Below are 72,089 nucleotides of genomic sequence, written 5' to 3' on the forward strand. Positions count from 1 at the left end.
TATAATTGCTACTTTACTTTTGAGTCTTCTGTCCTGAAGGCTTTCTAAATTTAGTGATTTTACTAAAGGTGTTACTCTAGTCAAATGTGAATATTCATTTGTTATGAATCTCACTGCTCTATTTTGTGTCTGTTACAGTTTCTTAATGTTTTCTTGAGTTGAGTTGATTAATAGTAGCCTATAGAGCAGAGACGTCCAATTGTATACATTCAGGGGACGGTTGTAGGAGGTATCATGGGCTTAGCCAGGATTTTTTTTCGGGGAGGGTTTTGTGAATCCCCCCCCCCCGCGGAAAAAAATTATATATATATATATATGTGTGTGTGTGTGTGTGTGTGTACATAATATTAATCTTTATTACATTCTGACCCTTTCGGAAGACGTTTATTGTTTATTGTAGACTCCCCGCCCTTGCTAGCAAGGGGGTCTGGGGGAGTTCCCAGCGCGGGGCGAAGCCCCTCCGCCGGGCACTATTTCTGGTATTGAAAGCCAACAAAATGCATATTCTGAGGTATCTACAGTGCATTATCTTGCTATTAAAAAGTTTTATTTCAAAAACCTAATGTGCTATTCTTACTGACTTAGACCCTCTCGAGCCGTTCGGCGCATTTTCCGGCAAGCTGTTTCCGCAACTCTTATTTTGCGTAATTCATTTTGTGTGAGAACATGTCCCGCAAAGCCTCATGCGACGCTCTGTCACAACCTTACTAAGGATTAGACTCCCAGTTCGGCATATGATTTCTTTTATTTAGATCCGATCTCTATGACTGACTCCTAAAATCTGTCTTAGCCATCTTTGTTGAGATACATTTAATGGTTTTCAATTTCAGCAGAAGACTATTCACACTTTATTAATGGAGCCCAAGCCACTGGTAGAAATTTGTAACCTTTCTTGACTACGCTCTTGGAATTACATGCCTGTATTTCGCTTTAGATTTTATATCGAAAAGGAAAGTTTTTTCGTCAAATCATCTGTTGAGGGGTTTTAAACTAAGAAATCTCTGGAGTTTTTTTGTTTTGTTTTTAATTCAAAACCCCATTTAGCTACGATTAAAGAATTCGGTCACTATAGTTTGCTTTAAAATAATATTGAAGAGAGAGGTTTTCAACTCTAAACGCTCTGTAGGGGAATTTTAAACTCAAAACCATCTGGAGGGGTTTTAAACTTTAAAGAAAAAGCCATCTGGAGGAGGGGGATTTAAACTCAAAACCCCTTTGGCTACGCTCATAGATTTTATAGTGTGTAATTTGCTTTTTTTTATATTGAAGAGGTACTTTTTAGCTTCAAACCCCAACTGGAGGGGGGTGGGTTGAAACTCAAAACCCCTTTGGCTACGCTCATAGAATTTTGAGTGTGTAATTTGCTTTTTTTATTTTGAAGATGGGGTTTATCGTAAATTTTGGAGGGGGTTTTAAAATCAAAATCTTCCTCAACTGTGCTGTTGGAATTTGGGGATTGTTGTTTGCATTTTTTTGTTTTGTTTTATAGAAGAGGGGGATTTAACTGCAAAAACCTCTGGTAGGGGGTTTAAAATTCAAAACCCCCTGTAGGGGGTTTTAAACTCAAAGCCCCCTGGTAGAGGGATTTGTATCTCAAAACCCCCTGATAGGGGTTTTTTAAATCTCAAAACCCCCTGGTAGGGGGATTTAAAACTTAAAACCCCCTGGTAGAGGGTTTTTAACTCAAAACTGCCTCGGCTGTGCTGTGGTAAGTGATGATTTAGTATTAAAATCTCACCTAAAATAAACAAAATGAAAGCAAAAATCATTCACTTAATTCCGTTCCCCCTCCCCCGGCGGGAGGGGGGGATCTCATTTCGGGGGGGGGGGGGGGTTTGAACCCCAAGAACCCCCCCTGGCTATGCCCATGGGAGGTATACAAGCTCAGGAAACATGTTTTATGTGTAGCAAGTACGCCAAAACAACAATTGAATCTAATGTGGTTCTAGTATGTCCTATGGTAACATGTTGGCTGAAGCTTCAAGGGGCTGAAAAGCAACTCGTCACGCGCCGGAAATGGCCCACAAACCGTAGTTTAGGCTACCTTGCTCTAGATAAATAGAACATCTTTACAATAAGTAACCACTAGCACAGAAACTATAAATTTAACAACATATAATGCATGTATTCTAAAGTTGTTCTTTTTTTGTTATAACGAAATCAAATGAACTTTAAAGCTTTAAAACATTATATCTGGGCTTCAATGGTGAAATCAGCAATGATTTCATCTGTCTTCTGAACTTCGAGCTCATGGAATAGAAGATCAGAACTCCGATAGAGGAGTGGATGAAATCCAGAAATAAGACAAGACACACTATTACACAAAATATGTTGTTGTAATACTTGAGCACGAACAGTTCCGGGACAAGGAGTTCGGCGATGTAGAATACCACCCTGGGCAGTAGCACTGTAATATAAGATGCGATGACCATAAGTAACATTTTGACCACTTGACCATCTCGTACTGTTACTTTCACTTCAGCCAGTCGACTCCTCGCTCGAAATTTCGATGCTTTTCTGAGTTGGAGTACAATTACCAGACTGCTGATGACCATTGTGACTAAACTGACCGTCGGTAATGCGAAGTTGAAGTATTGGTAAAATTCTACGTAACTTTTGATATGAAGTTTATAAAAGGCCGAAAACTCAAACTTGGCTACTGGATGGTCACTGTCAGGGGCACTAACCCAGCGATAATTCAAAAACAACATTGATGGAAAAAACATGGCGAATACAACAATGGATACAGTCACACAGATGACAACGGTTACCATTGGCGACAACATTAGTTTGATTTTAAGGGGAAACCTTACACATAGACATCTCTCTATGGCAACGTAGCTGCCAAGGGCGTAGGCAATGTTGCTGGCGATGGTGTGCAAGTAGACCAGGTTTGTGGTGCTGATGTTCTGCCACGACTTACCTAGAGACTCGGACACCAGGGCGATGAGGCTATAGCACCTGTGAATGGAGCCACAAAGCACTCGGACCATATCCCAGAAGGTTATGGTTGTCATGGTGATGTTTACGGTTTCCCTGAATCCCATTCTGGTAAAGACGCCGATGGTGAGGGCGTTGGTAAATATCCCGAGGAAAGCGACAACAAAAGAGGCCCACCCGTCAACTACGAGGGTGAACCAGGACAGAGCCTCATTCGTGACAAGAGTTTGATCAAACATCTCGATAAACATAGCGACGTGATCAGTCGTTCTGTTGGTGCTTGCAGAAGCCATCAGTATTTTCTAAATCTAGATCTTTCCAGCCAACAACGTTGGTATTAGAGATACGTTTGACACATCACTTTAAGTTGTCACTTTGTTACATGGGAATAGTAGAAAGCCAGAAAGTTTAATTTCAAAATCATGACTTATTAACATTCATTTCAGACCTTAACAAATAAGGTCAAGTTTTTTTAGTCTTTAATTTTATATATTGAGTACTTTTGCCAATTTCTTTATTCAAATTTATAGGACATATTTTAAATTACTGCTTTGACATTAAGACCAAGAAAAGATCACTATTATCACAAATTGGGTCCATCTATTAAATAAACCTAGATTGTCCTCAGAACAAAACCCAACTTTTTAAAAATCATAAATAATAACTAACATTTATTGTCCACATCTTTCATGTTTAATATTGCAGAAGTGGACCCCAGTAAGGGTATAATATTAGTAATCGCGTAGTTTCGGTCATAAATTGCTTATAGTACTTATGTTACTGATAGTGGTAGCTTGCAATGTAAGCGATGGTTTGAAAATGTCAGTTCATCAAAGCTCAACTCAAAAACCATTAGCCCATTTCCTTGAAAATGACAGTTCAGGAAAATAATACAGTACTAGTAGATCTAAGGAAGATTTTTTTTTCTTGAAATCAATGGTGTTATTGTTTGTAACAGACTTGATAAGTATCGTTTGTTTGCTCAACTTTCTAAGCCATTTAATTTAGGTGTTTCCAGATAATTAAACGGGTCGCATGTTATTATTTATGAACAGTTAGTGCCACTTAAAATAAATTGCTGGCCTTCCTTGACATTGTACTAATCTTCTTGCAATGATTGTAAATCTCAATATACACTTAAGAAGGAAACAGCTATTGACAACTATTTGGCTGTCAAGTCTTTAGTTACTTTTAATTCAGTTTTAGCATTTTAATTTATTTTCGTGATTTAACATCTATGTCTAATGAAGAGAGAACTAAATAAAATGAAGGAAAGAATGATGGAAATTACCAGACAACATTACAAAGTGATTTAATGCATTCAATAGAGTCATTACTGAAAAACAATCCATTAAATCTAGATCTGATTTCCAAGAAGAATTAAAATTATAGCATGATCATTTATGGCTGAAAGAAGAATTCGTCTTTTAAGAGTGAATGTAACTGAAAACTGCTGGATATCAGAAACCAGGAAGTGAATACGAATGAGTGTGTACTGTTACAAGTCAGCACTCCGCCTGGGAACAAAATAAGGAGTTATCCAATACTGTGAAGAAACAAAAAGCTGACCTGGTTTCATCATATCGTAAGAGATGATTCACTATCAAAAGTTATTCTCCAAGGTACAGTGAAGGGAACACGAAGAAAGGGTCATCCAAAGTAAAGCTGGCTGGACAACATAAAAGAATGGACCGGCCTGTCTCATGACATACTGCTTCGAACAGGTATGCTAGGACAAATTTGTACAAATACTCCTTCTTCCCTAGTGCTATTAGAGCATGGAATGGGTTGCCTAAACTGGCCAGGAAAACCAGTGACTTGGCAGAATTTAAGTCATTGGTTAATATGCATGACTGAATGCATGACGCGTAGGACGTAATCATCTTCTTTTTTGAAGTAACGTCTGTATCATATAAGATAAAATAAGGTAACAGTGGAGAGATTCTGTTACGCCAACTGACTGTCATAGAACTCTTAAGACACAATTCAGAGATCGTTGAGAAGGATGATGAGGATGATAATAGAACAAATGGACATTGTCCAGTCAGTGTGAGAAACGTTTGATATAGAGTTTACTTGTTGGTTGGTTGGTCAATTGCTTGTAGCTGCAAACAGTTAGTACAACTAATGAAGTATTATATTGTTAATAGCCGGATATGACCCGCTGCCTATGGGCCTTAATTAGGCTATTACTTATCTACTGGATTGAATTTAGATCTATGTCAAACTTGAAGAATGTTCCCTTCACATTTGTTTTAAAATTTTGACACGAAAATAAAAGTAGAATATGGAAATGGGTTTACCCGTTCAGCCGACATATTGATATCTAATATGAATTATTGTGGTTTTACAGGTTTTACCCGAATCGTTAAAAAGTTTCGGTCTTTAATAGAGATACAATTAGGTACTATTTGTATATTGTTAGTGCTCTATGTTTGTGGGAGGGACATTAAACATACATTACGGTCTCTGCTATGATCTATGGAACTTTTATGCCAAATTTTATCAAGATTGGTCACATGGATTATTTTTTTTATACATACATACATACATACGCCTTACTTTCTGCTTAATATTATAGATAACCCACGCGCCGACAATGATAATGCGCATCAGCAAACAGTGTAACGCGAGCACTATACGACAAATTGATTCTAGAGCAAGGAAAGATTTAGATCTGACTGAAGTGATCTGCAGGTTATGGAAGTCTTGAGCTGTCTGGAACCAAGGGCCGTCCTTCGGGCTACCAGTGAACTGTATTGAGGACCTGGGACCACACTGGAAGATGTGTCGGTGGTCTGTACTAGTGGTTAGGCATAAAAGAACTGGTGAAACTTAAGATAAGTATGTGGCATTTTACGTCTCAAGAGAACATCCATTCCTTTTGCAACTTCTTGTGTCACTAAAATGCCAAGCCTTGAGACACAGCTGTGGTCACAGGTTGGGCTTATGAAATCATCAGGCGCCGTTTTATTTTCACCCTTCTTTCTACTACTGTTGTGTGTGGCATCTGCAATCCGGGACCCTTCCTTTCTGCTCGCTCTCTAGTGTCACCTTTTCCACTTCCTTTTTTTAAAAGAAAATGAATAACCAGCAATTAGTCTTATTGGTAACATTTAAAAAATTGATTATTATATTGTCTATGTCAATGAATAATTGTGCGAAGCTTGATCTAAGAATGGTTGTGGGAAAAATATCGTGTACAGACGTTTTACCACGTCGGTATATAGAGTGAGTTTATGCCTTGTAAAAAACCTTATATGTCGATACATTTAGTAAGACAAAAGACTTTTGTCATTACTAACATTAAAGATAAGCGACTCTTAATTCTTTCTCATTTTCCGTTGTTCTTATTACAAAAAAATAATTCCAACATAAAGATACTGACAGCTTTGCTACAGTTCCTCCGGAACTATTGCCTTTCCGATGTCGTAGTTTGTTATAGTACATGCAAATCAATCAATGAAACGAATAAAAAAAAAAGGCAGATTACTCTGTAATTTTTTAAATTACAGTCTGCAGCCTGGAAAAAAAATCCACTAATTGTTAGCTCCCTTTACGAAGTGACTAAACTAAGGCAGAAAATATTTTGTAGATTCATCTTTTGAAAAGCGAATGCAAGTCGTATGTTTATATAAGCGTGATTTGATACATTAGTATCGGCCGTGTGGCAATTTCGTTGAGTGTTGGCTTATAGAGCTTAACATACTGGGTTAGGTCCTTCTATTATTAGAATGTCTAGATGTATTGAACATTGATCATTTGTTCAGCTACTGTTTATTAGCATACCTTATCTCTCTATTTACTTCTTGCAAACATCTTGCACATTTGGTATAAACATTTCATTCATCCTTTTCTTCTCGTACATTAGAAGAAATACCATTTTGCATTTTGGATGCAGATCATGTTTTAGCAAAAATGTGGAGTGAACATTTCCTGAAGCCACTTAGATCAAGTGTAGATTTGGCTCCACATCTTCTATCAGCACCTCTACCAACCCTTTTACAAGTGCAGACTGTGACAAGAGAGTTGTTGATTGCATTCTTTCGTGGCTAATCGTGGACTTACTTTTTGATAGTGGTGTCCATGTTTTTGTCATTTTCTAGGACATCATATTAATTTTCTCTTGACTATTTGTTGGTAATACCTTCAACCAGGACAGATAGTTAGTTATATATACTCCTAATTGCAATTAATTATACATGCTCGCTCTAACCTAAAATAATTGACGGACATGGAGTTCTATAATAAAATTCGTTAATATCACATAGCTGGGTTATGTCTTTCATCCATATTAAAATCAACCGTAGGGATGTCCATTTATGGTTCGAGATGACCCCTTGAGCCTACGACATGTGTTCTCCCGACCCATGCGAGGCCGGAGGCCGAGCTCGTGGGGCACCCTCCATATACCTATAATATACCATTGCACTCGTGGGGGGGGGGGGGCATCACCACACGTATGGCCCCCGTTGGGGAACGAAGCGGTGGGTTTCGGACTGGTTAGCAAGCCTTTCTTACATCCCCACCAGGTGCAGGTACAATCAGTGGCGTCACTAGGGTAGGTGTCACCCGGTGAGGTCAGCTCAGGGTGTCTCCACCACCCCTCCTTTAAAAATAATCCTTTTTGTTTTTCTTTTGTTTGTGGAGCTCTAATACATATAGTGTAGAATTATCTACGTTATTTGATTGTTGAACAACCATAAAATGAGGTACTATTAAATTTTTAAATTAAGTTGTTTATTCCATTTCTGTATAGTTCTCTGTGTTTGCGTAGTCATGTGAAACTCTGCATGCATCCTTAATCTTCGGAATAGTTCAATTTTAGTAACAATGCACACGAACTCTGTTAACCTTCTTTCTCCATTCTTCTCTGTCATTTGTCTTTGATAGAATTTCATTCTGATGTTCTTTCTTTGGGGGCCGATTTTGAGTTTGTGTTTCCACACAAACTGTCTATGTAACCTTGTTATATAGGTCAACTAAAAGTTTACAGCTTTTAAATTAACATTCGCACATCAATACACGTGTCGGATATTGCCCTCGGGCAGTAGATAAGGCATCACTGTTTGAAACGCAAACAAATCATCATCCAAATCTAAGAAGTACAAACAAAAATTAAGAATTATGTTTATTTTTTGAAAACAAAAATCAATAACTAAATCATCCAATGACATCAAAGAAACGGAACAATCCGATTGGAAAAATAAACAGAGCTGGCCAAAAATATCTCGATCATCTGGGGAAAAAAACACAACAGCATTAAAACAGCAATATTAAAAAAAAAAAGTGGATTGTTTTGTAGAAGAGACACTAGAAAAACAGAAAAAATACTTTATACAAAAATGAATACCTCCTGTATACAGCTTATAAAACGATTATTTTGCTCTTAAATAACGAATGAATGTTAGATTCTTTTAAAAAAGTAACATTGTTTAGACCAGGACAGCACCCTCTTCTCCCCGCCCCCTTTCCCGAGAAACAAATTCCTTGCTAAGCGAATGTCTAAATCTACTAAACTTTACAATATTCTAACGTTAGCCATTTAGATCTAGACTTAGAAGACGGTGTGCAGGATGTTGCTGAACATTCATTTAATCAACTCTGAAATAAATAGGGCTTACAGACTGAAATACTCGAAGACACAGAGTCTGTTCAAGATAAATATTTTCTACTGCTCTAGCCAAATTTTTTTTTTTTTTAAACTATTAAATATTATAACTGTCCAACTAGAATTTTCCCAAATGTGAACAACAAGCTAGTGATTCTTTTTCCTGATATACATCAGCTGTGGAATTTCTTTAAAAAAAATTGTTAAAGCCGTTTTTGAGAACCGTGTCTACCCATCTGTTTTTGCCCATGATCGTGCGACCTGAATAGAGGAGTTGTACAAAATTGTGGACGTGGTATAAGCGAAAAAGTCCTACGTGATCTATTTGAACATTTTGTTCTACATGTTAATGTTTGAAAAACGAATTATTTATTTTTTTGTCTTTTTATATGTAAATTTAGTTAAATCATTCTATAACTTTTTATAGGAATTATACATTTCTGAAAAATAAGAGCATTTTTGTTGTGATAAAGCGAAAAAGCAATGTAGAAATCCTTAAATGTCTTTGCTTCTGGCTTAGGAGTTTTGATTGCTCCTGGTTTTATTTGTCAGGGGAGTATATCGATATAGTTGAATTTTCAAATTGCAGTGTTAATTTTGCGTTCTTCTTCATATTTGTTATTTTCTTAGAGTCGGTCGCGTTCCAATCGCGTCATACTTCCTTTATTGTTTATTTCCTGTTCCTTTTGTTATTGTTGTGCATTCATTCAAAGAATGTCTTATCCGACGTTTTTGATTGAAAAAAAGGACTTAGAGGGTGGTCTTGTCCACCCGAAGGGTACTCTTCTGTTGAAACTATCTGGCAATAACGCCATGAAATCTTCTATTGGGAGCCTTTTAGAGGCTCTCAAGTTGTCAGCTACTGAAGTAACAGCATTATATAGGTTCGAAAATCCTTATACATGGTTTTTGGTACCAACAACTGCGAAAGTAAGAGACAGACTTGTTGGTAAGTCTTTCGGTAGTGAGACTTCCTTCAAGGTTGAGATCTTCCCAATAGAGGAAGAAAGGCTGAAAATTACCCTACATTGGGTATCGCCTTCAATTGCGAAAACCAAGATCGTTGAAATCATAGAAACATTTGCAGAGCAAGGATCCAAGGTGGAGGTGACGAAAATAGGTGCTTCGGACAAGTGGGTTTCCTTCATCAAAGCAAAAAAAGATGCACCCATCCCACACTACATCCAGCTACGGTATGAAGGGGACCCAAAAATTTATAAAGTTCTAGTCACCATACCAGGTCGTAGGCAACAATGCTTACATTGTGGACTGGACCAGCATTGGTCAAATCAGTGCCCCACCCGAAAGGCCGGCCCGGCTCGAACTGTGCCTCCCAAGGAGAAACCAGGCCCTCTGAGCTATGCACAGGCGGTCAAGGAAGGTAATCTAAAGGAGAAGGAAATCGAAAAATGGTTGCAGAAGGATGGTTTCACGATGGTAGAGAAGGGAAAAAAAGGAGTCTTCAAAGTGTCGCCAAAGAAGATATCTACAGTGTCGGATGTCGCGGCTTCATCGATGATGGCGGATGCAGCTACTTCATCCGTTGTTGCCAGCAGGGGCGGACTGGCTATATGGGCAAACGGGCAAATGCCCGGTGGGCCGGTGCCAAATGGGCCGGTCTGGTCGCGACCATAGAAAAAAAAAACTCAATGCAGACAACTTAAAAACAAAAGTGACAGCAGCAAGATACAAAGGCCCGAACAAGTTTTCTTGTTGTTTTTTTTTTAAATTATTGTTACAATTAATTTTGTTTGAAATTTTAAGAATTACACTATACACTGTACGTATTATCATTTGTAAAACGTTAGACCGTACTTTCTGCTATGCATGAGCGGCAAGGCCTTCAACACTACTTTGATGTCTTCGAGACTGTGTTTGGCCTGATCGTTTTGCTGGTCGGCATGGGCCTTTGATGGCACTGCCGTTTTTGTTTTGCTCCTTCCCTCACCCGTCTTTTGGTGGTTCCAATGAAAACGAAAAAGAGGGATGGGAGAGGTTAAGTAAGAAAACATTGATATAATACGGCAAAAGGGAGACAATTAGCTCTTTAACAAAACGTTTATAGAAGTTCACTTTTAACACATACACACAGCCGCGAAATTGCATACCACCCAACTTATTCACAGCTCATTATGGGTATAAAGCTCTACTTTCTGCGATTTGAAAAGAAAAAGTAAGTTTCTTGTTGTTTATTTGTAATAACATAGATCTAAAAATACTACACTTAAGCCACTTAAGGCTTACAAAAAATTATTTAATTAAAACATAAATCTAAATTTATAGACAAACATCAGAACTAGATATTATGATTAATGGCAAACTTATGCTTATGCTTAGTATGACGTCATTAATAATGAAAATTATTACAATAATTAAAATAATTTATATTTAGGCTATATAGCGCTGTCACATACGATATTTAATGAAAGGAGATTTAGAATCATTTATATTTTAAATAATATATTCATATACAATTGAGAATGTACTAGGAGGAAGCAAGAGCTTTTCACATTTAGAAGTGCCTCTCTAACCGTTCTGCTTTCTCTTATCTTGTAAAAGAATATCTATCTATCTATCTATCTATCTATCTATCTATCTATCTATCTAATATATAAATATATATATATATATATAGTTTCTTCCATCGTAGTTTGATTATGACCACTTTGTCATCCAGGGGGCTGAGAGCTTTACACTGGGGTTTTATGTCTCCTCGTGTGGCTGGTGAGACCTATGTGAGCCCGGAATGTTCGGCCGCACACTAGGCAGGTTATTCCAGCTGGAGCTAGTGTCATTGGCCTTACTTTTCTTCTCTGGCGTTTTGCGTTTTTCTTCTGCCAGCATTGTTCTCTTTTCCTCAGCAACATGTGCGCCGGTTTTCACAGCGCGACGTTATGATGCTCTGTCATGTGCCTCTGTCTCCCAGGGTGTCCCTGAAGCGCTTTCTTTGACCACCTTGCGAGCGCTTTCCTTCGCTTAGTTGGCCATACAATAGTCGTTTAAGGATGCGGTGGTCTTTCATTCTGCATACGTGTCCTGCCCATCGCAGCTGGGACTGCATCAGGATTGTGTGGATGCTTTGCAGACCCGCTCTTTAAAGGACTTGAGTATCTGGTATTTTGTCTTGCCATTTGACATTCAGTATTTTTCACAGACATGTCATGTGGAAGTGATTCAGTTTCTTTGCATGTTAACTGTACACTATCCATGTTTCTGGGGCGTAGAGCAATGTAGGGAGGATAACGGCTCGATAGACCCCTAGTTTTGTATTTGTGGTGATACCACTTTTAAGGAATGGGTTGCCTGAGTCAGCCTTGAAAACCAATGATTTAGCATATTTTAAGTCACAGATCAACATGCATGACTAGATTGACACGTGAAATGCGTAGGACCTAATTATTTTATATTTTTGAAGAAACGTCTGTGTTACGTCTTCATATTGGATGAGACTCTTTAGACATGAAAACGACAAATCACAGTTTATAAATACTTTAATCTTTATTAATACTGAAAACACTTTCTTGTTCATATTCCTCCATTTTGGTTCTTCTCTCCTTTCAACACGCATTCGCACCATTTCACATTTACACTAAGATGCGCACGTAACACCCCCCCTGTTTAACAAGTTCGATGCACATCGAACGTCCAAAAACCAAATCACTGAATATATTATCAGACTATTCCAAGTTTTAAAAAAATCGGTAACATATAAAACCATAATGTAATACTAAACAAAATCAAACACAATGTCATGTTAATACCAATACAATTCCAACATGTTAACATATATCTATAAGTAATCATATTTCTATTAATACAACTTCCCACTCATAATTTTATGCCTGTACAAAACACCATCATTCCAGTCGCAATCAAATAGTTAACAAACAAAGTCTATCTTGCTCCATGCATATTGTAACAACAATATTCAATTCATTACACATATATTTATTCATTGTATAATAGAACAATAATTAGTGTCCATCATTCCTACCTTTTCAAATCATATCTATATAATTCTAACATTATTGACATGCCATCCTTTCCGCTTCCCTCCTTTGCAATGATGTCCCATTGTGATCCTATCACCGAATGTTCTAGCTGTACTGTTTTCTAGGCTGCTAATATCCCTCTCTTTTCTCGTATACGCCTCTTCACTATTGTACCTTGAATCCTTCATTCTAATTAACTGTTGACACTGTCTTCTAATATGCCCCCTTCTCCCCCAATTAAAGCATAAGATGTATGGACTTGTACGTCTATATGTGGGTTTAAATCGCTTTCCCTGTACCACTGATTGTCTTACTTTACTTTGATTTTGACCCATTCCTATTGCATTGCTTTCTACCTTATCTGTTAACTCTTTCTTCTCGTGCTCTCTGCTACCCATGTCATCTGATGTATGAGATCTTATGTCTTCTTCCACATCCCCATTTCTACCTCGCGTAGACTTTATCCCATAATATTTCTTCCAATTCTCAATCTCCCTTACTGAACATATTTTCACCCCATGAATATTCCCAATAATTAAATCTATTTCACCCTGATCTACAACACAAGCTTCCACTGTCCCCTTAAAATACGGTGTGTCTATACTAACTTTAGCAATCGGTAATTGTACAATATTCCCATTAAACATAACACACTTCCTAGATTCGCCTGTATATTCATGGTCTTCCACTAAATTCTTATTCACTCCAATAATAGTGCTCCCTGTATCCCTGATGGTCTTGGCTGCCTTGTTCCCTACGAAGGTCTGAAAAATCTCCAATGTTCCAGTATCAGATGACAATGATAAGCCTTGCTCTATTCTACCTTTCTCCCAGTCCTTTCTTTCCTGTCTGTTTCCTTGATATCTTCCGTTGCGGCTATCATTTTGTCTTTCATATGTACCACTTCTATACTGTCTATCCTGTGTCTCCCTTGTTCTGTGAGAGTTATTCTGTGTCTCACATGTTCTGTTAAAGGCAACTATTTCTTCTATATCACTGCCTCTAGATAATTTCTTCTCGGGATGTGCCACTTTATAAGCCCTTATCAGTCTTACTATATCTTCTATGGATTTCGGTTTCCTCTCCAACAGAAATATTTTTAATTCCTCCTGACACTCGTACATCACTTTGTCCAGCATGAGAAATGTCTTAAGACTGTCAAAGGTTTTTTCTACCTCAGCGGTTTCTATCCAGTTATCGAAATGGCTGCTCATTTTGTCCAAGAAGGTCTGCGGATCATCCTCTGGTTCTATCTCACAATTAACAAACTGTTGGCGATAGAAAGCTTCTGTTTTCCCGAAAGTTCGAAGTAGTTGTTCTTTCACAATGCTGTAGTTACCCTGGTTCATACATATTTTTGAAGGCACCTCCGCTGTAAATGATCTCGACAATAAGAATGTCCATTTGTCTTCAGGGTACTCCAGTTCTCTCATTTCTATTTCGAACTTCTTCAAAAAAATGTCTATGTCCATTTTGTCTTCGTTGAATATCAAACCTTTATATTTTGCCAGTTTATTCCCTGTAGAGTCACTCTTTCTTTTATCATCCTCTTTTCCTTGGTCTGTTTTTAACTTTTTCTCTGCTGTCTCTTTTTCAAACGCTAATCTTTCTCTTTCAATGGCAACTAATTCATTATCTCCTTATCCTTTTCTCTTTCTCTTTTGTCTTCCTTATCTAATCTCTCCTTTTCTTTTTCCCTTTCCATCGCTAATCTCTCCCTCTCCATCAACCTTTCTTGTACGTATTTTCTTAGTTCTGCCCCTTCAAGCTCCAACAACCTTCCCTCTTCCTTCAACGCTGCTACCTCAGCCTTGTCCGCCATAGTCGATTACTAATAATATCGAATCGAATGTTCTCCTGTCTCTAGATCTAGACTTTACTATCTCTACTGTCTGTTGACATGAGATCCACTGTGTATAGAGGGATACGTCTTCATATTGGATGAAACTCTTTAGACATGAAAACGACAAATCACAGTTTATAAATACTTTAATCTTTATTAATACTGAAAACACTTTCTTGTTCATATTCCTCCATTTTGGTTCTTCTCTCCTTTCAACACGCATTCGCACCATTTCACATTTACACTAAGATGCGCACGTAACAGTCTGTAATCTATAAGTAATACCAAAAAGTTTGAAACTCATTAAGGCTGCTAATGTAGTGTTTATAGTTTTCAGACTACATACATGTATAAATAGAATACATTATGTAAGCCTACGAAAGCATACATTCAGTTTTCGATGCGTTATCAAACTTTATGTTTTGAATAGAATTAGTCTTACACCTATGATAAAACACATGGGCGTAGACGAGAGGGGAGGAGTTCAAACCATCACTGGCCTCAGATCTCATTGTCTGAAAGGGAAACTTTATATACTTCCTGAGTGCAGCCAACTTAAGCAAACTACAGTCACCAAATTTCATGAACGTAGCCAAAAGGGGTTTTGTGGTTTCCCTCCCCCCCCCCCTTCCAATACAAAACTAAAAGCATTTTACCATTTTCTACCAGTCGCTGGACTCCAGTGAATAGAAGATTTAGTTTTTAATCTTTTTAGCGGAAGAGTAGCAGGCTAATTGCACTGTAGATACCTTAAAATAAGCATTTTTTAAAGCTTAAAATAACGGAAATAATGCTTGGATCCGGGGCGAAACCACTGGGGTAGCTTACAGCGCTCCCCCAGACTCCCTAGCTGTCCCTTGGCGGTGTATACTGCCTTTCACTAATTATAGGAAGAGAGTATTCTAGGGTAGAAAAAACGTTTACAATAATGAAAGATAAGAATGTAATGAAGATTAATTACATATACACACACTAATATATATATATATATATATATATATATATATATATATATATATATATATATATATATATATATATATATATATATATATATATATATATATATATATCTGTGGCATTTTACGTCTCGTGAGACGATCTTTTCCCTTTGCAACTTCTTGTGTGACTAAAGAGGCCAATCCTTGATACACAGCTGCGATCACAGGTTGGGCATATAAAATCACCAGGCGCCATTGCATTTTCACCCTTCTTTCTGCTTCTGTTGTGTATGACATCTGCAATCTGTGACCCTTCCTTTATGCTCTCTCTCCATGTGGATCTGTCCAGTGCCACCTCTTCCCAGTTGCCAGTGTCGATTTTGAAGAGCTTCATGTCGCGTTTGCATACATCCGTATAACGTAAAAGTGGGCGACCAGCGGCTCTCCTGCCTTCAATTAGATCGCCATACAGGATGTCCTGTGGAAGTCGACCTACTGGCATTCTACGAACGTGGCCAAGCCAGCCAAGGCGTCTGCTGCTGATAACAGAGCGGATGTCCTGGCATCCTGCTCTATGTGGCACTTCCTCATTTGTTATCTTATCTTGCCACCTTATTTTAAAGATCCGCCTTAGGCATCGGAGGTGGAAGACATTCAGCTTTTTTTCCTGCCATGAGTAGGTTGACCATGTTTCACTTCCGTACAGCAAGGTGCTCAACACACAGGTCCGGTAGACTAGGGCTTTAGTACTGCTAGTCAGCAATATGTTGTCCCAGACTCTTTTCTGCAACCGTGACATGGTGGCCATTGCCTTGGCTATCCTGTTGTTTATGTCTTTATCCAGTAGAGTGTTGTTGGATATGATGGAGCCAAGGTAACAAAAGTGATCAACAATTTCTAGTGGTTGGCCATTAATGCTTACTTGAGGTGCAGTGTTTGTGTTTTGGACAAGTATCTTAGTCTTGCTTTGACTGATGTTTAAGCCGAACTTCTGGCAAGCAGCAGATAGTTTGTCAACCATGGACTGTAGCTGAATATCAGAATCAGCCACAATAGCTGCATCATCAGCATACAGGAGTTCCCTGACGAGTAGCTTCCTAACCTTGGTTTTTGCCCGCAGCCTTGATACATTAAATAGTTTTCCAGAGGATCTTGTATGGAGAAACACACCTTCGTTTATGTCGCTGTACGCATAATGCAGTAGACAGGAGAAGAATATGCCAAACAGAGTAGGTGCGAGCACACATCCCTGCTTGACACCACTGCAAACCTCAAAAGGTGCTGATTGGGCTCCATTGAATTTGACAGTACATTTAGTTTCCTCGTGAAAACATTCAATTAACTTCAGTAGTTTGGGAGGGCAACCTATTTTCCTCAGGAGTTTGAAAAGGCCACTTCTGCTGACCATGTCAAAAGCTTTAGTCAGATCGACAAAAACAATGTAAAGGGGTCTGTCTCTCTCTCTGAATTTCTCCTGCAGTAGTCGTAGAGAAGATATCATGTCTATAGTGGACCTACCACTCCTGAATCCACACTGAGACTCTGGGTAGACTCTAGAAGCTATCACTTGCAGCCTGGATAGTGCCACTCTAGCAAAGATCTTGCCCACTATACTGAGGAGAGAGATACCCCTATAGTTGTTGCAATCACTCCGATCCCCTTTGTTCTTGTATATTGTGACTATAGTTGCGTCACGCATGTCCTGTGGGACATGACCTGTTTCCCAACAGCGGCAGAGGAGAATATAGAGTTCAGGGAGCAGCAGTGATTCGTTGACTTTCACTACTTCCACTGGGATACCATCACTCCCAGGAGATTTTCTATTTTTTAAGCAGTTAATGGCTTTTTTGAGGTCACTAAGGCTCGGAAGCTCATCCAGGCATTCCAGTACTGGAAGATCTGGTAGAGAAGCCAGGGCGACATCGTCTACTGTATTCTGTGTGGCATAGACTTCGAGGTAGTGTTCTGTCCACCGTTCTAGCTGCTTGGTTTGATCTGTAATTTTTTCTCCTGATTTGGATAGAAGGGGGGCAGGCTTAGACACTGCTGGACCCAGGGCCGCTTTAATGACATCAAATAGAGCTTTGCTATTTCCTGAGTGGAGACTGTCTTGGATTCTGTTGCAGGTATCCCTCCAGAAGTTGTTAGCACATTTTCTAGCCATTTGTTTTGCCTCTTTATTAGCACTTTTGAAGGCCTCCAGAGATTTTGGATTAGGCTTTGTCTTGTGAGCGAGGTGTGCAGATCGTTTTTTCTCGATGCAAGGTTCCATATGTGCTAGATTCGCCTCAAACCAGTCTACATTTTTGTGTTTTTGAGGCCCAAAGGCGGTGATTGCCGAACTGTAGATTACGTCTCTTAATTTCTCCCATCTGATCGAGATGTCTTCTTCATCACTTAACGAGGGGATTGAACTGTTCAGGAGCTCGCCAAAGAGTGCATACTTCTCTGGGTCACCTACATGGTTGACGTTAATTCGCCTAGTTCTGGGTTGAGTGGAAGTGTAAGCCTTCTTGAGAAGTAGTTTGATTTTGCTTAGCACTAGTGAATGGTCTGAGTTGCAGTCCGCACTATGGTATGAACGGGTGTGGATGACACTTTTCAGATCCATCCTTCGGGTGATGCAGAGGTCAAGCTGGTGCCACCTTTTTGAGCGTGGGTGCTGCCAAGAGACTTTATGGCGTTCCTTGCCAGAGAAGAATGTATTTGTTACACACAGTTCATGAGAGCTACAGAACTCAAGTAGCCTTTGGCCATTGTCATTTATTGTCTGTCCAATGGCTGTGTGAAGCGTCTAGTGTGGTAGCTTAACTTGTTGCCACCGCTGGCTAGCATTTGTGAAAGGGGAGCAACTTTGTAAGTCTCTCTTGCCAGTACATAGCCTCTCCACAGCAAGTCCTATGCAGTACCTCCTCGTGGTGGCAGATGGAAACTGAGGCTGCGAAGCCTCAGGCTAAACTGCAAGGGTCTCGGAGGAGGTTTGGCCCCAAGATGTGAGGCAGGCATGGCCCGTCGGCGTGCGGACACGCCCTGTTGCCCACAAACCAAACCCCTAGCTATAGGTCAATAGCCGCACTGCCTTGTGTGTGTGTCCCTGTAAGGTCTAAGGCTAAGGGAGTAAACCCTAACAGAAAATCCGGTCCTGGAGCCCCGTAGGCGGGGGGACAGTAGTAAGACTACTGCTCTCTGGCAAACTCCTGCAGCCACCTGTCCCCAAATTGTGATGGCTCGCCATCCCTTTGGACCCGGTCAGTATGGAAGAGAGGCGGGTGCTGACGTGTGGGCAGCCCAGCACTCGCAAATTTACCGCCCAGGCTTTCCCCCAGCAATGGAGAGGTCACTCCATCTCTGACAGTAATGTCTTTGAAAAAACACGGAGAGTGGTAGTTACCGGTGATAAGTTCCTAGCCGATTGGCGTAAGCTGGAACGCCAGGGACCACTCTTGACGGTAGGAGGGGCTTTTTAGCCTCACTGGATAGCTACTGCCTGCCTTAAGCCGAGCAGCCCTCGGACAATAAAGTGCTATCCCGCCACAGCTTGCCGCACCACTGGGTGCTTGGTGCTAAGACAAAATCAAAAAGCAAGCTGCTCACCCGCACCTGCAAATAAAATGAAAAGAAAACCCTCAACATTAATGCGTTTAGCAAGCTGGAACATACGGACAATGTGTCCTGGCTTCAATACTGACCCTGAACTCGTCACCAACATGCGACAAACAGCTATCATCGACAGAGAACTCAGCAGACTAAACATTGATGTGGCCTGCCTGCAAGAAACCAGACTGGCAGACAGTGGATCTCTTACAGAAAGCAACTATACATTCTACTGGCAAGGAAAACCAGAACAAAGCCCTAGAATACATGGCGTCGGCTTTGCAATAAGAAACAGTCTCGTCCCCTGCATTGCAATGTTTCCCATTGGCAATGAAAGAGTAGCACACATGAAATTTGCATCACCGCAAGGCAAAGTTAATATAATCTGTGCTTACTCACCAACCCTTGCTGCACCAGAAGAGGACAAAGACAGATTCTTTCAAGCTCTAGAGGACGTAATTAAAAGTATTCCAAAGTCCGAGCACCTCTATATAAATGGAGACTTTAATGCCCGTGTTGGTGATGGAAATGATGCATGGCCAAAATGCTTGGGACCTCATGGTGTTGGCAAAATAAATGACAATATATATATATATATATATATATATATATATATATATTGCGTAGGGGGTTTAAAATCCTCCCCCTACACCGAAAATATATGACATGCCATTTGTGGGCCGGTTTATAAGGTAATGCCCGGGCCGATTTTGATACCCAGTCCGCCCCTGGTTGCCAGTACACCAGAGATAGCTGTTGATGCGGAGGTTGGGACCCCCCAGAGTGGCGAAGACTTCAAACTAAAAAAGCGATTCCGCTCTAAAGAGTATGTGAGGTCCGCTCCTGGGTCTCCGACAAAATTGAAAAGGAAGAGATGCTTATCTGCCTCCTCGTGTGAGGATCTTTTCGCGAGCCCGCGTATTATAAGATAAGTTGTAAGCCCTCCTAACACGAGTCTTGATGTTAGTGCATTGGACATTCCTGAGACTCCACCCACATTGGTTATAGATGAGGGGGGGACAGCCATAATTAACCACTAGAACTGGTTAAATTTACTTTTACACCCAGTCATGACAGACATTACAATCTTATCATTAAATATACGTAGTCTTAGAAACAAGCAAAAATACATTGTTCACCTATCCAGAAAATACAGGCCAGACTTCATTTTCATTCAAGAAACAAATATAGACACACATTATAAATCACGCAAATACACATCCGACATAGGGCTGAAAGAGGGCTGGTTTAGCCTAGGTAACGAGTGTAGAGGGGTAGCTATTTTTCTAGTCTCAGATAGGTTTAAAGTAGTGCATGCATTTAATGACACCAGGGGAAGAATAGTAATCATTAGAGTAGAATCAGGAAATCAAACATTTACACTTGCAAACATCTACGCACCAGCAAAGAGCGCGGGAAAACAGAATTTTTTTGAAAATGTAATCGATATACTAAACAATAATTATAGAGAAGATACGCTTATCATAGGGGGGGATTTCAATTACATAACTTCTGCATTAGATAAACAGACTACTTTGGCAGTGGGCCCTCCCTCTCGTAAAACCTTTCCGAATCTTAATTTCTTAGAGGAGATAGAGAGGAATTTTAATTTAGTTGATGCTTACAGGACACTAGAACCTATGGGTCGTGACACCACCATGGTGCATAGGTCATACCCCGTCTCGACGCGCTTAGATAGAGTGTATGCTCCTAATCATTTCTATATAAGTCGGGTGTCACATCTGGAAGAAATACTAGAATACACAGACCACAAAGCGGTGTTAGTTACTTTGGACATAAAAAACAAAGAAATTAAAAGAAAGTCATTCCACTGGAAATTTAACAATTCTCTGTTGGAAATTCCCCTTTTCGTGGAGTTAGTTTCTACTAATCTAAATTCTTACTTACAAGATATACAAGATCCACATTTCGATTTAACACAGACATGGCCACTTCTAAAAAGTTCTATCAAGTAGCAAAGCCAGTTATCTAAATTAGCTCAGGGACAGGAGGCAAGAATATGAACAACTCAAATACACATTATTACACACAGATGATGAAATCGTTAAAACAGAAACTCTTTTAAAACTAGAGGAATTAAACAAGTATACTTATAGGGGTGCTGAGATTAGGTGTAAAAATTATTTAAGTAATGAAGGTCCTAGTAAACTATTCCTATCGTTTGAACAGAATGTACAATCAAGCAAAATAATAAGCAACATCATAGATAGTGAGGGGAATAAAGTAGATGATTATGAAGATATTAAGAATATTTTTACAAAACACTTCACTACTATATACAGTGAAGAGCCAGTATATACTGATGCTCAAGATAATTTTCTAAAATTTTGCAATCAGCTGGACAAGACAGATGAAGATCTTTTAGGGAGTGCATTTACGCTAGACGAACTCAGGACTGCCCTGGACTCGACTAAGAACAATAAATCACCCGGTCCAGATGGCTTAACATTTGAACTCTATAAAACCTTCTTCCCCCTGCTTGGTCCTCTCTTACTGCGACTATATAGCGACGCCATTAAACTGGGACATTTTCCTCCAAATTTTAACGAAGCATACATCACACTTTTACCTAAGAAATCTGAAAATAACACTTCACCTAGCGACTATAGGCCCATTTCACTTCTCAACACGGACTATAAACTTCTCACAAAAATGATTTTCCTAAGAATGAAACCACTCATAAACCAACTTATCGGACATAACCAGTACTGTTGTATCCCGGACAGAAACATAGACGGCATGACGCATTTTTTACGGGATTTTATCATGTACAGTAAGGATAAAAACCTCAATGTGTCTCTTTTATCTGTAGATCAAGAAAAAGCCTTTGACCGAGTAAGCCATAGCTTCCTGTTCAAGGTGCTTGAGAAATGTAAAATAAGTTCCCTGTTAATCAGATATATAAAGCTTGTCTATACCAATGCAACAAGTAGATTGATAATTAATCATTCTCTCAGTAGGAGTATCCTCATACAAAGGTCTGTCAGACAGGGCTGTCCTTTATCCCCCTTCTTGTATATCCTTTGCTTGGAACCATTCTTGGAATCTGTAAGATCTGACCCATCTATTATTGGGATAAATATACCGGGTCGTTCCTTCTCAACCATCAAAGTCAAAGCCTATGCGGATGATACAACCTTTTTTCCATCTTCAGAGCAAGATATTGAGAATATACTAAAGAAATTTACACTTTTCGGAGAAGATAGTGGTTCAAAAATAAATATAAATAAATCCTCTGTAATGGGACTAGGGAAATGGAAATTCAAAGAGAATTGCGCTTTCAGAATTGTTGATAAAATCAAGATTTGTGGTATTGTCTATACCTGTAATCCTTTGTTCTATTGTAAAGACCAGTGGGAGAATATTTTTGTCAAAGCCTCAAACTTAATTAAACTTTATCAGCACACAGGTTCTACAATATTTGGTAGAGCTGTATTGATAAATAGTTTGGTCATTCCAAAGATTGTCTATTTAGCTAACATTACAGAGCCACCTCCTAAATTCACAAACAAGCTGAACAAGTTAATTAGAAGCTTTATATTTAAAAACATTATTAGGAGCATTAAGCACACTACACTCACTCAAAACAAAGAGGATAGGGGGGATAAACTTGCAAGATGTTAAAACAAAAATACAGTCGCGAAGGCTAAAATTTGTAGGTCAAGTAGTTAGGAACCCAACAAACTTTCCCTTGACAATTTACTATTATGGTTTAAGATTAAGTAGTCTTCTTCCAATACACAATGATACCCCTCACTATTTTGGTACAGTTACCTGGTAATGAACATTTAATACACAACAAAACCAAAGAATCATACACAACACTTAAAAAGCTGTTACAGGAAAGCCTAGTGAATAGGATTAAGTGGGGGAGAGTTCTTGGGGTGACAGAATTCAAGGACACATTCATAAACCTACACAGTAAACATATCCCACCAAAAGCTAGAGAGATTAGTTATAGACTTATCTTTGGGATGACCCCTATGGTTAGAAGACGGGCAAATGACCGTGAATGTATATTATGCCACCTTGAAAATGCTGATAACGAAAAACACATGTATTTGGAATGTCCATTATTCCTTCAGGGTAGAAGTACTGTAATGGACCTATTGGAAGCAAACTGTGGCAATTATGTAAATGTTAACTGGTCTATTATTTTAAACAAGCTGCCAAAACTAAAAAATAAAATGATACATAACTTTAACTTGATTATTGTTTCCGAATACAGGAATCTTGTTTGGGCTAGCTGGCTAAAATGTCTACATAATAATAAGGTGTTTGATCCTAATCACTTGGAATTAACATTTAGGAAAATAATGGACTTTAGGGTAGAGAATTATCTAGTTTGATTTCATATACCTGTACAATGCTCATGTATTTTTTTAGAAATAGGGTGTTGGGCGTCAGGGATATCTGATATTGTGTTGATTGTTCTGGAGTAGAGTATACTTGTATCATTTTTCTGTCTTTAGGGGGTTCATTGGTTAGGTAGTATGTCTTTGATATTAAATAATATTTCTATGACTGTTAAAAAAAAAAAAAAAAATGTCTTTTGCCATAATGTTGGCGGCCTACAAAAAAAAGCACTACATTAATTTTCCTTTTTTCTGACAGTTCCACAAAGTCGTGCCCAAGAATAAAAAAAGAAAAGGCCACTGCTGTAAATAGTTAAATCCACAGAAATTCAGCAACTTCTTCTCCTCTGTCACTAAACACTTTGGTCGTCCCAAACTATCGTGATCTAGCTGGACTGTGTCATTAGTATTATTAAAAATTTACAAATTTGGGAAACTCCAACCCTTAGCAACAGGTCCTGACATATTTGTATCTACTAAGATTTTAGACCGCGCCACTCACAACGTGAAATATGATTTACCTGTAGAAGTATAAGCAACAGCAAGATGGTGGTGATCCAAGCAAGATTTTTCTGTATTTCTTCCATAAGTTTCGTATAACATCCCTATGTAAGGGAGACAAAAAAGAACAATACTTATCTAGGTTTTTTTTCTTGATTATCTCCCCTGCTGTATGTTACCTCTTCATATATGCGTTTTAAAAGGTTAATGATAATACTAGAGCACTTATATAAACGGAAAGATGACTTATAGTAGGCTTCAACACTGACCTGTGACGTCGCAACCCACATGGCAGTGGAGACTAATAGCTCCTTGTCCTTGCCACATAGTACACAACGGTGGTCAATGTTATAATCTTACCAGAAGGCCAATCTTATAAATTACCAGGTGGCCAATCTTAAAATCCTACCTGGTGACCAATCTTGTAATCTTACCTGGTGTCCAATCTTATAATCTTACCTGATGTTCAATCATATTATCTTACTATTGATACTGAACTTTTCTTAGGTCGCTAATTATCATCAATTTGAGGCGTGGACATTAGTTACGGTATGTCAGTAGGATGTCGCCCACAGTTCCCACCTCTCTACGAAGATAATGTTTCGAAAGGAACCACAGTGTGGCAATGGCAGGGACTGCTATGGAAGTGTCTCTAAAGGAATGCCAGAGTTTTTTCCATTGCATTGTACGTAGTTGTAAAAAAGCTTCCATGACCCTGTCGATAATCCAGGCGCCGTTCCTCAAGGGACGTTACAACACTGGCGAGTCCTGCACGGTTACCATGGTAAAACAGAGTAGAAGGGTGGGAGTTCCCATTGTGCTCGGCCTTCGGCCATGTTTTCTAGTTCAAGCGCCCTTAGTGCCCAACACATTGGAAAAAGCAGTGTTTTAAAAAGACGTTGACCTCTTGCAGACAGAGCGGTTTGTTCAACCAGGCTTGCAAGCCCAGAGCTCAAAGACAATCAAACGGTTTCTACCAGGACGAAGCATTGTGTTTAAAGGTCACCGAGTTCTGATTTGTTTTCTTCTCAGAATTGACTTCAAAAGGCTTTTCCATATTTATAGCCACAATGGAAGACAAAGTTTGAATTCAGAGTTTCCCTTCTCTTTTAGTGGCTGCCAACCAAGGCTATTGAGCTAATCCTTTCCAAAGCTTGTTAATTTAGACGCCTGTTGCTCACATCTATCCCCTCTCCTGTTAGTGATAACAGTTCCGCAGGACCAATATCTGAACCGCACACAAAGGCCAGGACTTAAAACTTGTTTTGCAGGGACAATTACAGACGAACGCATAAGATATTTATTAATATCTTCTGTTGCTTTCCATTACTCCGAGGTCATTGCTATATACTTTAAACTTTAAACATAATGTTTCTACTCCCTTGTCTGTGATCCACTGACAGGATGGGTCTGACACTGGCATTCATTGTTGTTTTTTTTAAGATAATTTTTTTTTAAAGTTGTAAGCTAAGTGGGTTATTTTCATCCTGTAGGTCATGATAACCTCACGTCTTTACGTTGTAGCATAGCCTATATAAAATTCTTTTTTTTCCATTTCTTTTTTCCCGTCGTAGTTCTTTCCCTTTTTATTCATTTTTTCCATCTTTGTTACTCTCTTTCACCAGAGGCGCGGTGGCTGAGTGTTACATCGTTTGACTTCTGAACCGAGGGGTCTATGGTTCAAATCCTGTTGAAGACTAAAATTTTTCATTTTGGAATGTGGAATCCACCCAGCTCTAATGGGTACCTGACATTAGCTGGGAAAAGCAAAGGCGATTGGTCGTTGTGCTGGACACATGTTACTCTTGTTAACCGTGGGTCATTTATATCACCTGGCCTATAGATAGCAATTTTACTTTTAAAGAAGCTTATATTAACTGAACACGTAGCCAGCATAACGACCAACTTCAGTATGCGATTGTTGTGATACAGTTCAATGTATGGCTTTTTATTATTTTTTTTTTTTTTTACAAAGCTTATATCAACTCACTCTCTCTGTATGTATGTCTGGTAAAAAAGTTTGTACACGTCATTTTTCCGACACCCAATCTCGGATCAAAATTTTGCACAAGTATTTCTTTTACTTGACGACACACGAATCAAGTAAAAAACATAACCAATTAGTTAATTAACGATTGGTAATTTATTATTTTGTTTGGTATCTCAAACAAAGGAAAGAGAATTAGTCCCCTTTATAGGTCGCCAATTAGAGGTATGTATTTGACAATCAATCTTCTATTTTTATAGGCGCCTCGCTAGCAGTGTGGTATGTTGGCAGGTTTAGGCTTGAGTCATGAGATCGCCCCTTTTTTTAAAATGCTGTTAAAATGAGAATACTTTAAAAATTCACCCAGGTATTCCTTTCTTTCTTTCCTCCCCCCCCCCTTTTTTTTCCCCAATTTTCCAAACTGGTCCAGATAAGTGATAGGTTAACAGTGTATTAAGAAAGCTAAAAAGCATTAAATTGCGATAAACAAAAACAATTGGTAAAAAATATGTGTAATCGCACTGATTTATTGTAGCTGGTCTAGATTCTAGATCTGTTGCACATTTAATTACATGACTGAACTAAAGTAAATGACACAATTACACTTCTTAAAATTTTACTTTTTTTAAAGTATTTTTTTATGTTTCTTTCCTCTTTTTTCCATTTCTTTTTTCCATTTCTTTTTTCCATTTCTTTTTTTTCTATTTCTTTTCTCTATTTTTCCTTAATTCGTACTTCTCTTTCTTTCTTATTTTTTTCTTTTCTACCTTCTTTCTTCTTTTCATTCTTTCTTCATTCTTTTTTTCTAGCTTTCTCTTTTTTTTCTTTCTTTTCTTTCTTTCTTTCTTTCTTTTTTTCTTTTTCTTTCTTTTCCTTTCTTTTTTTTTCTTTCTTTCTTTTTCTTTCTTTTTTTGCTTTTTCTTTCTTTTTCTTTCTTTTCCTTTCTTTTTTTTTTCTTTCTTTCTTTTTCTTTCTTTTTTTTTCTTTCTTTTTCTTTCTTTTCTTTCTTTCCTTTCTTTTTCTTTCTTTTCCACCTTTTTACTTTCTTTCTCTTTAACTAATTCTTTTTCTTCCAGTCTAGTATCCTACTTCTCCAACTATTCGTCCCCCAATTCTTACTACAATTCTTTGTGTGTGTGTGTGTGTCTAATCTAGCAACCGATTTGTTTTTCTTCTGTTCCTAGCATAAAGACTTGACGTCTGATAGGACTTACCATCGTCTGGTTGTGAGCACGACAAGACTGGGAGGACTTCCCGCCAAAATCTGACTCTCCGGTGATGCCGCAGCATTGAAACTGTTCACAAAGAAAAGCAGACGTCATAGCAGACGTGAGAATTTCTTTAGTACCGGGGCGGAATTACCAGATCTACATTTAACTCAGCAAAAGCTATTTTATCTCATCTTTTTTTTCTTAAAGGGGGGGGGGGAGAGGTAAAGGCTATCCTCTAGGTCATAAATTCCGAAACTACTAACCACGGGACAAACCCTGGCCGTTACTATCCGGCCTTTCCAATCTATAGCCCACAGTAAAAGCCGTCGAAGCTCAAATTGGCTTATTGTTATAGAAGTCAACACACTGGCTGGCGAAAAACTCCTCAATACTGTGAAGAGACGAAAGCTGACCTGGTTCGGTAATATTGTAACACATAATGTTTAAACTACTTCCTGCGGGACAAACCCTGCCCGTTATTATCAGGCCCTTCCAATCTTAAGCCCACAGTAAAAGCCGTCTAAGCTTTAGCTTGGCTTGTCCTTATACAAGTCAACACTCTGGCTGGCAAAGAACTCCTCAATACTGTGAAGAGACCAAAGCTGGTTCGGTCATATTTTAAGCCATGACTCACTGTCAAAAGTCATCCTTCAAGGTTCAGTGGACGGGGCACGAAGAAAGTGTCGCCTAAATAAAAGCTAGCTGGACAATATAAAATAATGGGCCGGCCTTTTTCTGGACATCCTGCTCAATACAAATGCTTACGTGGGAAAAGTTGGAGGGATTTAGTTACGCGAACTGTCACAGCACCACTACGAACTGTCACAGCACCACTACAAACTGTCACAGCACCACTAAGAACTGTCACAGCGCCACTACGAACTGTCACAGCAACACTACGAACTGTTACAGCAACACTACGAACTCTCACAGCACCACTACGAACTGTTACAGCGCCCCCAACGAACTGTCACAGCACCCCTATGAACTGTCACAGCACCACTACGAACTGTCACAGCACCACTACGAACTGTCACAGCAGCCCTACGAACGTTCACAGCACCACTACGAACTGTCACAGCACCCCTACGAACTGCCACAGCACCACTACGAACTGTCACAGCACCACTACAAACTGTCACAGCACCACTACGAACTGTCACAGCACCACTACAAACTGTCACAGCACCACTACGAACTGTCACAGCACCACTACGAACTGTCACAGCACCACTACGAACTGTCACAGCACCACTACGAACTGTCACGGCACCACTACGAACTGTCACAGCACCCCTAAGAACTGTCACAGCACCCCTAAGAACTGTCACAGCACCACTACAAACTGTCACAGCACCCCTACGAACTGTCAGAGCACCATTACGAACTGTCACAGCGCCCACTAGAATCAAAATTAACTGGCAGATGAGAAGTTTAATTTCCCTTGGGGTCTATGATGTTTTCATTAAAGGCCGAGAGGGAACTTGTTGGGGAAGGATTATGGACCCCAAGACAAGGTTGTGTACCACTGCTGTAAGTCTAGGTCAATCGAGAATAAACGTTTTAAGAACGACATCATCAACAACAAAAGCACTAGCAGCTACAGGAACCACAACTACAGACACTACTGGCCTCCGAATGACTTACATAGACATGGATGAGGTTCAGGGTTTCGCTGAAGGTGTCATTGCCCTGGTCCACGTACTCGTTACGGACTTTCTCCTTCAGATCTTCTTTAATGTTCTTATGGAGCTGTGGAAGCAGCACTGCATCAACAAAGAGCTACTTACATTCTGTAGGTCTAACTTATGTATAAATGTTTATTAACTAATGTTGCTATTGAGCCATTGTGATAGACTTTATTGTTTTTCCAATAGTAAGTCCTTTTAACATTGTTAAATTCTTTTAGAAGTAAAGGATTTAAATAAAGTAATACATTTCAACCTATACCAAAGCGTGCATGTTAAGTTTTGAAGCAACAAACTAAACCATCTTTTTGAATTATATCTTAAAATATTTTTGGCCAACGAAGATATTTATATCCTTGGGTTCTCATCAGATAAAAAAAATCAAATAAATCAAAATTTCCTTTCTTTTTATTATTATCGCACTATGAAGAACACAAAATACGATTACCTTTTTATTTTTGAGATCTAAATGTGAGCTATTTTGCGACTTTAGAGTTATTTAATGAATTAGTTTCCTCATAAATTTGCGACATATTTAAGTTGAGTAAACATGGGAATTTTGAATAAAAGCTAAGCATTAAATGTATGCAAAAAGCAGTTTTACAGTACCACCGAGTTGCTGTTCAAAAACAGGATGCACAAAGTGATTTCTGCTACGACCATCAGAAACACAAGCAAGGCGTACTGAAACAGAGCAACACAAATGAACATGAAATACAAATAATACTTTAAATTAGAGGCAAGTGTTTATTGTTGGGAAGGAAGAGGTGACTCCAAACCTCTGCTGCCTTGCAACAACACCCGAGACAACCCTGAAGAAAACAAGGAACCGGTAAGCTTTAGTCACGATGACCTGCTGACTATAGTAAAAAAAAAAAAGGAAACTAAATCTCTATGGTCATATTGCAAAATCTTCAGGACTCGTAACGACCTTCCTTCAGGGAAAAGTAACAGGAAAAAGAAGAAGAGGCAGACAGAGAAAGCGATGGTAAGACAACAAAAAAGAATGGACGGGCCTGTCATTGAAAGAGGTTGTATCCAAAGGAGAGGAATGGAGAAAATCGGTTGGCAATTCTTGTGTGTTGCTTAAACGATAAATTGAAGGTGAAGCTTTAGTCAGCAGACAGCACAGGATGCTTCACGACCGAGGCCAACGATTGAATCTATTATCTTGTACACACTGAGCAACACAAAGAAATCACATTTTATTTGTAAGAATAAATATTACCATTATTTCATATGTATTAATTAAACATATTCATTCTACAATAGTATACTCTGTATCAGGGGCGGACTGGGTGTCAATATTGTCCTGGGCATTTCTTTACAACCCAGCCCATAAATTGTCTATCATATGATGGGGAGCTAATTAAAAACTACTGTCCTCATTAATCATCATCATTATGTCATTATGTTAATTTTGATGATGTATCAATTTCTGCAAGCATGTATACAGTGAACTCTATAAATAAAGTACAAGCGTCCTTAAGTTGCTTTTTAACCGCTCAGTGTGTAGGCTCTAAAAGAATTGAACCTACAGTGTCACAGAGGCATCCATGCGGTACTTTCTGTGGCCTTACCGGATCATTTGGGTACCGGCCCAACGGGCATTTAAGCGAATGCTCGTATAGCCAATCCACCCCTGCTCTATATGCCCTGGTCCATATTTTCTTTTCGGACATGCTGATGAATCATTAAATATATATAATTTTATGCCTTTTAGGATCTTCTCCGCCTGATTAAAATCTAATAGTAATCTTCAATCTAGGTTCTGAAACGAATAATCAAGATATCTGTACAGTATGTGTCATTGCACCTAGTTTTATTGAATAGTACATACAACTGTCACTAGAAAGTCTTCAAAAATTTAGGACTAATTTAATAAAACAAAATTGTTATTCGATACATGTAGAGCGTGTAAGCTATTAAATTAATAACCTATGTATTTTATATCACGTGACATTTATACGCTCAATAATATTCTCTTGACTTATGTGAATGTAGTTAAGTCACAGTGGCGAAGCTAGGGATTGGGGGGCTCGGAGGGGCTTGACCTCTTTAGGGGCCACTGCATTTTCACATTCGACATCATGACATGAAATAATGGTGTAATATTTAATGTAAAAAAACAACTTCGGAAACTCATTTGGGGGCCCACCTAAAGGGGGGGTCCCCGGGGATGTTCACATTTGGAGTCTACCTAGCTACGCCACTGTTTAGTAAATTCCCAAATCAAAACTGCGGCAATGTTTATTTCCTGGCCCCAAATAGTGACAACAATGACACATCATTGCTATATGCTATAAAAAAGCTAACAAGATCCTCGAAATAAAGAATCACCCTTTGTGTCAGGATTTTGTGATTTTACCATCACAAAAGAGATACAAGACACCGATAGCAAAGACAAACAGACACAAACACTCTTTTGTTCCCCTGGCAATCAAATCATTAAATAAGAACAATCTGATATAAACTTTGTCACATGTAAATTATGAGTGAGTCTGGTGTGAATGTACACTTTGGTTTCTTATAGTTATAATGTTTTTTGTTTGGTGTAATGCACAAATTGTAAGACAAATTTCTTTACGGATAATAAAGAGTATTATTATTATTATTATTATTATTACAGTAACGATACAGTATGGGTGTCCTCTGATTGTGGCAATGTAGATCATGATTTAAACAGTGCTCTTAAACCGAAGTATATTAAAGACTACCGCCATGCAGAGGCACAGAGAGGGGTGGGGGCAAGGGGGAAGAATGCCCCGGGTGGCGTCACACACAGAGAGAGCCGCCTATGGGGGAGGGGGGGTGCCAGTAAAGTACCTTGACCCGAGCACACCTTTGGCTCATTAAACCTGTGCCGCTATGACTTTAAAAGGATAGTGATGCATGAGTCGCGTAAAAGGGCCGTATTCTCCGTCGGGAGACATTGGTCTAAAATGAAAAAAAAAAATTGGACTTTTCCTCTGTTGTTTACCACCTTTGTTTTACATGTTTCGGATGTTCCTCCAAAGTTGAAAAATGAAGATAATCTACTTCCTAGCTCCAGCCTCCCTCAGGACGACGGGATATGGCAGCGGAAAGGTTTTGAACCCGGGACCGTCTAACAGACCGAGCGACAGTCCGAGCAACAGCACGACCAGGACTCCATTAGTCTATATCACTCATCATTAATACAAAGATGAGAAGTTTAAATTGATACCATCCTTCGTTACAGCCATTGAGATGTAGACGGTCCTGGATTATAACGTCTGCATGTACTTACAACGATGTAGAAAATATCTCCACAGGTCAGACAGACAACGAGAATCGCCATTAGACTTAAGAGTGCTAGGAACATTCCAACCAGTGCCAGGGCTAGGCCAAACTCATTGGCGATAGGGAATTCCTTCATGTCACGTAACTGTTTTGGTAAGGTGTAACCTGCGTCCTCTGTTCAGTGTAAGGCAATACGATCAAAATGTAAGCTTCGCAAATCATTATACAAATACTTCTAGGAACAAGACCAAAAAAAAAACTTAAAAAAAAAAGGCTTATAGGTTGAGTGCATTTGTATCATTTACACACTATCTACCCTATAATTAAATTTGTAATATATCTAGAGATTCTAGACCAACAACAATAAATCTGTTCGATTAATAATATATTAATATTAATAATCAGGAGTCGATGACGAGCACAGTGTTACACCATGGTAGAACCTACGTCACTTTCGAACAGTGTTAGTACCTGCAAAGAACCTTTGGATACATCATTTGCGTGGAGAGGGCGACATCATTTCGACCTTAGGCAATGCCCAGGCTTTCATCATATCGAGATTAACTAAACAATAGTAGAAATTGTTGGTGATTTAGGCATTAGAAGGTGTAGTGCAGAGTTACGTAGACAGCTAAATCTTACCTGAATATTTTTCTGACCTCTCCACCAGGTCAGGCAAGTGGAGGTAAGGACTGAAGTAGAAGGTCATTCCAAATATTATCATCAACAAACCTGCCACCTACGAGTATCAATAATGTATACAGTTCAATGAATGGGGACAGACAAGGGAGATGGATGTCTGGGTAAAATCAAGGGACATAAACATTTACTAAAAAACAAGGGAGATTAGTACGAAATATATATGTATAGACAAAGGAAACATATATCTAAGTTTAGATATCGCCACACATGACTACTTGTAGTCAATTAAAAAATATTAGTATGTATAAATATGGAAATATATTACACCTTACAGACGTAGAAAATATATGAATATGTAATCACAAGGGAAATAAGTGTACATCAGCCGCAAAGGTTACTTTAAGGAGTTTTCCCTTTCCCCTAACTTTGTGGTCTATAGGGCAGATGATATAAAGGTCATCTGTTTCTGTGGCCTACGGTTAACGAGGGTGTCATGCACAACGACCGAACGCCTTTAGTTTTTCCCCAACTAATGTCAGGTACCCATTAGAGCTGGATGGACTCAGAGGCGCCCAACAATCCCTAAATTAAGAATCCCAGTCTTCAGCAGGATTCGAACCCGGGACCCCAGGTTCGGAAGCCAAGCGCTTTACTGCTCTACCACCGCGCCTCCATTATGGCTCAATGAAACATATTAAATAAGCATGGGCGCCCACAGGATTTCTTGCAGGGGGTACAAGTTGCCACCTATGGCTTAAAGTGGTAGTGTCAACTTGTTTATTACAGAGAATATTAAAGAAAAGAACAAGTGTCCCCCCCCCCCTTTCCTATACGATATAAAGTTCAATGTTAATACTTGTTGCATGAATAAAACAACATGTCAACAAACTATTTACTGTACAGGTTGCGGCCCCAGCATCCCGACGGTCGCTCAAACAAAAAATGCAAACGCATCTAAAACTGTCAATACCTTAACTACTGAAAAGCTTCTCGTCGATATGGACAAGCGGGCGATGAACGCTTAACTGGCAGTGCTGATATTCTACTTTACGTTGTAATTCTTGCGTCGTTTTAGGATGTAGACAAAACAGGTTGAACTGAGCATTAGTATTGCTTGAAAAGTGAGACGTTAATGAAGAAACTAACGAATCAAGATACGGAATGTAAAGCCGTGTTCTGTAATAAACCCAAAATCTAAATATGTTGTTTTTGCTCGGTGTGTCTGTCGACTGCAAATTGTCGGCAGCAGCACAAAGTCAATACCAAGTTTGTCTGCCAGCAGTCTTGCCTTACTTGGCATGTCATCCCTGAAGTGTTCCTCGGCATGGTCAAGTATGTCATTGATTAATGTGCTGTTAAGTTGCCACTTATGCTATGATGGACAGACGGAAACTGGTCCCAAGATGAATAACTGACGACAATTAAAAGACAAATCAAAACACACGTGAAGCAGGCACTGATTACACATATGCAGTTTTTCTGGTTTCAATTACAGCCGTTATTTTAAAATACGCCAAACAGTGAAAGTTGTGACTTAAAGAGCAAGTGAATTCGTATTTCTCAAGTCTACCGTGTCTCACACAAACGAGGTAAATTTAGCACCAACGCACTCCCTTGACACCAACAGCATTACTGGTATCTGAAACGTCATTCAGTTCGTTGATAACAAGGTTAAGTGTTAAAGACGCGGATTGGACAAAGACTTGCTTTTGGATATTTTCCACGTCTCCTTGCCTGAACACAGTTCTGAATGCTGTCCCTTTAGACTCAGAGGGCATAAAACTATCATAAACTGGTGGACGTATTCATCCTGCTATTTTATCGAGCGCTAACAATGACCTCAACTTCCCAAGACGTAAAGACATTGACCATTATAACTGCACTCTTTAATCCTGTTTGAAGAAACAACGTCCACTTGTATGAAATCGAAAAACAGCTAATAAGAATTTTTCCTACAAGACAAATAACAACAAGAACAAAAAAAACAACAAAAAAAAAAACTTTGTATCATTTTTTAGGCCTTTACTAAATAAAATGATAACTATAATTAAAGTCAGCTAAGGGTGTGGCCAAATATGTCGGTCACAGCTTGGGCGGCGTATCCACCGGAAATACTGCTTTCCTCTTTCATCTTCGGACTCGAAGACAAGCCTTATAATTATGTGCAAATGAAAACAAATCCTCACGACTAACGTGTTATGCAATATTGAATTGCGAGCCTATAATAAAGCGCACATGGTCGGGCATGAACTAGATCTAGGTATTTAAGTTTCTTACACTAAAAGCTTATCCATTTTCACTTTATTTCAGTGGAAACACTACATGTTAAGTTGCTACTTAGAAGTTAATTGATTTAAAGGCGTAAAAACTGGCTATAATTTGACTACTCAGAATACAGATGAGTGCACCCATCAATTCCTGATAAGCCTGAGGCTAGTCTACTACAACTGTACTTCAGTCACCAGTGGAAACACTACATGTTTAGTTGCTACTTCGACTTTAATTGATCTGATGGTGCAAAAAAAAAATGGCTAGAATTTAGCTATTCAGAATCCAGGTGGATGCAAGTGCACCACCTTGCACCTACCTGCAGGCACCCATGTAGGTGAAGAAATGGATAAGAAAATAGGATGTTTATAATACATATATAAGTAACATCATAACAGCAAGAAACTTAGAGGTAATGGGGATCGACCCGTTAAAGTTTTAATTCCCTGGAATATAATTGTACTTGTACCGAGTCACCGAATGGAAGAATGTAACGTACACTGTATATCACTAAAAGATTTATATCTCAAGAGTGCACAACCCAGAGTCCATCAAGCCAGTCAGAGAAACTTAATCTAAAGCTTTATAATGTTTGAGATATGTTTAGATTGATCAATATCAACCTATAACAACACTCTCTGTCAAGCCTATAACAACACTCTCTGTCAATGTTATAATAACACTCTCTGTCAATCTTATAACAACACTCTCTGTCAATCTTATTACAACACTGTCTGTCAATCTTATAACAACACTCTATGTCAATCTTATAACAACACTCTCTGTCAATCTTATAACAACACTCTCTGTCAATCTTATAACAACACTCTCTGTCAAGCCTATAACAACACTCTCTGTCAAGCCTATAACAACACTCTGTCAATCTTATAACAACACTCTGTCAATCTTATAACAACACTCTCTGTCAATGTTATTACAACACTGTCTGTCAATCTTATAACAACACTCTATGTCAATCTTATAACAACACTCTCTGTCAATCTTATAACAACACTCTCTGTCAATCTTATAACAACACTCTCTGTCAAGCCTATAACAACACTCTCTGTCAAGCCTATAACAACACTCTGTCAATCTTATAACAACACTCTGTCAATCTTATAACAACACTCTCTGTCAATGTTATAACAACATTCTCTGTCAAGCCTATAACAACACTCTCTGTCAATGTTATAACAACATTCTCTGTCAATCTTATAACAACACTCTCTGTCAATGTTATAACATCATTCTATGTCAAGCCTATAACAACACTCTCTGTCAATGCTATAACAACACTCTCTGTCAATCTTATAACAACACTCTCTGTCAATCTTATTACAACACTGTCTGTCAATCTTATAACAACACTCTCTGTCAATCTTATAACAACACTCTCTGTCAATCTTATAACAACACTCTCTGTCAAAACTATAACAACACTCTCAGTCAATCTTATAAAACCACTCTCTGTCAAACCTATAACAACACTCTCTATCAAACCTATAACAACACTCTCTGTCAAACCTATAACAACGCTCTGTCAAACCTATAACAACACTCTCTGTCAAAACTATAACAACACTCTCAGTCAATCTTATAACAACACTCTCTGTCAATCTTATAATAATACTCTGTCAAACCTATAACAACACTCTCTGTCAAACCTAGAACAACACTCTCTGTCAAACCTATAACAACACTCTCAGTCAATCTTATAACAACACTCTGTCAAACCTATAACAACACCCTCAGTCAATCTTATAACAACACTCTCTGTCAAAACTATAACAACACCCTCAGTCAATCTTATAACAACACTCTCTGTCAAACCTATAACAACACTCTGTCAAACCTATAACAACACTCTGTCAAACCTATAACAACACTCTCTGTCAATACGATAACAGCACTCTCTGTCAATCCTATAACAACACTCTCTGTCAATGTTGTGAATGCATTATTACGATGTTATAAAAAAACAACGTAAGAACAAGTATTGACCAGTTCCCCAACTGGCTGCTGATTTACTTTTACAGTCACGTTGAAGTCTTGAGATAGATTCATAGAAAGTCCCAGGGCTAGTTCGAATCCAAGTTTGAAGTGTCAAACCATTCCTCAGTTAACTAGCCACATTTGATTTTACAAGTGTTTTTTAAAAGGTATTTTTAAAGGTATTTAATTAAAATTTAAAGGTATTTGACTATATAGAAGACTTGATTGGTACAAGGTACGCTAGTATCAAAGTTAAAGTAGTTGGACTACAATTTAAAATTCCCAACTCAGCCCATAACTCTGCTAACAGACACTATTGCTGGCTCTATTGAGCAATACTATAGTATAAGAAATAGTTGGTAAATTTTTGCCATGGTTTTAACAATCCTTCCTTGTTTCGGGATTTTTTTTTTCAGAAATGCAGATTATTAAGTCATAGACCATATCTCCAGCAGGATGGACGCGGAAAGGGTTTGAACTCGGGACCATCAGTCCATGCACATACCACAAGACAAAGTAGCTAACTATCGTTACAGCGTTCCTTAAAAAAAACTAATTGCATTCAAATCTGTCGATAGCTTTTCTTAGACACGTTGTTAATTATTTATTAAGAGCTCACACATCGGTTATATTCCTTTATATTTTGCTTTCGTTACCTTGACCTGTTGTTTTTCTTATTTGTAACTGAAATTTTGATTTAATTGGGTTGTTGGCCAGCAATCCGAGGGTAAGAGGGGACATTACAGACACACCGGGTAACTGAGTTTACTTTCAGATAGGGCGCCCTAACCTTAATACAACGCCTTCATTTATGCAACGCATACAGTTTATTCGGTTTACTCCAGGCATTTTATTACCTCGGCAATGTAACTTAACACATTTGGAGGGCTATCTGTTCTTCATTACCTGGGGGGGGGGTGCGGGAGGTTTGCTAAATAGGAGATGGACAACTCCTCAAGAGAACTGTTGCACTATATACAGGGGTTCTCAACCTGTGGATCGCGACCCCTTTGGGGGTCGATTGACGATTTGCCAGGGGCCGCCCAAGACCATCGAAAATAAGGATTGTTATTGTCTATTCTTCTATTGCTGTATGTGTGTGTGTGTGGGGGGGGGGTCGCGGAAGAGTGGGGGGTTGTAAAAAGGGGTCGCCGAGCATAAAAGGTTGAGAACCGCTGCACTAGAAACTAAATCATTGTATTTACCAAAACAAAGCAGTTGATTGACAGGAACACGAGCTTGGCTACAGCCCCCAACATTCCGAGATACGAGAATAAACTCTAAAGGAAATGTCCTCTGAAATAAATTCAGTTATAGAGATACATTCAAAACTAGGATTCTCAAAGAAAAGATTCGAGAAACAGAATATATGTTATCAATTATATATCTGATGTTGTTTTTGGTTTTAATTTAATAAGAAGTAGATCTAGAGTCATATTTGGAGCGAGATAGTCAAGCTTTTGAATCTTAAACATATCTAGAAGTTTAAGTATAGAAATAGTTGGCTGCTTTAAAAACAACTTGCATCTCACACATTTTATGGCTGTAGATCGCTCTTCTAGAGACAGGTCCCGCCCACAATTAAAAGTGCCTCTTGCTCGGGTGATAATGGAGCCAATCTTTTTCGTCTGGCTCGTTTTTTTTTCTTTCAGCACTCAGGTCATCTCCACCAAACTTGTCGTCGGCCCCTGCAGGCTCGTTTTATCTCACGCCTCACCTTCCCCTTTACGTATCTCTTAGTCTGATGAACCGTTTGGGTTTTCTTCCTGTCTTTTGCCTTAGGTTGAATCTAATTAATAGACAGAACCGTCCATTCTTTTAAATTGTTTTTCCATCAATTTGTATTCCTTTTTTTCCTGCTATTGTTACCTGAAGGAAGGTCTTTGCGAGCCCTTTTTTTTTTTTTTTTTTTTTTTTTTTTTACAGTTGTTAGCAGGTAATCTTGGGGTCTAATCGCTGTACTAATCCTGTTTCTAATCTCTTTGTTTGCGATTCGGTCTTTGCATGTGATAATTAGGATCTTTCTGTAGCATCTCGATTCCATTGCTAGGATCCTCCTCTCTTGTTATGCAGTCAGCGTTCAAAATTTGCTAGAATATAAGAATATGTCATCACCAATGAGCGCATCAATAAGATTTTAATATCGAGGGCTATGTAACTGTCTTTCCAGACTTCTTTTGGAGTTTTGCAAGTGCTGCTGTGTACTGTGCAGTTCGGGCCAGTAGTTCAGATTGGTTTCCTCAACTGTTAGTTGCTTTGGATCTTCTGAGATTATGCTACAAACTGATGATGGCAGGACAGAAGACTTAAAAGTAAAGTAACAACTATACATAAAACATTAAACCATAATCTTGAAATACAAAAACAAAACCTAATAAAATACTCAGAAAGACACAAAGATAAAAGCACATTCCTTGTTCCCTACGCTAGGACAAATTTGCACAAACGCTGCTTCTTTCCTTGTGCTATTAGAGCATCGAGTGCCAGCCAAGAAAACCAAATGACTTGGCAGATCGTAACTCAGTGATTAACATACATGGCTAGATTGAATTAGAAACAACATTTGGACGTAATCACCTTCTTTGTTGAAGTGACGTCTGCATTTTATAAGATAAGATAACGTCTGATATGCTAATAATTTACAAGAGGAGAAAGGACGAGCTCTGTTGTTAAATCTTGTACAAAAGTTGTATTTAAAATTAAACGGAAAGTGAAAAAGTAGAATGTGGAATAAGACGACATTATGTTTCTATTTATCTTATCTCTCACCTATATCTAGAGTTTTTAAGCTCTGAAGTAATTGTATAGATGATGATAAATAAATAAAGAAATCTTATCTCTCATCAATATCTAGAGTTTTTAAGCTCTGAAGTAATTGTATAGATGATGATAAATAAATAAAGAAATCTTATCTCTCATCAATATCTAGAGTTTTTAAGCTCTGAAGTAATTGTATAGATGATGATAAATAAATAAAGAAATCTTATCTCTCATCAATATCTAGAGTTTTTAAGCTCTGAAGTAAATGTATACATGATGATAAATAAATAAAGAAATCTTATCTCTCATCAATATCTAGAGTTTTTAAACTCTGAATCCAATGAATACATAATGATAAATAAATAAAGAAATCTTATCTCACATCTATATCTAGAGTTTTTAAACTCTGAATCCAATGAATACATGATGATAAATAAATAGGTGCATGAGGTATAATTCCCTATTCTCTCTAAAGCTAAGACAGTATTATTATTTCTCTTACCAAATACCTAGATATTAAAAGAAAACGCTAAAATTCTGCTTGGCAGAATTTAAGAAATCTTCTTTTTTTAAATAACGTCTGTATTTCATAAGATAAGATTACATTTAAGTTTAAGATTTGACTTAAAAATATTCTTTTGTTTCTTTGAAACAGGAAGGAAGTCAATATACCTTATTTAAAAAATAAAAAACAGAATTTATCAATTTAGTAGAACAAACCTAATAATAATGCTTGTCTTCGAGTCAGAAGATTAGTGAGGAATGCAGTATTTACCGTGGCTGCGCAGCCCCAGCTGTGACCTACATATTTTGCCACCTCTAGGGCAAGCATAACCATTGTCCGCAGGTGGTCGATTGAGATTTTCTTTTCGCCGTCTGCGTTTGTCCTTGGCAGAAGATTTTCTTCTGGTCTCTGCCTATAAATATTATAAATATAGATCTGTGTTTTATAGTCAAAGCTTGGGCTACGTAGCCACGGGAATTACTGCATTCCTCATTAATCTTCGGACTCGAAGACTAGCCTTTATTCTTTACTGGCAATTTATCTTTTAGAAATCTAGTGACTAAAAAAAGTCTTTGTCTTTCTCTTTCCTGTATTATTACGTATAGGCAAACTCCTTCTTCCCTAGTGCTATTAGAGCATGGAATGGGTTGCCTGAGCTAGCCAGGAAAACCAGTGACTTGGCAGAATTTAAGTCATTGGTTAATATGCATGACTAAATGCATGACGCGTAGGACGTAATCATCTTCTTTTTTGAAGTAACGTCTGTATTATATAAGATAACATAAGAATGGATAAGATAAGATAGGCTATATAGCTGCCTGGTCGCGTGGTATATCTCTGAACTTTTATTTGGCGGCCATGACAGTTCCAGGTTCGGATCCTGTCTGCTGCCCTCCCTGCCTGCAGGAGGTTTAGGCTGGTTGTAATTTTCTTCTGTGAAGGAACATCCGAAACTTGTCGATTATTTGCGCATAAAGTCATCGAGATTGTATTCAAGATTTGATTACTGAAGTAATTTCCCTTAATTCGCTAAGCTGTAAATAAGAGCACAGCTGCAGCGGGACAAGGTATAGCTGGTAGGTTTGCTGTGCTGGTCATATATCATCCTTGTTATCTCTAGGTATTGAAACGGATGATCCGAAAACATATCTCAAATATTTTAATATTTTTTTTTCCGGATGTTCTTTCAGAAGCAAAGATTATTACCCAGTATTACTCATTAGCTCAAACCTCAGTATGATGGCGAGGGATGGAGGCAGGCAGTTTCGAACCCAGGACCAATGAGATGGTAGTCGATAGCGCATACCTCAAGACCATGCAGTTTTGATCAAATGGGAATATTGCAACGCTATATCAATAGAAAACAATTTAACTGTGTAAGGCAAACTGGAAATCATTGACGCGACCCCAGGAATAACAACAAAATGTTGTCTTGTTTGAGTTCTTTCTTCTTTTGTTCAACAAATAATTTGAACTTTAAGTCTCTCCCTGAGAGGATTCAAAAAGTTCACGTACGTTTAGCTGGGGAGCTGCAGGTAACGCCTCTGTGTGTTAACCAATTATCCACATTTTGTGTTTGTGATGTTTACTCTTCTTTCTGAAACTCAACAGGTTCCAGGAGAAGTGGGGGCAATGGCTGATATACAAAATAATTGGAGTCTTAAAGAGGAGACAATCCATTTATCTTACAAAGCCCCCCCCCCCCACGAAAAAACAACAACACACACACAGAGAATTTACATAAAAAATCCTTAATAGTTTCGAACTCTTTCCGCCTCATTATCTGCGCAGTTTCTGTGAGCGGGTTGATTTATGTCCACGAGAAAGATTGCGGGTACGCTGTGGCCTGATAGAAAGGTTAGGGAAAGAGGTGGGGGAGTAAGTCACGTAACCCCCAGACCGCAGGTACAGCCAATGTTTTATGAGGTGAAGTCTCCTTGCAAGGCATTGTCTCAGTACGACATTCAAATGTCATTTTTAGTGTTGCTTCGTGCCCCAGCAGAAGAGAGGTAAACCCGGACAGCACTTTGTTTGAGAAGGCAAGATGGCCGCCTTTATTTATTTGATTCTGGAACGTTGGAGAAATGTACATGTAAAGTAGGTCCTGATTAAAGTAGCTCCTGATTAAAGTAGGTCCTGATAAAAGTAGATCCTGATTAAAGTAGGTCCTGATTAAAGTAGGTCCTGATTAAAGTAGGTCCTGATTAAAGTAGGTCCTGATTAAAGCAGGTCCTGATTAAAGTAGGTCTTGATTAAAGTAGGTTCTGATTAAAGCAGGTCCTGATTAAAGTAGGTCCTTATTAAAGTAGGTCCTGATTAAAGTAGGCCCTGATTAAAATTGGCCCTGATTAAAGTTGGTCCTGATTAAAGTTGGTCCTGATTAAAGTAGGTCCTGATAAAAGTAGGCTCTGATTAAAGTAGGCCCTGATTAAAGTAGGTCCTGATTAAAGTTGGTCCTGATTAAAGTAGGTCCTGATTAAAGTAGGTCCTGATAAAAGTAGATCCTGATTAAAGTAGGTCCTGATTAAAGTAGGTCCTGATTAAAGTATGTACTGATTAAAGTAGGTTCTGATTAAAGCAGGTCCTGATTTAAGTAGGTCCTGATTAAAGTAGGTCCTGATTAAAGTAGCTCCTGATTAAAGTAGGTCCTGATTAAAGTAGGTCCTGATTAAAGTTGGTCCTGATTAAAGTAGGTTCTGATTAAAACAGGTCCTGATTAAAGTAGGTCCTGATTAAAGTAGGTCCTGATAAACGTAGTTCCTGATTAAAATAGGTCTGATTAAAGTAGCTCCTGATTAAAGTAGCTTCTGTTTAAAGTAGGTCCTGATTAAAGTAGGTCCTGATTAAAGTAGGTCCTGAAGGTCCAGATTAAAGTAGGTCCTGATTAAAGTAGGTCTTGATTAAAGTAGGTCCTGATTAAAGTAAGTCTTGATTAAAGTAGGTCCTGATTAACTATGTCTAGTTTAATTGTTGGGGACAAAAACATAGATATAATCGGTTTAAAGAGATTGGGAGAAAAGTTTATAAAAAGGTTATATTCGTGAATTTATATAAGTGTCTCTATTGGTGGTCCAAAATAATCCTACTGATAGATCCAATGCTAGGGTGTAACTTGTTGAAACCTGTAAGATCTTGTTTTCTCAATCAGCCTATTCAACAAAGATTTCAACGTACCACAAATGTCAACTGTTTGACATGTCAAGGTGTCATTTGAAAAGGTCATTCTGAACTTTGTGGTCTACATTCTGTTCTGTCCATTGCGCGTGCCGTTAGGAAATCTTGTGCCTGGAACTTAAGTGTCTGTCTTGAAAGAAAGTGTCTTTTATGTTTTCTGTAGGATGAGCTAACGTACCAAGACTTTGAGCAAAAGTGTCTTTACTTTCAGCTAATGTGTCTTTACTTTAAGCTAATGTGTCTTTACTTTAAGCTAATGTGTCTTTAGTATAAGGTAATGTGTCTTTACTTTCAGCTAATGTGTCTTTACTTTCAGCTAATGTGTCTTTACTTTCAGCTAATGTGTCTTTACAATAAGCTAATGTGTCTTTACTATAAGCTAATGTGTCTTTACTATAAACTAATGTGTCTTTACTATCAGCTAATGTGTCTTTACTATAAGCTAATGTGTCTTTACTTTCAGCTAATGTGTCTTTACTATAAGCTAATGTGTCTTTACTATAAGCTAATGTGTCTTTACTATAAGCTAATGTGTCTTTACTATAAGCTAATGTGTCTTTACTTTCAGCTAATGTGTCTTTACTTTCAGCTAATGTGTCTTTACTTTCAGCTAATGTGTCTTTACTTTCAGCTAATGTGTCTTTACTTTCAGCTAATGTGTCTTTACTTTCAGCTAATGTGTTTTTACGTTCAGCTAATGTGTCTTTACTTTCAGCTAATGTGTCTTTACTTTTACTTATGTGTTTTTTAAAAGTAAAGCATCCCCGTAAGGATGAAAAGGTAATCTATGGCCTACGGAGGGCATTCATGTGGCCAGTACAATGACCAAGCGCCTTAACTTTCCCCATCTAATTAGAGATGCATGATCTGTCGACCGTCTTTCTCCTTTCCTCTCTGTCTTTTGCTTCAGATAGAACCTCTTTCAATGACAGGCCCGTCCAATCTTTTATGTTGTCTTAGCATCGCTTTCTCTGTCTGCCTCTTCTTCTTTTTTTTCCTGGTACTGTTCCCTGAATGAAGGTCTTTGCAAGTCCCGAAGACCTTTTAATATGGCCAAACATTTTTAGCTTGCGTATTTTTTTACGATACTTAGCAGGTCATCGTGAAGTCCAATTGCTGCAGTAACCCTGTCTCTAAACTCTTGACTTGTGATACGGTCTTTAAATAAACTACCTGGGATCCTTCTGAAGCACCTCAGTTCAATTGCTAGGTAATAAAGGGGAACAAATATGCAAATACGTTTACATATTTTAGTTTCAATTATCTTTACTCAAGTTAAGAAATACATTGGTTACTCTCTGTATAGCCACTTTTCTAAATCATTAAATTTAAAACCCCGGTGTCTATACCCCCTCCCCCCAATATAACACCACCTTTTGTGTCTGCCCATCTGACCTGCCCCCCTTTCCTCTCCTTCTTGCAATGTTGTGTGCGAGCTGGAAATCCTGGCCAAGTGTCAAAAACTTCTGGCCAACGCGTAGCGGACGATCACCATGGTTGCAGACGTCTGCGCAAGCCAATTTTGACCCATTCAAAAGTCCGCCACCAGGTATCATGCGATATTGCAAGCCGAGAGGGTGCAGGTACCCGTTAGTCCAATGTTACGACAGGTCAAAAACAATTGAAAAGAAGACGAATCCTCAAAGGTAGTTTGGAAAGCACAGATGAAGAGAGAAACCAAGAAGACAGAAACATAGAGGAAAAGAGAAACAAAGAAGAAGAGAGAAACAAAGATGAAGAGAGAAACAAAGATAAAGAGAGAAGCAAAGATGAAGACAACTTACTGATTAGCAGCGTGACAAGTAAGTCCATGATCCAAATGACTGCATCTTCATGGGGTAAGTACGTTATAAGCTTTTATTTTGCATGGTTACAATTCCCTAAAGCTAAAGGCTTATACAATGGGACTTTGATCAACACCTCTAAATATCTAACTCGACTTCTAGTCTTTAACTTCTAATCTTCTCTAGCTTTATCTTTTTCTTTTCTTTCCTTATCTTTCTGTCCTACTATTTCTTTCTTACTGCATTTCTCTTTTCTTTCTATCTCTTTCTGTTTCTTTCTTTCTCTCTCAATGTTTCTCGAAGTCGTTCATCCCACTAGTTTCATGCTCGCATTGAACTCCATATATACACAATAGTTTTAAACTCCATATTTACACAATGGTTTTAAGCTCCATATTTACACAATGGTTTTAAGCTCCATATTTGCACAATGGTTTTAAGCTCCATATTTACACAATAGTTTTAAACTCCATATTTACATAATAGTTTTAAACTCCATATTTACACAATAGTTTTAAACCCCATACTTACACAATATCTTTAAGCTCCAAATGTCTTTAGGCTCCTATCTTTAAGCTCCATATTTACGCAATATATTTAAGCTCTATATTCACGCAATGTCTTTAAGCTCTTATCTTTACCCAATGCCTTTAAGCTCCTATCTTTACACAATATCTTTAAGCTCCATATTTATGCAATGTCCTTAACGTCTCTGTTTACGCAATGTCTTTAAACTCCCTGTTTGCGCAATCTGTCCTTAAGGCTCCCTATTTATGCAATTTGTCTTTAGGCCCTATATTTACGCAATGTCTTTAACCTTCATCATTAGATTATGTTAAAATATTTTTTTTTTGCAATCTCATTTGTCCCACAGTTTAAAATTTTTTTAACAATTCTACTATATGTACTATATGTGTTGGAGGTGTAAGGATCAACGATTTAGTGTGATGTAAGTCGTAAGATAACAAGTTTCCAATGAAGTGTTACACACATCTCTAAATATCGTTCCAGGCTTGTAAATTTTGTCTTGTGCAATCAAAGAGAAACCAGTTTCTTTAAGTCAGACTTTTGGTACCTTGTCGACATAAATGGAATTCTGAATCATTACAGTCATTGGCCTATTTAGGATATATATACAATCGGCATTAACAATTCTCCCGCCTGCTACAGACTTAAAATGAATACATTTTAGGGTTCTGAATATTTTTACCGTACTAAGCTTCTATATCTTTTTTTTTTTTAAAGGAAACCTCAGCATTTGTGCTATTTCATTTTAGTTTTGTCATTATAGGAATCCTTGGGCCTAAGACCTCGTTTCTTTGCTTTTTTTTTTTTTTTGCTTTCCATGCCTCTTTTTTTGGGCCCTCCTGCCTCTTTTTGGGCCCTCCTGCCTCTTTTTTGGGCCCTCCTGCCTCTTTTGTGGGCTTTTCAATTTTTTTTTTTTATTATAAGTTCTCACATTCCACAAATATTAAATTATAAAGAATTCAAATTAAAATTTGAATACTCCATACTTAATTAGTAAATAAAATAGTGAATCTACATACATAGTAGATAGAAAGTTCAAGATAAATGAAAACAAACAAAACTTGATCTGTCTTGTGAAGATTAGTCTCTGAAGTTGGTTGTCTGCTGAATAACTTTGAATCCACGTGTTGAGTATCTGATGTAATTAATAGTTTAAGTATTCCTTCCTAGTTAATATTTCTCATTTTTTTTAGATAAGAAAAACAATATTTTTTTTTAACTTTGAGGTAATATAATTAATACCTTAATAATATTCCTAGTTGAAAAAGCAAGGTTCTGTTTAAAGACCAATAACTTAAGTACATAACATAAGAAAGATACATTTCCAATCATTTAATAACAATATTTTTCCCTGTGAAATCCTGAGGTAACGGATTGTAATCCTTTACCTTCAAGGTTTACTATGCTTATATATCTATTTATGATATAGTATGCAATGTGTACAGTATCGGATTTAGTGTGAAATCATCGCATTCAAAATTTGATTTCAAATTAATAAAAAAGGTTTTATAAATATGCATAAATATGCAAAAATGTTTATTTGCCTTCAAGGTTTACTATGCTTATATATCTATTTATGATATAGTATGCAGCGCGCATAGTGTCGAGTTAAGTGTGAAATCATCGCGTTCAAAATTTGATTTCAAATTAATAAAAAAAGGTTTTATAAATATGCATAAATATGCAAAAATGTTTATTAATAACTCACGCGTCTCTTGTTTCTTATTCCTACAAGGTGCAAATTAAGCATGAAGTCATTTTTCGCTCAGTATGTCAGTACGTCTTACAATCTTTTCACTTTCTCTTTCTATTTTACATCTATCTCTCTCCTGACGTACATACCATGGAAATGTCCTTACCAATCTACGTAGAACAATCAAATGTTTTTAACGTTTGAATTATCTATTAAAGTAAGTTGGCAAAAGATATAACACCCGTCAGTGTTTTAGAATTTTTGACCACATTATTAGAAGCTGTTCAAAACTTTTATATTTTCTCATTAATTGTATTAATAGGGTGGGCTAAACAGTCTCCTAGTTTTTGTCCTCTGGTGCAGTATGGACATTGTCATGTCCGAGCTTTTTTTCCATTTGGAATTGAGAAAATATTAATAAAATTGGTGTTGTTCATTTTGCATAAAATTATGGCTAAAACTATACGTCTATAAGATCAAAACAAAGCCAAAGTCTTTAAGAATAAATATTTATTATATAATATATGGCTAGCGCTCATTTCTTCCTGTTTACTGTAGGACTAAATGTGTCATCAATACAACTACTATGTGTTCGATGCAACTTCGATGTTTCGAATACAATTTCATTATTCTACAGCCAACGTGGATGTTTAAAATGCAACTTCTTCGATGTGCTAGATGCAACTTCGATGTGCTAAATGCAACTTCGATGTGCTAGATGCAACTTCGATGTGCTAGATGCAACTTCGATGTGCTAGATGCTACTTCGATGTGCTAAATGCAACTTCGATGTGCTAAATGCAACTTCGATGTGCTAAATGCAACTTCGATGTGCTATATGCAACTTCGATGTACTAGATGCAACTTCGATGTGCTAGATGCAACTTCGATGTGCTAAATGCAACTTCGATGTGCTAAATGCAACTTCGATGTGCTAGATGCAACTTCGATGTGCTAAATGCAACTTCGATGTGCTAAATGCAACTTCGATGTGCTAGATGCAACTTCGATGTGCTAAATGCAAATTTGATGTGCTTAAATGCAATTTTGATATGTTAAACACAATTTCCCATGTTCAATGTACTATATACAAGTTCCTAAATACAACATTAATGTGCTAAATAAAACAGTAAGCATTCTATATCTGTTGTAAGCCCTGTGTATTAAATATACATTTCAGCATTTATTACAACCCCGATGAACTAAACACCAACCTATGCACTGAATACAAAACCCGATGTAATAATTACATCCTATATACACGAAGGATGAACTGAAACTATTACATGGACAAAACGGACAGCATACTAAGGAACTAATACGTATTTGGTTACATTTCCTTATGTTACAATGGGATAATGGGAAAACGGTATAGTTTTCAAAACTATACCTTTGCATGGATACAAGTATAATGTCAGGCTGGTGGCTATAAAACATCCTTGTGAAACTGAGCAATACTGACGGCGATACGCTTTTTTGGTTTACAAATAAACTCTAAATGATATTGTTGTAAATCTAAGGCAGGCAACTCAACGAAGTTCTACAGTAAATAAATAAGTGTGTTTAGTTACCAGGACAAACACATATCAGCCTTCTGAATTCCAAGAGTCTTGCTACTAATTATGGCAGTCATTTCACCAGCAACCTGAATACGGACCAAAGACAGCCTTCCCCGCTTTACCCCAGATCCCCACTATGGTCTTCGGGAAGCACAAAAGACGGCTCTTTAGTTTTCAACAATTCAGACTCTCCACAATCACGTGATACCCTGTTTTTTCCTCTGTCCTGGCGTCTTCCTGTTCTTCTTCAATAGTCCGCTCGTACCCACCACAAGCATTGGTGCAAGGCAAGGTTACAACAATATTAATAGGAATAATGTGTCACTGAATGTTTGGGTATTGATAAAAGAGCTTTGAGCATCCCATAATCTTGGAGTCTGTACCATTATATGCTAAGCAAATATATTTAATCTTCCAGGCCCTTTATCTTGCATTGCCAAATTGTTAACATTACATTAGCTTTAACCTTGTTAAAAGCCCCATACAGGCTTTAAGCCCGTATGGTAGCTTAACCATTAGATGTGCTATACAGTTATTAACCCACTGGAATAACTGAAATCATTACATTCTTTGAAAGGGAAGCTAATAAGGAAATGATCCATGTAACTACTAAAGCAGTGATGCCTAACCTAATTCAATCTGCGGGCCATTTTAATTTCCAAAACTAGTGTCGCGGGCCACATGATGGAAAAAATACAAAAACTTAATGAAATTGACCTGAAACTATTTTATTTCAAACCCGAGGATCTAGTACTTACATTGAATTATTGGGATATTTGAATTTTCTCTTTACAATTCAAAAAATGCAGTAAGTTCTGTTTATAGTTTGTTATTCTTGTTTTATTAAAAACAGCCTCAGACTTTCTTTATAAAAACAAACTTGTTGGCTAGCAATGGTATCATGTTCTACAAAAAGTAAAGATCCGTTCACTTTTCCTAGTAGATTCTATAGTCCTATTTAATGAACGCGGTGGCTGAGCGGTACAGCGCTTGGCTTCCGAACCGGGGACAGGGGTTCCAATCCTGGTGAAGACAGGGATTTTTAATTTCGGGATCTTCGGACGCCTTCTGCGTCCACTCAGCTCTAATGGGTACCTGACATAAGTTAGGGAAAAGTAAAGGCGGTTGGTCGTTGTGCTGGCCAAATGACACCCTTGTTAAGCGTAGGCCACAGAAACAGATGACCTTTACATCATCTGCCCTATAGACCACAAGGTCTGAAAGGGGGACTTTTACTTTTATTTCATGAACGCACAAATGTTAAATGCATTGGTAATAATCCATTAGAAAAAAAGTGAGGACCCTAACGGAAGGAGGATTTTCTACATTTTATGCCGACGTTTAAGCGGGCCGGATGGAAGCACGTCGCGGGCCGGATCTGGCCCGCGGGCTGTATTTTGGGCATCACTGTACTAAAGCATTACTGTTTCCTTATATTATATGGCATTGTCATCAGATACTTAACGGATTCATCTTAAAACTGTAGTGTTGTAGTGTTCTCTTTGTCTTTACAGTTATATGCAGAGATAATACATCAAGTCTCTCAAATACTTTATTCTTGTTCTGTCAAAGCGCTAACATTGCAACATCTTTAACCTTGTTTAAAACATCAAACTGGGTTTAAGTCTGTCTGATAAAGTTTAAATCAGGGGTTCTCAACCTGTGGGTCGCGACCCCCCTTGCGGGTCGATTGACGATTTGCCGGGGGTCGCCTAAGACCATAGAAAATATGGATTGTTTTTGTCAATTCTTCTATTGCTGTGTGTGTGTGTGAGTGTCGGTGGGGGGTCGCAGCAGATTGGGGGATAGTAAAAAGGGGTCGCCGAGCTTAAAAGTTTGAGAACCGCTGGTTTAAATGCTTAAGGAGCTATGTCTTACTGTTTTTAAACCATTGTCTGTCTTTACTAATAGGGCAGTGCTTATTTCAAGTTTTTTTATGCTTAAAAACATATATAAATTCGTACATCAGTTGTCGCCTTATAAACACCAATGATATTATTTCATTTTTTTTAAAAACAACCTTGTTATGTACTAAATACATCCTATATAAATTAAGGGATGAACTGAAATCGTCACACTTACAGATCGGACAGCAATGTCACAGCATAATAAGGAAATAAAACGTGTAGCTACTAAATTGGTTACATTTCCTTATGTCTCAACGGGATCGTGTAAATTCAGTCATATTTTGATTTTTCTTTACTCTGACAACTAACATATACACTGGCGTAGTCTTTACTCTGACAACTAACATATACACTGGCGTAGTCTTTACTCTGACAACTAACATATACACTGGCGTAGTCTTTACTCTGACAACTAGCATATACACTGGCGTAGTCTTTACTCTGACAACTAACATACACACTGGCGTAGTAAGACAAGAGTTTCAAATATTCCGCGTATAAATACCAAATATTCAGTGGTAGTTTGACAATAACGTTGAGTAAGTTATCGTTTTTTTTTCTCCTTTAAATATGGTCTTTCTTCTTTTTAAGTATCTTCTATACGCTTTGCAATTGAAGTTCACAAATCAAATCTATAAATTCTTTCAGAAATCAGATACTAATTGCTGTTGGAATTGAAGTATTTATTGGGGCTATTTGCTAAAGGCTCTATACTTACGCAACATGTCTTTAGGCTCTATGCTTACCCAATCCGTCTTTAGGCCCTATATTTACGCCATCTGTCTTTAAGGTCCATATTTACGCAATCTGTCTTTAACCTTCAACATTAGATTATTTTAATTGCAATCTCTTTCGCCCCACAGTTTTATAAAAAATTCTAAAAATTATACTATATGTACTATATGTGATGGAGGTGTAAGGATCAAATATTTAGTTTGATGTAAGATAAAAGGTCCCCAAAGAAGTGTTACATCTTCAAATATCGTTCCAGACTGGGACAAATGTGTCTTATGCATGAAGAAGATAAACCACTTTCTTTGATTCAGAATATCGGAACATTGTCGACGAATCATTACAGTAATATTTAGGATATAATTCTGTCTCGCATTTTACAAACTTAAAAATGAATTTTTTATATATATATTTTTTTTCGTCTTTTTCTATCATAAAATGTTCTTTTAGGGTACTAAAAATGTTCAGCGTACTATGCTTATATATCTAGTTATGATATATTTTTACTGTGTATAGCCCTCCACATTTGTTCTTGAAATCATCGCATTTGAACTTTGATTTCAAATAAAATAAAAAAGGTTTTATAAATTTGCATATATGATTATTAATAACACACGCGTCTCTTGTTTCTTATTCCTACGAGTTGCAAACTTAGAATGAAGTCATCAATAGGAAAAACTTAAAAAAACAACTTGATCTTTCTCTCAGAATGTCTGTACTTCTTACAATCTTTTTCTATTTCTCTTTCTATTTTACATCTAGCTCTTTATATCTCTCCTGCCGTACATACTATGGAAATGTCTTTGGCAATCTAAGATAAACATTCCTTTTTTTTTTTAAAGTTTTAATTTTCTGTTAGAGTAAATTCACAAAAGATAGAACAAACTTTTGGAAATGTTTAAAACGTTGAGTGTAATATCTAAAACAAGAAAAGACTTAAAAGTGAAAAGCTCTTGGCTACATCACAAAGTTAGATGATTGCTTTCAAGGCATGGGAGGAGCGGTGGCTGAGTGGAAAACCATTCGACTTTTGAGCTGGAGGTCATTGGTTCGAATCCTGGTGAAAATTGGGATTTTTCGGGATCTTAAGGGCACCTTTGAGTTCAGCCAGCTTAAAATGCTGGACGAACTTAAATTAAGACAATATGGAACGATGATCAATTTTTTACAATGTTAAAGTACCAAAAGCCTTCACATTCCGCTGGCGTACATGATAGCGTAAATTAAATCTTTTCATTTTGCATATTAATATTCCTAAAACCAATTACAACTTAAACTTCTTAACTCTTTCTCTCCTAACTGACGATACCAACGTTGATCCCACTAGAATGTGGTAAATAATTACGGAGAGAAAGAGTTTAAAAACCTAAAAAACAAACTATGAGTCTTCAATAACAAGATATCTACAATCTATGACGCATGTCTAGCGCCCATTCCGTCATTCTATGAAACTTAATAGGGCTCGATACAAGATATATTACAACTTCGATGTATTAAGTACACCTTCAAATTAGTAAATTTAACGTTCGTTTGCTAAATACAGTTTCGCTGTGCTAAATGCAGCTTTGATGCGGCAAATACAAATACAACTAAAATGTGCCAAATCCAAATTCGATAAGCTAAATATAACATTAATGAGCTAAATTAAAAAAAGATCTATAAAACTAAGTTAGGCTTTGTTTAAAAAATATAAAACCCTATGTACTGAGCACCAATTTATGCACTAAATGTAACCCCGATTTACTAAATACACCCATATCTATATATGAATGGATGAGCGGGACGTGTTACAATGTCGAAAGGGACAGCTTAATAACGAATTAATACGTGTACCTACTAAACATCCTAAGTGAGTACTTAATTGTAAGATGTTATTATTTTTATTATTTTGAATGTGAAGGTCTAACAAAATTTTAAATTTTAATTGTTATTAAAATAAATCCTTTTTTTTAGTTGGGGGGGGGGGGAGGTCGAAAGGTACTCGGCGTTACTAAAATTCTTGAAGGGGTACGCATAGGTCAAACGTTTGGGAAGCCCTGGTCTTGTAGCTTAACCATTAGATCTGTTCTACAGTTCTTCGCCTATTGTCTGTCGTTAACAGTGGATTAGAGCCCATTACAATCTTTAATGCTTATAAACTTTTCTAAATTCTTTCATTGTTTGTCTCTACTTAATGAAAAGACTATAGAATAAAACAATTAGTGTTATTATTCAGTCTTTGAAATAACACTCTGACGTTTTCATTTTGATTTTTATAATCTGGGTCATCCCATAATTTTAAAGTCTTGACCCTTATATGCAAAGCGAATCTGACAAGTACTTGATTCTCGCACTGCCAAAGCGATAACATTACAATAGCTTTCAACCTTGTTTAAAACCTCATAATGGCTTTGAGGTCGTCTTTTAGTGTATGGTAGCTTAACCATTAGACGTGATATACAGTTATTAACGCGTTGAGTGAATTGAGGTTGTTACTAAATTAAATGGATTACTTAATTACGAAATGATCTATGTCCCTACTAAAGCTGTACTATTCCCTAATATGACATTGTAATCATATATTATCATGAGCTTAACGGTTTAGTTTTGAAACTGTAGCGTTGAAGCCCTTTCTGTATCTTCACCATTATATTTAAAGCAAATATATTAAATCTCTTACCTGCCTATATTACGCACTGCCAACGCGCTTACATTGTTATAGCTTTAACTTTTTTGTAATCTCATACTAGCTTTAAGCCCGTCTTCCATCGTCTAGTAGTCTAACCATTAGATGCGTTATACATTTCATAACCCATGCTCTGTCGTGACAATGGGTTCGTGATTATTATTTTTTTTGTATGATTATAAACATTCATAAGTTCTTTCATTGGTTGTTTCTTTTTTTTTCTGAAAAGATTATAAACACCAGAGTTACTATTCTGGCTATTTGCGGTCTATTTCAAGTACTTTTACTATTAGCAATAACAATGTTTTAACGATTAAACGGTTCTTAAGGGTGGAAGGGTTTAAACGCTGGGAAAATTTTAAGCATGAAAGGAAGGTTTTGTTGAATGATAGAATTTAACGATGGATCAGTTTGAATAATTTGAAGGTTTGAGTGAAGATTAGAAGTTTTTAATAATTATCAAGATGTTTTATTATTGCTGTACGGCTTTAGTGATTATGAAAATATTTTAACATTGATGCAAGAATTTGATGATTATTGGTGAGTTTCAAAATTAGGTTGATTTTAATAATTAGGCTACTAGTATCAAATATTGACAAAATTATTTACCATGCGTCGTCCACGTTGTTACATTTGTGAAATACATTATATTTTAAATTTTGAGGTTTAGAAAAGGTTTCATTAAAATGATTAAATAAATAAAGGATAAAAATTGGAAGGATAATTCTTTCCCCATTACTATACCTATTATTATATGTATACTTTTCAGGAGCTACTACAAAGTTATCGGACTTCTATTTTCTTCTGTATTTTAATCTCTTCCTCTCCTGTTCTATACCTCTGCTCGAGTTTCTTTGGGGCATCACGTGAATAAATACATGACGTCTATCTCAATCCTTTGTTTTGTTTCTCTTGATAGAGGGTCGGCGGCGTCTAGGTGCCACAAGTTGTATACAGTAGGCAGATGGTAGCTCTACTGGGTGGGTATAATCTGTGCACCTCAGTCTAAGATTATGAGGCTAGAGTCGCCTTAGCAACCAGACAATTAAACTAATCTAACTAATTTAGACTATTAAAAATAAATAAACGAACTTAATTTTCGTGACAAAGCATATAGTATATATATATTAGCAAAATAGAATCAATCTTTAATGGAGTTCTATACGCTAACCCTGACCACAACCTGAGCTGATCTATACACTAACCCGACCACAACCTGAGCTGATCTATACACTAACCCCGACCACAACCTGAGCTGATCTATACGCTAACCCAGACCACAACCTGAGGTGATCTATACGCTAACCCCGACCACAACCTGTGCTGATCTATACGCTAACCCCGACCACAACCTGAGCGATCTATACGCTAACCCCGACCACAACCTGAGCTGATCTATACGCTAACCCCGACCACAACCTGAGCTGATCTATACGCTAACCCCGACCTCAACCTGTGCTCAAGCTAATCTAAATCTAGCTACGTCTAATCTAAACTTAACAACAAATTATAAACAGCATCAGGTTAAAACAACAGCAGCAGTAACAACTTACTGCAGCAGCAGATTAAGCGAACTGCAGTAATAAATGAATTACTGCGGCAGTTGAAGCAGCAGTAATAAATGAATTACTGCGGCGGCAGGAATTATTCTCTGAAGTAGTCAAAGCTGAATTATTAAAAAAAAAAATCACTATTAACTAAAACTGTGGCTTTCCACAGAACTTTGGCCACTGGTCAAAGACAAAACAGTTCCAGCGTGGTAACTGACCTAGTTATAACTAGTCACTGCGAACACGTCCGATGTTCATTTTCAATCTGCCTTCTACTCTTGTATCTAACCGTACGATACAATATCGAACTGCCTTACATTATATACCAAAGTAAACAGAAATAAGAAAGCAAATCCTAAATATTAAATCCTACATATAGACAACCAAGAAAATGAAGGTTATTTACATATAAAACTCCAAAAAAGGACTAACAACGGGTTATGGTCCTACATTAAAGATTAAATTAATAAATAGCTATTACTAAATTACTAAATACCAGGGTGATAACACTAATGCTAGTTAAACTAATCAGTGAGAAAAAAAAAAAGGTGGGGGGAGGAAAGATATCTCCAACTCAAGCATTAAGTAAACAATTTAAAAAACTACTTTTTGTTGGCTGAGCTTAACACAACTAATAAAGACAACCAGAAGCAGCAGAATATAACCAATAGCGGAAATGACATTCTACTCTGCACTGGCCTATACAAACTAAAAATAAAATTCCTAAATTACATCTATCCTAGCACTAACCTATACAAATGGTACACTTGCTTTTGCATTTCTTGTAGATCTAGGAGCCCCAGAGTATATTCCAATTCAATGAAACTGCAGACTAGTTTGTACATAGTAAGGCGAATGCAATATTTTAAGGTTGCTTTTAGATGCAGACGAACATCCAATTATATATAGTTAAAATTCATATTCGTTGTCCAGGGGGGGCGGAGGTCTTTTTTTTCTGCCCCCACTCAGTGGATTGTTGAATGTTGGACTGCAACTTGGGCAATTAATTCCAGCAGCAGTCTGTGTTGATTGTCTTCCCTTGTCTGAATTTTCTACGTTAACATGGCAATTAACATTGTTCTAACTATTTTACTGAATGTTTAGTCGTTGCTCTAGCATAATATTATGTAACTATTTAGAGGTAAACTCTGATCCTTTCATAAATAAAATGGACAACTGAATAAGAAATGATTCATGCACCTACTAAATAGGTCATAATTTTTCTTTATAGGACAAGGAACGGAAAAAGAGTTAGACGTGAAAATATATCTCCCTATAAAAATTAAGACAACTGAAGCTTGTTTGCTATAAAAAAATATCCAAAACAGTTGAAAATCACAGATTATGATAAATGTGTTTTGTCAAAATAGACCATAGTCAATATCAATGGAAAGCGTGTGTTTGTAGTTGATTGAGACGTGAAGACATCCTTTGTGACATCCCATAATTTCAGAGTCTTTCCTTACATGCGACGTCAATATATTCAATCTCTCAACTACCCCAGTCACCCAATGTAAAAGCGCTAACATGGCAAAAAGTCATCACCTTGTTTAAAATCTCGAACTGTAATTCTATCTATCAGTGACCAGTAGTTTGACCGTTTGTCCAAACCATGCGTTATACAGTTTTAACCAATTTTCCTCTGTCACTAAAAGGCTATGGTCTATAAGAACGTTGTTTGTGCTTCTTAACCTTAATGTAAAATAGCGTAACTGTTTAGAGGTAAACTCCGATCCTCACATGAATACAATGGACAATTAAATAAGGAAATGATTCATGCACCTACTAAATAGGTCATGACATTTCTTTATGTGATACATGTGTTCGTGGGAAAAAGGAGTCACCCACTGCCTCTCAACTACCCCAGTCACCCACTGCCTGTCAACTACCCCAGTCACCCACTGCCTCTCAACTACCCCAGTCACCCACTGCCTCTCAACTACCCCAGTCACCCACTGCCTGTCAACTACCCCAGTCACCCACTGCCTCTCAACTACCCCAGTCACCCACTGCCTCCCAACTACCCCAGTCACCCACTGCCTCTCAACTACCCCAGTCACCCACTGCCTCTCAACTACCCCAGTCATTCACTGCCTCTCAACTACCCCAGTCACCCACTGCCTCTCAACTACCCCAGTCATCCACTGCCTCTCAACTACCCCAGTCATTCACTGCCTCTCAACTACCCCAGTCACCCACTGCCTCTCAACTACCCCAGTCATTCACTGCCTCTCAACTACCCCAGTCACCCACTGCCTCCCAACTACCCCAGTCACCCACTGCCTCTCAACTACCCCAGTCACCCACTGCCTCTCAACTACCCCAGTCATTCACTGCCTCTCAACTACCCCAGTCACCCACTGCCTCTCAACTACCCCAGTCACCCACTGCCTGTCAACTACCCCAGTCACCCACTGCCTCCCAACTACCCCAGTCACCCACTGCCTCTCAACTACCCCAGTCACCCACTGCCTCTCAACTACCCCAGTCATTCACTGCCTCTCAACTACCCCAGTCACCCACTGCCTCTCAACTACCCCAGTCACCCACTGCCTGTCAACTACCCCAGTCACCCACTGCCTCTCAACTACCCCAGTCATCCACTGCCTCTCAATTACCCCAGTCACCCACTGCCTAAGCGCTAGCAAGGCTAAAGTCATTACCTAGTTTAAAACCTCATACAGGCTGAAATCCTATCTATTAGTGACCAATGGTTTGACCAAACGATGCGGTTGATAGCTCTTTACCCTCTCATGTTGTTCCTATGAGCTAATGCTACTTATAAGTTTGTTTTTGCTTTAAACCGTAATAAATTGCTACATTGGATGTCTTTCTTTTCTAAAAGGTATTAAAACATATTCCATGCTTTTTAACACTGCTCTGAAGTTTGTGCCTGTGCGCGCTGGGCAATACAGTCAAATATTCAATTGTGTTCTCTCTGTTTGAGTAACACTATATTAGAACGCTTTGTAAATATCCCGCCTCTACACATAAATTAATTTTTGATAGTTTGAGAAAGATTGTAATAATAATAATCTTTACGATCCATTTGGAAATTTGTCTTAAAATGTGTGCATCACACCAAACAAAACATTATATCTATAGTCTCTATAGAAAACCCAAAATATACCTACATTCACACCAGACTCACTCATAATTTACGTGCGAAATGTTTACAGCGGATAATGAAATAGTATTTAGTGATTTGATTTCCAGGGGAACAAAAGAGTTTATGTGTTAGTCTTTGCTATCAGTGTCTGGCAGCCGTAAGTTGTATTTAAACATAATATTTCTTCTTTCTGCTAAGCATGTTTTACATTTTAAAAAGAAATGAAATTGTTAAATTGAAGCCAAGCGCTGTAAAAGTCAGCCACCTCGCTTCATTACGGATAGTATGTTAGATTGGTAGTACACTGTAATGTCTGTACACGTTCTTTTGTGTCCTCTTTGTCTTTTTAAATGTATTGTCATATTTCACATAATGAACATATGCATATAATACAAAATGTGAAAAACGCCAAGTTCCCCGGGGTTTCAGCCCTAGCGATTTATGGGACAGATGATGTAAAGGTCATCTTTTTCTGTGGCCCCCACGGTTAGCCTGGGTGTCATGTGGCCAGCAAAACGACCAACCACCTTTACTTTTTCCCCAACTAATATTAGGTACCCTTTAGAGCTCGGTGGACAGAGGCGCCCTAAAGATCTCTTAAGTAAACATCCCAATCTTCACCAGGAATCGAACCAGGGTTTCCTCGGTTCGGAAGCTAAGAGCTCTACTACTCAGCCTATGCGCCTCCATAACAGAGATACATTGTTATAAATGTCAATAGATTGTAAAGTTTCTTTTTGAGCACTGCAATTTTTTTTTCGTCATAACAGCATAATTACATAAAATATATTTTAAAAAAATGATTTATCTTTATAAACTTCCTCATGGCTATTAGATCGTGTGTTTTTATTATTATTAAAAATTGGAAATTTCAAATAAAATTAGTTTGAAGTTGATTAAAAAATGTCTTTACCAGGATTCGAACCCTGGACCCTTCGCTTTACCACTCAGCCACCGCGTCTCGTAATGAATCTCCCTCCCCCCTCCCTTTATATTCGAAAGAAATGAAAGAAAACTTTGGAAGCTTATTTTTACAAACATTCTTTAAAGTCAAAGGATAACGTCCCTTGTCAAGTCTTACTGTCCACTTGCAGAGGATCAAACTGATGACACGCTATTTTTGTTGTTATGCTTGGACATCCCGTGCGAGACACACACACACACACTAGCGGGATGTGTTGCGACAGTTACTTGAAGAGATACGTAGAGATACATTGAGAGGGATTTAATGTTTATGTGAATTCGAGCGGATTATTGTTCCCAGATAATTATTTCACTGGATTATTACTTCCTTATATGGTATTGTGAATCCTCGGAAGGCAGTGTCCAGATGGATAGAGGCACCTAGACCATCGGTGAGTTCTTTTAATTTCCTTAGAACACTAAAATACAGACTTTATCATGTAACCCAAGCCTAAACACATGTTCATGTAATAATGGAATAGCCTTTACCAAATATCATTCTTCTGAAGAGTTTCAAAGCATTTACACACTCACAAAGCTATTAACAAACAAAATAATGCTTATAATTCCTAGGTCCCTATAGACTTCACAGAATAGTTTGAACATTCTCTGATAAATTTATAACAGAAATATCACACTACTAGAATTATATAGATCCTCATTCACTCAGTAAGATTTAATATAGCCAGCATACGTACATTTAGAAATGCAATAAATTTTGAAAATCTATGCATACATATGTTCAGTTTTTTTAAAGCATTATCAAACTTAATATATAATTGGTACCAAAAAGTACTTTTGGCACGTTTTGCGGTTCTTTGAATAAAATATAATACTTTCCAATCGGGGAAAAAATTATCTCCAGACCAGATCAATTGGAAAGCATAACAAATTTTAGATTATATATATAGTCCTCTAAATTCCCCATGAGCTCACTGCAATGCTGTTTGGCATCAATCTTGGGTTGACGGAACGTTAACATCTGGAAACCGGTACCGGTCTGTCCACTTGTGGAGGCTTCTCTACTAGTGATTTAGGAAAAGTGGTCATAGTAATAAAGTTCCTTCTGACATTTCAGCCTGTATACAATGGCGTGAGACCAAATGATTGAGTGATGCGAACGAATATTTTTGCTTCGATTAGCCCACTTTTGTGGACATAAAAACAGTTACAATAGGAATGGACCTCATTCACCAATCGTAAACAAACAACATTTAGCCACGTGGTTGTCACGTGACAGTTTTTTTCGTTGTTTTATCAATAAGATCACGTGACTAAATGCTGCTTGTTTACGATTGGTGAATGAGGTCCATTCAAGCGTGTCGGCTGGTAAACGCACCAACATAATCATTTAGTTTTCTCGGAACATTTGGGCTTCCATAGGAAATAAAGACATATCCTTCCAAAAGATTCCCAATGTCAAGGATTTCGTTGGTGTACGTACATGTATCCATGACAGAGGTCAATGGACTACCTAGTGATCGTCAGTTTCAAGATGTCAATTATTTTAAAAAGGAAAAAAAAAGGAATTCATGCTTGTTGGCTGGTAAACGTACCAACAAAGTCTATTCATCATCATCATCATCAAACTCCATTTGAGTGAGGGCTTGAGAGGCTCAAATCCTCTCTTGCAAAAGCCCTGGACAGAAACCCTGCTGTAACAAAGTCTATTCACATTTCTTGAAACCTTTGAGCTTCCATAGAAACTAAAGACAGTTTCCTTCCGAAAGAACCCCACCATCAAGGACTTCGTTCGTGTACGTACAAGTGTCTACAACAGAAGACAATAGACACCCCAATGATCGTCAAGTTTGGACTATGTCTGAACGGTACTAACCTTAATTGTTGTGAAAACATGGAACTTAGGGTTCTGTTTTATGTTTTTTTTGCAATGTAATCTTCTACTGAATAAAAAATAAAAGTCATACAAGCACACTGCTATTAATAGAGCATAGCACAACAAAAAAACAACAACACAGTGCTTCTATCTGAGAACGCTGCTTCTTAATATTTTAGTATTTATTTATAAAATTCCTAGTGATTGTAAGCCCATTATCCCCATAATTCAATCGACCTTTAGTGTTTATATTTTTTTTTTTACCAAAATAAGATATTTAATATGTTTGCTTATAAAATACGAGTGTATAAGCCTTGATTTTAAAAAAATCCATTCCAATTAAAGAAAACTATATCTGAATTTTAAAAAATCTGAATAATAATAAAAAAAAAGCAAATGTTTTTAAAAACTATGATATAACTACTCCAACCGAGATGAGGCTGGCAGTTAATGTGTTATACTCCTGGAGGCCCATTGACTCTGTCTTCAGCTGAATTTCTTTCTGGATCTGTTCCCATAGCCGTTGATCATCCAAGATTGTCTACTTAAGTCTACTACAAGGCAGCAGTTGTTTAGTTTTTGGAGCTACCACTCCTAGATGAATTACTATCCCTAATTAACGAGCTTCTTCTTCCAGGGTTTAGAGTTCTAGCGCCTTATACTCCCCCCCCCCTTTTTTTTTTTCCAACCCTCCCTCCCCCCCCCCACCCCCCCAAAAAAAAAAAAAAAAAAAAAAAAAAAAACCGACTGTTTTAATAAGACCAAATGAACGCGGAGATAAAGACGAATCTGTTCTAGTTAACTCACGATTCCACGAAATAAATTGAACTAAATTCTAATAGTTGAAAACTGAGATCACTGACATAGACAAATAAAAGTCTCGCTAGTACTTGACACAATGTCTACGATGTCAGCGTCTTTAGCTTTCACTCGGGTATTATGACCGTATAGTGAAAACGGTCTTATCACTAACAATGTAATATCTTTAAACCTATGTAAAACTGATAGTGAATATTATCTATCATTATTGACATTGCAAAAATTATTGGTATTGTTATATCTCTATGGTGGCTGTCTACAAATGAGCGAGGGTACAAATTGTCTTCCCATCAGTCTCGCTTGCAGATTTTGAAACATTTTTGGTTTAGTTGTAATCCTTTCTACAATTATAAATTGGTTGTTTCCCTTTCTGAATGGTCTTAAAAACATTTGACATTAGATGTATACAAAATTATTTTTTTTATACAAAGTTGTGCGTGTCTGCGTAGAGCGATACAGTCGGCTCCAAATTTTCATAAAAAAAAAAAAAAAAAAAAATCTTGCACCGGACCTGGTTTTATGGCAAACAATACGCTACACAAATAAAGTTTCAGACAGCGGTGTCTGTATGCAAGACTTTAAAATCGACACCTAACAGTTGGGTGAAGGGAAAAAAATCACAGGGTAAGCCAACGTCTGGTGTAATTATAAGGAGGGGGGGGGGCGGATGGTGAACACACCGGAAGTAGGAGAATGTCTGATTACGTTGCACCGAGTGGTGATTAGGAATGTCTGTAAAATCTTTAGCCTTTCATAGGCACCAGGATCAGCCCCTCTTTAGACTCACGAGCTGCTGAAAAGGTGCAAGATCATCTCTCGAGATGTAAAGCGGCACACAATGGACCTCATTTACCAAAAATAAACGGTCACGTGAGAATATTGATAAAACAACGAAACAAAAAAACAGTCTCGTGATAACCAGTGTTAATTAAAATTAGATCGTAATTTGTATAGAAGAGATAGAGAAACACGTGACTCAATGTTGTTTGCTTACGTTTGGTGAATAAGGTCCATTATAAATTAAAAGCTTAATAAAAGAACCACAACGTAATGAAAGGTTCACACTGACGTCTAAAGTGAACTTGTTATAATGCAGGAAATCTTTTTTTCGACATTCTTTAACATTTGACCAAGACTTAGTAGGAGATAAAACTCTCTTTATTTCTTGGGTCTTATGGTTGCAATAAATGAAGCCTTCAATTATATAACTTTGTGGTGGATCATTCTACTTTTAATACGCTACTAGTGTAGCCCTTAGTAGAACGTAACAATCAATTTTGTTAATCATTCATTACATGTCGTTGCTGACTGTAGTTATTTTAAATCAGTGATTCTCAAACTTTTACTAATTAAGAAAATTACGTTCTAGTGCCTCTCTTCTTTAGTCGTATAGGGAAAGCTACCTCAGAGGGGTAATAGACGGAGCCGCGGCGCAGAATTTTCATGCACTCTAACTTCCGAAATGTATTCTCCTGTCTTCAGGTACGCTGGCACGATGCTAGGAAAATAAATGATCATTCTAACTTAAGGAAGTAAAGTAAAGTTCCCATTTCCCCTAACCTTGTGGTCTAAAGGGCAGATGATGTAAAGGTCATCTGATTCTGTGGCCTACGGTTAACGAGGGTGTCATGTGGCCAGCACAACGATCAACTGCCTTTACTTTTCCCCAACTAAACTCAGGTACCCTGGGTGGACTCAGAGGCGCCTGAAGATCCTGAAATTAAAAACCCCAGTCTCCACCAGGATTCGAACCTCGCTTTACCACTCAGTCACCGCGCCTCCTTAAGGAAGAAGGGCCCTGGAATCACATCGGCGATGAAATTTTACTATGACTTTTAAAAGAATCTTTTGAAACAATCTTGTTAGCAGACGTTTTTCTTTTTGCTAAAGCCTAGATAATGTCCAACGCCATTTAGTTAAATAATTCAATTAATTAAACATTTGTAATACTTGATTAATAACAAAGAAAGGCTTTTAACTATAAATAAATAAAAAGATTTTCGGTCCTCATTAAAACTTTGTGCTCCCTTGTCAGCACCCCACTGTTTAATAATCACTTCTTTAGGAATTTAATACTTAATGATTGAATACTTAATGTTTAAAGACCTCCATATGAGTTTTAAATACTAATAGAAATATATTTATTTAATTAGATGTAAATTTTCTACAATAGACAACGTCCCTAATACTGGTTTTTACTCAGATGATGTGCTTAATAAGATAATTTATGCACTTAAATGTTACCTTTTGTCTTATTTAGAATTTACTAACAACTTATTGTTTGTTAGAAGACAGGCTACATGTTTATGTCAGTAATTGTAGTCGAAATCTTTCTTAAAGAGATTCGACTCTTATAATCGCATATAATAATAGACCCACGGCCTGTTGATACTGAAAAGATGTTGACCTATATTTCACCAATATATGTGTCAATCAAATAAAACCCGAGAGTGTCGATGCTGATTGGTATTTTATTATATTTGTTATTGAGGGAAATCTTCGTCTCCTGAAGTTGTTATGACTTCACTTCAGCGAAACGCGATGTTCTTAATTGCAACCATTTCAATTTAAATAAAATCTAAAGGGAAAATGGTAATATTAAAAAACTTGCAAGTTTTTAATATTATCTGCTCCTGGGCCCCAGTTATATTCCATGCTCTTATTTCTGTTGTCTTTATATCTTTAAAGTGATGTAGCTCTTGATCCTTTGATGTCCTGTCTCTTTATTTCAAACAATTTTAACTCTCAGTTATGTGTTTAACATTACAATATGTTATGACATCCAATCGATTCCTTTGTAAAGTTTGTTAAAGGTAGATTAAACTTGGTCAAAAGAGTGGAAAGTAGACCATATTTATGCAGACATCCGCGAAATGGTTTGAGTCTTATGATACGTCTGTAATGTGTTTGGACGTCTCTTGATGTATCCAGAAGTTCCTTATTTCTTTTAAACTTATAAAACTATGCATAACTCTAATTTCTTTCTTTGCAATATTCCAAGTCAACAAAAAGAAGCGTCAAATTGAAATGAGGCGATTTCGCTACCAATTAAAACCACTTATAAGCTCATTTTCACATTGCAATACAAAAATAATCACAAACACTTTCTTTCATGCTTAAATTAAAAAAAAATGCACCATTTGAAATGATTTATAAAAACATATTGTAGAAACTCAAAGTATTTATTACTAAAGTAACGCTAGTTCAAATTACATGAAAAGTCAACGCAGTTTTCTCCCTCCAGCTGCAGCCATATCTCCCTCTAGCTGCAGCCATATCTTTAACATTGAACTGTATCCGTGCACATCTGTCTATCTTTTCGGTGTTGCTGGGACTGTGTCTACCAGTGTGCACAGTCTCAGCTACAGGTCACATGGCACATTGATGTGTCTTTGCCTGTTGTTGTTAATGAGTGCTTATTTTTAACCTTAATATGATTGTAACTCTTTCTATTGGTTGTAGCCCCTTTTATGAAATGGTATTGTTAGAAATGTTCCTTATTCGACAGTTTTATTTCTGAAATCCAAATTCTTTGTGCTGCTATGCTTCTATAAAGATCCATTGCACACATTCGAGTCCGCACAGCTGCTGGGCTTTTCAGACGCTCTTTAATAAACTGGATAACTCTTTTGTGACGATTTCTGTTTATTTATTTTTTGGTTATGCTTCTTGTGTTAATTATAGATCAAACAGAATCATCACGCGCCGGAGATTATATGAATAATTTGATAATTCACTGAAGAAACATTTGTATTCTCGAAAATCTTTTAAAATAAACTTCATCAGATTACATTTACAATAAACTTCTTCGGATTACATATACAATAAACTTCTCAATTTAATAACAACTTGACTTATATTTCTTCATCATATAAAAACTTAAAGATACAACAACAACTTCAACTAGTATAACTTCAATTAATGGACCCGCAAGTGTCAAACATAAGAACATTGATATAAAAAATCATAACAATGCGAGGACCCCCGACTAACTAACTTTCCCCTAATTTATACTTTCCTAAATCGTACTTTCCAGAATCATAGAAACTTCTTCCCTAATTATTTTTTTAACTGTGACCTTCTAGACGTTGACGTAGGCTTTTTTTTTCCTTAACCTCTTTCTCTGTTTGGAGGACTAAAATTAACTTGTTTACTCTGGTCAGCACTGACTTGACCTGGGCTTCTAGGAACTAGTCGAGATAGGTCACAGTCTCGACTCGTGACACTTTGTAAGGATTCTAAACGTATATCTACAGGGGAAACATTGTCGCCAAGTCCACTACTCCAAGCGTCTCTATTGTCTCTCCTTTTAGCCGCTAGCGTCTCTAAACATGGCGTAGTTCCTGTCCGATTCTATCTATTCTTTTGGCCCCGAGAGTACTACACGAATACCTATCAAATATGTATTACAACAGTATGTGTGCTAATAGCTGTAATACTAGAGTTCAATTTCTGTCTAAACTTAAAACATTTTCACGGGCTGTCACCATCACATTTATCTATCCCTTAGTCTGTTGGTCCGTTGGGGCACCACACATGATTTGTCAATCGCCTTTCTCCATTCTTCTCTGTCTTCTGCCTTAGATAGAAACTCCTTTCATTTCTTTCTCTATCTGCCTTTTCTTCTTTTACGTTAACAAATTATGTGTTTTTTCTTTGGTTTATGTAGAGACATTTAATACAATGACATTCTTTTATTTTCCCCCAACATTCAATAAAACCCAATGCAGAAATGTTTAAACTGTAAAGCAGTTAGCCTCTACGCAAAATAAGCATGAAATTAAATGTTATGTTCATTACATATAGTGTCTCAGATAAATGTTTAATCAATAAGTAAAGACTAAAGTTTAAAGTAGCCTACTATTTATAAAAATTGAAAGTACTATTTACACAAGTTTAAAGTACCATTTACACACAAAAAAAAATTCTATTTGTAGAAATATTAATAAGTAATATTTACACATTTTAAATTACTTGAACAAAAGTTTGAAGTACTATTTATACAAGGTAAAAGTACTATTTACACAAATTTAAAGTATGACTTACACAAGTTAAAAAGTAATATTTACACGAGTTTAAGACTGCTTTATTGATCCTTACGGAAATTTGTTGTAATTACAAGGACTCGTTTCTCATATAAAGACAACACAACAGAAAAATACACATAAATACAACAGACAACATAAAGAGTTCATTCAGCGACTACACACAGGTATCTTGGTGCATTTCATGTTCTATTTACATAAGTTCGAGCTACAAACATGCTTGTACGCAAGTGCGATGCACAAAAAATTGAAAGTACTATGTAATAAAATACAATGTTGTCAGATTTAAAGATCATTAAAATATTGGCACGACACTAAGAATTCTAAATACTTGTAGTCGCTAGACAACCTGGCATGACGCCTGACATTTCACTTCCTAGAACTTGGTCATACCATTGAATGAATACAATTATATGTTTCATATGACAAAGTGGTCCGCCTTGTCGCGTTAGATACGATCTAGGCTGGCTTTCAAATGGTTCCATGTTTCATCCCCAGCCCTCTCTATTCCCAGCTATACCTTGTTTTAAGTAAAGTTAGTTTTCCTTTTTAGACATTGCGATCTATGGGGGCAGATTATTTAAAGGTCATCTGTTTCTGTGGCCCACTAGGGTGACATGTGGCCAGCACAACGACCAACCGCCCTTACTTTTCTCCGACTAATGTCAGTTACCCAGATGGACACAGAGGCGTCCTGAAGATACCGAAATTAAAAATCTGCTGCGCTAACTTTAACCTTTAACCTTGAGAAAAGTGTACGTTGATGTAGCGAAAGTAAGGTACATGTTTATTTATCTTAGATGTAGCCTACTTGGAGGTTGTATTTTATTTAATAAACATTTATCTTCATACCATAAAAACTCTTCAGATATTTAGCATAACATTGCCAATCAGAGTGACTCATTGACTGCCAGAGGCAAACACATTTACTATAGAACGCAAACCCAATTAAAGTCTTTATTGTAATTTCTAGCCGACTTTCCATTCATACTCAATTACGTTGCATAGAAAAATAAATTACAAATTATTTATTTCATTTGAAATGAATTCTCACCCATGAAATAACAGCCGAAGATACCGATAACATCAAATGAGAGTGACTCTTGATGTGAAAAATATCAAATCGGACACATACATAAGTTTGGATTTACTAACAACTTTTTTGATTGTTAGTAGAACCTTACTTTTGAGTCTCTTTTTTTAGGCCTTAAACTATAAGCCAAATTTTTATTCCAGTTATTCCATATTTAAAAACCTACTGCAATAATCTGTAACACCAAATATAGACGTCGATTTGTATGTTGAAAGTATGCAATGAAAACAAACAATCAATCCAGGGAGAAGCGACGTTATTGGAGCTTTCCTTATTGTCTCCCCTCTCGATAGGCAAAAAAAAAAAAAGAAGTTATTTTTAAATGTTACAATACTTCAACATTTATCTATCTATCTATCTATCTATCTATCTATCTATCTATCTATCTATCTGTCTGTCTGTCTGTCTGTCAGTCTGTCTGTCTGTCTGTCTATCCGTCCGTCCGTCCGTCTCTCTCTCTCTCTCTCTACTATCTGTCTATCTATCTGTCTATCTGTCTATCTATCTGTCTATCTATCTGTCTATCTGTCTGTCTGTCTGTCTGCCTGTCTATCTGCCTGCCTGCCTTACATAAAGTAATATACCATATCAAGTGTTGTATCTATCTGTCTATCTGTCTGTCTGTCTGTCTGCCTGTCTATATGCCTGCCTGCCTTACATAAAGTAATATACCATATCAAGTGTTGTACCACATTAAATGATATATCACATCAGTCGTTTATAACATAAAGGTTATAACGCATATTTTAGTTCCACATAAAGCGTTACATCACAAAAAGTGTTGCATCACATAGAAAGCTGTAGGGTTTTTAATTTTGTGAGTAAGATACAGAACTCTACAGTTATTCGTTTGAAACTTCAGTTTTAAAGACGAATACTATAAAATTAGATAAATGAGAAAGTGTGTTCAACAGTTTAAGTTAGAGATTATTGAGTTACTAGTTACTATAGAGACATACATAGAAAACAAACAAGCGACATTTATCATTTAGAGACCGAACTTCACATTAAGTTAAGTAACACATATTGAGCATTAGATATTTACGATCTCAAGTCTCTGAGAGATGACCACAGTTGTGACTGTATCAAATTGTATCGTAACAGATATGAACAGGAAATAAAGAACGGGGCGTTGTCATGGCTCCCATTTCAATTTTTAAACAAAAAGTTAAATAAATAGAATCTAATCCTGATAAATAATACATAGCTGATATGATAAGCTCTATGACAATATAAATATATTGTTATGACTTTGCGATGCGCACCACCATCCAGGCTAGTGCAGAGATACGCACTTCTAGTAACCAAACTAGAACAGGATGTTGACATGGAGAGACTAACGATTTCCGCCCAAGTAGAGAGCCAATATGGAGACGTTGTACTCAAGGCAGATGCCCTTTTGTGTTTGTCATGTCGCCGTGTAAATAAACGTCTATATCTCGTTGAGTTGCCTCACTAAAGTTATTACAATATTTATTTCGTTGCTATAATTGAAGTCTTAAAATGTTTAATGAATTGCAAATAAGAAACTTCTAGTCTGTTACAGGCTCTGTTGAAGAAGCTGTAACTCAAACATGTTTTCTTTCCAGTCACAATTGATTGTGTATAGACCTTTATTCTAATTGAGTTTATACAAGCATGTTATAATAAAATTCTTTCGTTATTATTTGGATTCCTCAGTTTTGAAGAGAAATTCCACAAAAGTTTTGCAAACGGGGTAAATGTTTAGTCGCCCCTGGTGTTAATTTTACTATAAAGTAATTAAAATTTTCTGCAAAAAGTGTACTTCCACACAGAGTGTTGTCTGACGTAAATTATGTACCACTTCAAGTGTACTGTCAGACTCACTTTTTCTCTCTCTCTCACATTCTCTCTTTCTCCCTACTACGCTCTTGACTCACTATTTGAACTAATCTTAGTTCTAATGAAAATGAACAAAAAAAAAATAAATATGATGCTTTCTCCTAGCTCTAATATAATGTTGAACTTTGAACTATGAACGTAAAGACTGAGTGGAACGTAAAAGTAATTGAATTAATTAAATCCTTTTACATGTACTCTTCTCATTATCGTAGCTCATGTGTTGCTTTCAACGTTCCTCTTTCAGTTATAACGTGTGTGCATATAAAAGTATTTAATTGCATTATATTTTCTCTCAATGTCTAACTTACATAAATATATATTAAACAGTTTGTATCTTAAAAAGCGTTACATCCAGTAAAGTATTTGTTAAACAAATCTCATATTAACTCTATCCGTTGATCTGTCTGTCTGTCTGTTATTTAGCTTTTGAAACTGCAACCTAAAAAAAAACACACAAATTTGAACCTAAGTGAAAGAAAAGGAATTTTTTCAATGCTGGTTAAAGAATTCGACATCAGTTTTAGATGTAAAAGTCCATTGGCTGTAACAAAAAATGTCCCTGTCAATGTTATCACAACTATATACTGCTGGAAATGACAATGTTTAATTGTATGATCTTGGCTGCAGCACATTAAAGCTCCAACTGTTAGATCTTGCAATCTATAGGGCAGATAGTGTAAAGTTTCTGTTTCCTTGACCCACGGTTGACTAGGTCGTCATGTGGCCAGCAAGAGCGACATCTATCCTCAGTGGCGTAGCTACCAATGTGCTGGTGGTGCGGGCCGCACAGGGCACCAAGTGGAGAGGGTCATCAAAATTCCCCCAGTGTGTATTAATATCCTATTTCCCTGAGCGTTTCAGTAAAAACGACTAATTGTATGGACACGAACAAACATAAACTACTGTATTTTAAACATGAACTAACGATTTATGAACTAGTCATGTCGCTATTTTGTTTCATCTCCTTGACTATTTCTTCCATACAATGTAAGCTATAGAACAGTTTGTATCTAATTTACTAGATTTATTTCGGACACAGGGTGCATGTTGTTACTACACTGATCAATGCTCTGTATTATAAAGAAGAAGAAGAAGAAGATATACCAACCTTTTTTTACTTCATTGTTTAGTCCATTGGTTTAATCTAGATATTGAGTTTACAAATATATTTCTAAACTCTAGCTCTAAACAATTGTCTTAGTTTATTCATTTCTTTATGATTCTTTATAGTTTAATTTTGGAAATAATTCTATTGTAATGTCTATATTTTTAAATAAGCTAACCTTTGTTTTCTACGAGTTTTTTTTTTTTTTAACTAACTAGTTAATTTTGATACTGTAACGCAAACAAAATGATGAACAGTGCTCAAGACTGACTAGTCTGGCTGGCGCCTCAAAACCCTTGGTGGCTCCCTCTTGCCCTAAAAGGGACATGCTTATTTGTGGGGCCGCCATTCTCCTCCACGGAGGGCAAGTACTAATTATTCTAATTGGGATTCTGTCAGTGGAGAGTCCAGCTGATTTTGACAAATTGGTCTCAATGAGGAGGAACGATCGCATTTTTATGCGGTTCCTCTCTCTCCACTGTCGCACTAATATTGAGGTGGGTAGCCTAGAGTCGCCCCTTTTATAGCGCTCATAGGCTGTAAGTACC

The 72,089-nt window shown here is 37.4% G+C and overlaps 2 protein-coding genes across 3 annotated transcripts; both read right to left on the reverse strand.

Moving 5' to 3' along the window:
• Positions 1-2,171: 2,171 nt before the first annotated feature.
• Positions 2,172-3,179, reverse strand: LOC129922729 (adenosine receptor A1-like). The gene has a single exon (XM_056009674.1). The coding sequence runs from the start codon at positions 3,177-3,179 to the stop codon at positions 2,172-2,174; it is 1,008 nt and encodes a 335-aa protein (XP_055865649.1).
• Positions 3,180-8,074: 4,895 nt separating this feature from the next.
• Positions 8,075-40,248, reverse strand: LOC106060739 (leukocyte surface antigen CD53-like). 2 transcript variants are annotated; one of them, XM_056011153.1, is made up of 9 exons: positions 40,120-40,248; positions 38,056-38,146; positions 32,588-32,684; positions 31,953-32,119; positions 29,294-29,368; positions 28,644-28,748; positions 27,000-27,080; positions 23,819-23,902; positions 8,075-8,179 (listed from the first exon to the last, which is right to left on the reverse strand). In XM_056011153.1, exons 2-9 carry the CDS (start codon positions 38,107-38,109, stop codon positions 8,117-8,119), a joined length of 726 nt encoding a protein of 241 aa, XP_055867128.1. In that variant the 5' UTR covers positions 38,110-38,146; positions 40,120-40,248; the 3' UTR covers positions 8,075-8,116. The 2 variants fall into 2 exon arrangements, with proteins under 2 accessions (XP_055867128.1, XP_055867127.1); XM_056011152.1 differs by having other exon boundaries at positions 40,113-40,248.
• Between the last annotated feature and the right edge of the window lie 31,841 nt (positions 40,249-72,089).

Source organism: Biomphalaria glabrata, chromosome 14 (assembly GCF_947242115.1).
Source record: "Biomphalaria glabrata chromosome 14, xgBioGlab47.1, whole genome shotgun sequence".
In the NCBI taxonomy this organism is placed as follows: Eukaryota; Metazoa; Mollusca; class Gastropoda; family Planorbidae; genus Biomphalaria; species Biomphalaria glabrata.

Coding starts and splice junctions, on each gene's coding strand:
- LOC129922729 (XM_056009674.1), bottom strand. CDS start 3,179: ATGTTTGATCAAACTCTTGTCACGAATGAGGCTCTGTCCTGGTTCACC.
- LOC106060739 (XM_056011153.1), bottom strand. CDS start 38,109: ATGTTGGGGGCTGTAGCCAAGCTCGTGTTCCTGTCAATCAACTGCTTT. Junction 32,685..38,055: donor CAATCAACTGCTTTGTTTTG/GTAAATACAATG, acceptor TGATACTCGTAG/GTGGCAGGTTTGTTGATGAT. Junction 29,369..31,952: donor GAGATATTTTCTACATCGTT/GTAAGTACATGC, acceptor GCTCTGTTTCAG/TACGCCTTGCTTGTGTTTCT.